Genomic DNA, 71,108 nt, shown 5'->3' with positions numbered 1-71,108 from the left:
ATTATATTATGAAATTTTTTTTTAAAATCAAATATAATTAAAATTAGTTAGAAACTTATATATTTTCAAATTATTTAATATTTATATTGACGAGTTAAAATAAATAAATTAAGTTTGGAGTAACAAATAAAAATGATTTATCAGACTTTAACTCTATTTTTTATTTTTCTTCACTTTTTTTTCCCTTCTACTTTTCCTCTCTATTTTTTTTCCTTTCTATTTTCCCTCAAAATTTTTGATAGCTTAACATTTATTTTCTTTCTAGTATTTTCCAAGAACCAAATATAGCCCAAATAATAGTTTGACACATATTCTTCTAATGAGCTAACTTTTCTTAATTAAATGGCTTAATCTATTTATCTTATAGTATTAGAATTCAAAATCCTCAATAATAGCTTATCACATTTTCTTCTATTAGGCCAATTTATAATATTAGAATTCAACTAAGACTACATTATAAATAAAAAATTAAAAATATACTCGAAATTAAAAATAGAAATAAAAAAAACAAAAATTTTAAATTATATTACCCTTAATAAAATTTATAGCTAATTTATCTTATATTTTAAAATTTTAATTTTTTCATTTAAGACAAAACTACTATTTTTTATTTAATTTTCATTTTTTATATAAATAATTTTTAAAAATTAATTCATTTTATATTATAATTAGCTTAATTTTATTTCCTTTTATTTTAAATAAAAAATTGATTTTGTAACATATATATTAATATATTTTATTAATTTTATTTTAGCATTAGGGTTTTCATAGTTTTAATATTTTTTGAACAATTTATTTTATGAAATTGTAAAAAATGAACTTTATTCATATATATTACTTCTAAACTTTCATATGGGTTACTAATTATATTAAATAAAAAGTTATTATTAAATTTATAAAAATTTAAAAGCTATATCTAGCATAAAAAAATAAAAATAAAAGTTAGAAGTCATTTATAATATGTAATTAAGCTAACATTATAATATGGGATTATGACAAATATAAATTTACAACTTATATGTATTAAGTTCTTGTACTATTTAATGTAATAGAAAAAATCAAAAGAAAAATGGTATGAAAAGTGCAATCAATCAAATATATCCCAAAGGAAAATTAGTAAAAGAAAATAAAAAGATATATATTTTTAATGAGAACATTTTTAGAATCCATTTGACAAATTGTAAGAAGTGTTTTTAATTTTCAAATTGATTTTGAAACAACCTTAGGTGTTTGCTTTTAAAATTTTGAAAAATTAGTTTTGATGTTGAAAAACCATTTATAGTCATGGATGAAAATTTCCATTTTTTTGGCTGAAATTTCGAGTTTCGATGGCTAGTGATACAAAAGAGGAGAGCGAAATGTTGACAGGAGAAATTTCGCCAAATTTAGGTTAAAATCGGCGAAAATTCGACTTCACGTGAAAAATTGGTGAAATCTGCAAAAAATCGCAAGGTGCTACAATTTATCGACGAAATTTTGGTTTGTATCGCTGATTTTTCGGAAAAAATCAGTGCCTCCATCTGCTTCCCTATGTTGATCTGACGGTCTAGATCTGGTCTGATGGGGTGCCTTCATCTGCTTTCTTGGTCCTCTAATTTGATGGCTCCCAGCTTCCTCGCGTTAATCTAACGATCCAGATTTGGTCCGATCTCCAACAATCAATTTCATGTGCATCTGATGGTCCAAATTGAATTTGGATGTGATCCAAGGGCCAGAATTAAACCCCAACGGTTATATGATGATCCAATTGTCAGAATTCGCCTAGATTTCAATCCAACGGCCAATTTTGTTTTGCAACGGTAAAATGAGATTCCAACAACTATTTTGGCCCAACTTTTTTTTTTCTATAAATAGCTCATTTTTTACCAATTTCATCCATATTTCATCTTTGATCTCTCATTGCTCCCAAGGTTACTCAATTATTATTATTATTATTATTATTATTTTTAAGTTATGTTTGTTTTAAATTTTAATTATTTTTGTATTGAAGTGTAATTAATTAATATATTCTTTAATTCTTCAATTTTATTTTTTTTCTTTTCAATTGTCATTAATTAGTACATCAATTTTTTTTCTTTTCATTTGTAATTAATTAGTACATTTTTTAACTCTTGAATGAATTAGTAGATTTTCATAAAATTAATTTAACTTAGTTAATTTATTAAGTTAATTAACAATATTAGTAGCTTCCCAATTTCTTCAATTTTTTTATCTTTTCAATCATAATTAATTAGTTCATGTGAATTAATTAGTATAATTTTTTAACTCTTGAATGAATTAGTAGATTTTCATAGAATTAATTTAGCTTAGTTAATTTATTAAGTTAATTAACAATATTATTAGATTCCAATTTCTTCAATTTTTTTTTTCTTTTCAATCGTAATTAATTAGTACGTTTTTTAACTTTTGAATGAATGAGTAGATTTTCATAAAATTAATTTAGGTTAGTTAATTTATTTTAACAAGATTAGGAGTTTCCCAATTTCTTCAATTTTTTTTCCTTTTCAATTGTAATTAATTAGTACATTTTTTAACTCTTGAATGAATTAGTAGATTTTCATTGAAATTAATTTAGGTTAGTTAATTTATTAAGTTAATTAACAATATTAGTAGGTTCCCAATTTCTTCATTTTCTTTTCTTTTCAATCGTAATTAATTAGTACATTTGAATTAATTAGTACATTTTTTTAACTCTTGAATGAATTAGTTGATTTTCATAAAATTAATTTAGCTTAGTTAATTTATTTAATTAATTAACAATATTAGTATTTTCCCAATTTCTTCAATTTTTTTCCTTTTCAATCGTAATTAATTAGTTCATTTGAATTAATTAGTACATTTTTTTACTCTTGAATGAATTAATAGATTTTCATAGAATTAATTTAGGTTAGTTAATTAACAATATTAGTAGCTTCCCAATTTCTTCAATGTTTTTTTCTTTTCAATCGTAATTAATTAGTACATTTTTAACTCTTGAATGAATTAGTAGATTTTCATAGAATTAATTTAGCTTAATTTATTAAGTTAATTAACAATATTAGTAGTTTCCCATTTTCTTCAATATTTTTCCTTTTCAATCGTAATTAATTAGTCCATTTGAATTAATTAGTACATTTTGTAACTCTTGAATGAATTAGTAAATTTTCATAGAATTAATTTAGCTTTGTTAATTTATTAAGTTAATTAACAATATTAGTAACTTCTCAATTTCTTCAATTTTTTTTCTTTTCAATCATAATTAATTAATCCATTTGAATTAATTAGTACATTTGTTAAACTCTTAAATGAATTAGTAGATTTTCATAGAATTAATTTAGCTTAATTTATTAAGTTAATTAACAATATTAGTAGCTTCCCATTTTCTTCAATTTTTTTTTTCTTTTCAATCATAATTAATTAGTCCATTTGAATTAATTAGTACATTTTTGTAACTCTTGAATGAATTAGTATATTTTCAAAGAATTAATTTAGCTTATTTGATTTATTAAGTTAATTAAAAATATTAGCTTCCCAATTTCTTCCTTTTTTTCTTTTCAATTGTAATTAATTAGTACATTTGCAATAAGTTTGATTGGCATGATTACTAGATTTGCAATAAGTTTATTTTTAATTACTTGTTTAATTTAAATTTTTATTCAATTGTAATTAAATAGTATATGTTCAATAGATTTGCAATGGCTAGTGCAAGTGGAAGTAGACGTGGGGATGGTGGAAGTGGCATGTTCAACCGAGATCTAGCTTGGAAGTATTGTTCACCAATAGAGGGGAACCGAAATGAGACAATTTGTAATTTTTGTGGACTGTTGATGAAGAGTGGAGGCATTAGTCGATTCAAGTATCATTTAGCGCATAGAGACCTGAATAACAACACCAAAAAGTGTCCTACAATGCCACCCAAAGTGAAAAAAGAGATACGAGAAATGTTACATGAAAAAAAATAAAGCAAAAACAAAGAAAATTGCACATATTGAAGAGATCTGGGCCCAATTATATGGCACCATAGAGGCTAGGCATACGCATGTCATGGACGAGGATGATGATGAAGATGAAAAAGTGTATATGTATCCAATAGATATGCACCCGGATGAGCGGGATGGTTATCGAGAAGCGGTTTGTGCATCGAAGGCAACAGAATGGGAACGACAACAATATGAAAGTGTTGTGGGAAGCAAGCGTAAAACATGGGAACTGTCATGCCCTAATGGTGCGCTGACAATGCAGAAATCTCAAAGTACACGACATTCAAACCCATCACCACCTATTTCACCCTTCTTCTACAAGTCTTCTATAGTAAGACAAAAAAAATATTAAAAATATATTAAATGGTGGTTCAATTAAAGAAACGATGGGATGCTTAATAAGCAAAATTTTCATTTATGATAGCATCACACCCAATAAAGCAAACTCTCACCACTTCAAGAATATGATTATTGGTGCACAACAAGCAAGTAATTTCTAAGTTCTCAAATTTTATGTTGTTTCATACCTTGAGTAGGTTTAGTCTTTTGTGTCATGTTTCAAATATTTCTTACATATGATTTGCAGGAATGGGAATCGAACCTCCATCTCCATATGAAATAAAGAATAAGTACTTCAAAATGGAGTACAAATATATGGAAGCTTATGTGAACCAACAAAGAGAGAAATGGAAGACATATGACTGCACCATAATGTCAGATGGATGGACAGGGCCCACGAGATTAAGTATAATTAATTTCATGGTCTATTCAAAAGGGAGTACGGTGTTCTTTAAGTCAGTCGATGCATTGAACAACAGCAAACACCATAAACACATATATAAGCTATTGAAGAATGTTATCAAAGAAGTCAGGGTAGATAATGTGGTTCAAATTGTCACAGATAATGGGTCAGTGTTCATGAAAGCAAGAAAGGTGTTGATGAAGAAGTTTAACTTATATTGGACCTCATGTGCGGCACACTGCATCAACCTAATGTTTGAAGACATCGGGAAAATACCTAATATTGCAGATGTGATACACAATGGCCGTAAGATAACCAATTTCATTTACAATTATGGTTGGTTACTTGCAGAAATAAGAAAGTACTACGGTGGAGACATTGTTTGACCGGGAGCTACAAGGTTTGCTACAAATTATATTGCTCTTGAAAGTCTTCTTAAAGAAAGGCATGATTTGAAGAAATTGTTTATGAGTGATGAATGGACAAAACACAAGCTCAGTTGGACAAACATTGGATGAGATATGGAGAAACTAATGTTTGACCCTCAGTATTGGGATAAAGTGACACGTGTTGTTTCATACTTTGAGCCAATATTCGTGGTGCTTCGAATCATGGATTCAGAAGTTGTTCCCATAATGTCATTTCTATACGAGCTTATGCAAGTGATGAAAGAGAATCTCATTCGTCAACAAGTTGGCGATTGGATCTTTAAAATTATCAAAGATCATGGGGAAAAAACATTAGAACATCCACTTCATGCAGCAGGTACTTAATTTTCAACAATTGTTACTTTGATTTTATTTCATTTTCTCTTACACAATACTAAATCTACATAATTTTATTGTAGCATACTTCTTGAATCCAAGGTTTCAATATAGGCCTGGAGTTGGTAGTGATCCAGATTTAATTCAAGCAGTCTATGATGTGTTTACTAAATTAGACCCAAATGCTGAATCGATTGGTCAATTTGGAAATGAGGTAAATAAGAAACTCTTATTTTACTCAATCTAATCAAAGAATAATTTCATTCATCATTTTATTTGAACGTTTACTAACAAATATGATATTAACAAATTAAATATTGAATACATAGCTTGTGCTTTTTCGAGATGGAAAGAGAAGATTAGGTGATTGAGAGGCGGTTACATCAAGGTCAACCATGGTACTCGGTGAGTACCATTTCTTAATAGAAAAAAAAATTGATTTTCATTATTATAAATTCATCACATAAGAATTTATATAATTATGAATTCCCTTGCAGTTGAATGGTGGTTCATGTATGAGAACCAAACACCTACATTGAGGAACTTGGTCATTAAAGTTCTCTCACAAACTGTGTCATCTTCTGCTTATAGAAATTGGAGCACGTTTGCTCTCATCCACACAAAGTAATGAAATCGTTTGGCTTATGCTCGACCGGAGCAATTAGTTTTTTGTTACTATAATATGAAACTAAAGTTACGCGATATGGAGGCAAAAAATGATCGAGTTGTTGAGAAAGATTACCTTGATCTTCTTGACATTTCAGTCGAGGTGGGTGAAGAAGAAAATAATCAATTATTCCAATGGGTCAAACCTATACACTTGGATGATGAAGTTGGTAATCTTGATCCACGAATTGCTGCTCATGCTCTAGAATTTGGAGTTGATGTTAAACGTGTGTTGTCTAAAGAAGTTCACAATGAAAGTTTTAGCAAAGATACTGAGGATTCATTTCAAAGGGCATTGGATTCCCACCAAGAGGTTGACTCCACAAGTGCTAGCCAAAGTAGTAGACCTACCGTTGCCGGTACTTTTGCTTATAATTACGATGGTTTAAGAGGTGTAACTGATGATAGGGATGATAAAGCAAGAGGAGATATTGGGGAATGCCAACAAAGTTAATATCCAGTGAGTCAATTCACTTGTGAAAATGATTTCACACATTACACACAAGATGAAGATTGTGGCTCTAGAAGAGCTGGTGCAAGCATAGGAGCTATTGGGAAGCACTACGGAGGAAGAGAACGGACTATGACTTCATATAACGAGAAATTACTTTCAGGGAGTTTTAAATCTATGAGTATATAAACTCAATTTAGTGACTCCTCAAATGAGGCTAACATCATAAGGATGGGTTATGGTCAACCTTCAAGTTCAATATGGTATGTAAAGCTACCCCTTTGATGCACAAATTTCAAGAGATATATGCATGGCATGTTAGAATTTTTAACCAATATTATCAAGGCTCAATGAGTTGGTACCAATATTGTCTCCAACAGTAAGACGGGGTTCCTTCATCTACCAATTCCATTGAACCACATCGATCCTCATTTTGTACTAAAGGGTCATTGCAATGTAATATGTACAAATTATTGATATTTAATGAAATCAAGTCTTTCATGAAGCTTCATAATGAGTGTACAATTACAAAATTCACATTTCTTATCGACCGACATGATATAATTACATCTAATATCGCAAATCATATCATACATATATCAAATTCTTCAACAAAGCAACTTTAAAATGTCTATTATACTTCTAATTACATTGCTATGAGGTTTTTCTTACATTTCCATGAGTTTTGATCAATTTTTTGCCTACTGAATTTTTTTTCCAAAATATCCGCTGATATATCTCTGATATATCCGTAAAATCAAGTTTCCGATATATCCGTGATTATCGATATTTTCATCATTGCTTATAGTGTTTCTGAAAAAACATGTCAGCACTCCGCCTAGCAATTAGACCAGTTGGTGGGTTTAGGTTATGTATGTTTAGAAAATAGGGAAGAAAACAAAATGTTATGGATTTATATATATATATATATATATATATATATATATATATATATATATATTAAAATTAATTAAAATTTTAGGTATTTTAAAATTATTTAATATTTATATAGTTGAATTAAATTACATAAAATGAATTTATAGTAGTATATAAAAATATTTATTGATTTAAAAAAAAAATTCAGCTTGTTTTTTTTTTTTTTTTTTTTGACTTTTTTCTTTCTTTTTACATTTTCTCTCAAATTTTCTAAAACTAAATAATATTTCTAGTATCAATGAAAGACTAATTAAGCAACCCACCTTCAAGGAACTGGCATCTCCTGTTGGAACACCTTCAGGCATATCTCCTACAACATGTTCCACACCTGCAACAAAATTGGATTCTTCCATTTCCACCAGAATTCAAAATTGAACCAAACCGTATTTCTAATAAAATTATTTGAGAATTAGAGATATATACCAAGGTAGGGTGGGGCATGTTGTGTAACATGATGCAGGCCGAAATTAATGGCTTTAAGGTGGGGTATTTGGATGTGACTATGCTAAGGGTCACTCCTTAGACCACCACCAACATCAACCACCTGTCTGAGATTTTCAAAACCCTGAGAAGAGTTTAGGATCTTCTTGGTGATTATAGTTGTGTGGTAGACCACCACCAACATCAACCATCTATTTGAGATTCTCCAAACCTCAGTAGGCGTCTGGGATCTTCTTGGCAATTATTGTTGTGTGGTAGACTATTGTGGTCATTATAACTTAGGATGACAACAAGATATTTTCAGTATTTTCATAAAATATTTATAATTCAAGAATATCACATAAATGCATTTATGTAAAATTTTGAATATAACACAAAGATAATAATAAATTATTAAAAGAAATTAAAATATTTGTATTTGATCATGAAAAGAAGAAGAATTGGCTGAATTAATATTATTGATGTTGAAGTGTGTATTTATATAAGGAGGTTTGAGATCTTTTTCTACAAGTCAAGAATCAGCTTACCATATTCTAGACTATCCATCTATAAGTCAGGAATTACAATAGGAAAACTAACATATACAAATCATCTATTCTTAATATGGAAGATTTAGGAAGATTGACTTTCCAACACTCCCCCTCAAGTTGGAGAGTGGATATCCTGCACTCCCAACTTGCGAATCATAGGAGCAAAAAACTCCTTTCCCAATGGTTTAGTCAGAATGTCTGCAAGTTGGTGCGCTGAGCTCACATGTCTTGTAATAATGGAACCATCTTGGATCTTGTCCCTAATATAGTGACAATCCATCTCAATGTGTCTAGTACACTCATGGAAAACAGGGTTGGCTACAATGTGCAATGCTGCCTTGTTGTCACAATACAGCAAGGTAGGTTCCTGATGTAAAACACCCAAATCTTTCAAAAGGTACCGAAGCCATGTCAACTCACAACAAGCTCCTGTCATTGCACGATACTCTGCTTCGACTGAAGAGAGTGACACTGTTTTCTGTCGCTTTGATCTCCAAGAAATCAGTGAAGGTCCAAGGAATACATAGTAGCCTGTAGTGGACCTTCTAGTAAGTGGACAACCTGCCCAATCAGAATCACAGTAGGCTCTCAATCTGAAATCATTATTCGAAGAGAAGAACAGACCTTGACCAGGTGCATTCTTGAGATAACGTACAACTCTGAACGCTGCTTCCATATGAGCCTTTCTCGGTTGATGCATAAACCGGCTTAACACATGAACTGCATAAGTGATATCTGGCCTCGACACAGTTAGATATATTAACCTTCCAACCAATCTCCTATAACAACCTTGATCCTTGAGCAAATCGCTCTTATCAGACAATTTCAATCCTCGTTCCATAGGTGTATCAATAGGGGCAGCGCCCAACAATCCTGTATCCTCAATAATCTCTAATGCATACTTACATTGGGAAATAAAAATCCCATTTTTAGAAGCAAAAACCTCAATGCCAAGAAAGTATTTTAAATCACCCAGATCTTTGAGATGAAAATGACTACGCAGAAATTTTTTTGTTGTAGCAATGCTCACAGGATCATTTCCAGTAATCAGAATATCATCAACATATATCAAGAGGGCAGTAAAGGACTTGCCTTGTTTTCTGGTGAACAAAGAATAATCGGCTCGAGATTGTGCATAACCGGCGGATTGAATAGCTTCTGAGAACTTGGCGAACCACTGGCGAGAAGCTTGTTTCAGACCGTAGAGTGATTTATGAAGGCGACATACCAAGTTTTCCTCCTCCTGTCGCCGAAGCCCTAGCGGCGGAGACATATATATTTCCTCATGTAAGTCGCCATGAAGAAAAGCGTTGTTAACATCCATTTGATGAAGAGACCAGCCACAGGCTGCGGCCAATGCAAGCAAGCAGCGGACAGATATGATCTTGGTGGTGGGAGAAAAGGTATTCTGATAATCGACACCTTCTAATTGAGTAAAGCCTTTTGCTACCAATCGTGCTTTGTAACGCTCAATAAACCCATCTGAACGTTGTTTAATTTTATACACCCATCGACAACCAATCGGTGTCTTGCCGGCCGGAAGTGGAGTGAGAGACCAAGTGTCATTAGCTTGGAGAGCCTGCAATTCAGAACGCGTCACCTCCTGCCACTTAGGATGAGCGGCTGCTTCCGAATAAGACCTGGGTTCTGTGACAGCACTATGTTGAGCAACAAAAGATCTATATGTAGGCTTATATCTGTGATAAGAAACATAATTGGCCAGTGGATATCGTGTACCTTTAGTTGGACCTGGAATCAAGGAAGACGATTGATTAGAGGAAACGTAGGAGCAAACATAATCGTGGAGCTTGATTAGCGGGGCGATATGGCGACTGGAGCGACGGAGCGGAGTGGCTGGTTTGGGTGAGTGTGTTTCTGGTGAAAAGATGGGTGTCTCGGCTGGAGGAGCAGACGAGATGGATGCAAACGGTGGCACCGGAGAAGGCAATACTAGAGTTGTAGAAGGCGGTGGTGAAGGGTTTGGATCAATCTAAAAAGAAGGTTCGATAACGAGTTCGGAAGGTCGAGAAGGAGAGGAAAAGTCGTCATTTTCTATGATAGGAGATGGTGTGCTTGTGTGGTTGGAAAGAAGAGGGGAAAGTGCATGAGAAGTAAAGTCAAGGGAGGAAGAGATGTCGTGGGCCACCAAGGGGATTGGACCAGAATTATGGGTCAACGAAGGGAGAGTAGAGTTGGGCTTAAGAGAAATATAAGGAAAAATATCTTCATGAAAATTGACATCTCGGCTAGTAAAGACCTTTTTGGTTGATAAATCAAATAATTTGTATGCTTTCTGACCAACAGGATAACCGATGAAGATGGATGGCATGGCACGGTAATCAAATTTGTGAGAGGTGTGAACATTGGTGGCATAGGCTAAACATCCGAAAACACGGAGATGAGAGCAAGAAGGTGGTTTTGAGTAAAGCAATTCAAAAGGAGTTTTGAAAGACAATACTGGTGAAGGTAACCGATTGATGATGTGTACGGCAGTGAGAGCACACTCCCCCCAAAATTGAGTGGGAACTTGAGCATGGAATTTCAAAGCTCGGGCTACTTGTAAAATATGACGATGTTTGCGTTCCACAACCCTATTTTGTTGAGGCATGTAAACACAAGAATGCTGAAAGATGACACCATTATCATGAAAAAAGGAACGAAGTGAGGTAAATTCTCTACCATTGTCACTTCGAAAAGTTTTAATGCGAAATTCAAATTGTGTGAACACATAGCTGAAGAAACGTTTTAAAAGTGATTGTGCTTCATCTTTATGTCGTATTAAAAATATCCAAGTGAAACGTGTATAATCATCGACAATAGTGAGAAAGTAATGGGCACAAACAGAGAAGGGTGTCGATAACGTCCCCAAACACAATGAATAATCTCAAAAGGTTTTGTAGAAGAAATAGCACTAGTACCAAAAGGTAAACGACTTTGCTTAGCCAAAGGACATATAGGGCAAGCATTATTGGACTGAACAGAAAAATTCAAAAAATTCTTGGCAATGAAACTCAAACGAGAAGGTGATACATGGCCTAAGCGACTGTGCCAGAGATCGGTGGAAGAGATGGCGAGATTGCAGGTTGGTTGGTTTGTGGATGAGGAATGGTTGGTTAAAGATTTCTCCGTCGCTAGTGCCACCAAATAGTATAGTCTGTCATGTTGTTTACCCAAACCAATCGTCCTCCTCGTAGCCAGATCCTGCAAAATACACCAATAAGGGAAAAACGTCACTGAACAATTTAGACCTCTTGTCAAACGACTAACTGATATTAAATCAACTTTGAATGTAGGCACAGATAAGACATCATGCAGATAATAAACGGAATTCAAAGGCAAAGCCCCTTTCGTAACAATATTCGTTTTTTCTCCACTAGGCAACAATACGGGCGGTAACGAGCAATTTTTATTTTTATGCAATAACTTAGAGGATTAAGTAATATGATCTGTCGTCCTACTATCAATAATCTAATTGCGGGAAGTGACTTTGGACAAACTTGGCTTTGTTACCGCATTCACTTTGGAACTAGAGTTTTCATCTTGGTTATTAAGAAGTGACAAAAGTTGCTTGAGTTGGGCTTCTGACAATGCAACTGCAGGTTTCCCTTCATCTGCCTCAGAAACTTGGTTAGCCACAGAAAAACTTTTATTCCGATTTGAGTTTGAGCCTAAATTCATTCTTGCTTTAGGATGGTCTGGTGGGTATCCATGTAGTTGAAAACACTTTTGGACCCAATGACCCCTATCTCCACAATACGAGCACTGGGGGCGTCCTCTTCCAGAACCCATGCGACGCCGATCTTGATCAAAAAATGGTCTGCCATCTTGTCCTTGAGAAGACCGATTCACCTGGAAATTTTGAGAACCAGAGGGGCGATCAGTCGGTTCCATCCTTCCTGTGTTCGATCTATCTATTCCGTCCTTCCAAGTTGCCGAAGACTTGCCGTTGCTGTGCACAGCCATAGCAGCACTTGCGGCAGATTCCACTGCTGCGTTCGTCGAAGTGAGGAGGCGTTGTTTTTCTTCTTGAGAGACAGAAGAGTATGCTTGGCGGACAGAAGGAAGAGGATTCATCAGGAGGATTTGCCAGCGAATAGCACTGTAAGATTCATTCAAACCCATCAGAAATTGCATCAATTTTTGTTGATCTTGTTGTGCCCCATGTGCTGCAGCGTTGTAGGAAGCCAGTTCATCCCACAGGCCTTTCAATTTTGTGTAATAGGCAGAGACAGAGAGTTGCTCTTGTCGAAGACAAGCAATATCTCGCTGAATTTCAAAGATGCGAGGCGCATTGCTCTGAGAGAATCGCTCACAGAGATCTTCCCAAACTTCATGAGCAGTAGAATAATATACTACACTGTCCGCAATTTCTGGATTGAGAGTATTGACGATCTAGGAGTGAACCATGTCGTTACACCGTGACCAAGTCGCATAACCTTCAGGATCAATTTCTTCTGAAGGAGCCTTGATCGAGCCATTAACAAAACCCAATTTGTTCTTGGAGTTTAAAGCTAGAATCATAGCCCTTTTCCAAGCCAAATAATTGTCTCCATTCAAAGATTTGGAAATCAAAACCAAACCTGGGTGATCTGAATGGTGAGTGAAATAGGGATTGGAGAGATCTGCCTTTGAGAAATCCGTAGGAATCTCTGATTTTGTCATGATGATTGAAGAAAAGAGATGTTACACGAGATATTAGAGTGCAGCAATGAGTCAGGATTTTAGTCCTGCTCTGATACCATGAAAAGAAGAAGAATTGGCTTAATTAATATTATTGATGTTGAAGTGTGTATTTATACAAGGAGGTTTGAGATCTTTTTCTACAAGTCAGGAATCAGCTTACCATATTCTAGACTATCCATCTATAAGTCAGGAATTACAATAGGAAAACTAACATATACAAATCATTTATTCTTAATATGGAAGATTTAGGAAGATTGACTTTCCAACAGATCATACAAACTACCTTTCTTGATATTGAAATCATTGCACATTCTTTTATTGTCTAATAATAATATCATTGCATAGTAACTATTTTAAAAATAAATAAATAAAAATATAATTTAATATGTGTTATTAATTATTTTGTTATATATTAAATCCCTATCCAAAACTTTTATATTTTTAATCAACTTTTATGTTTTTTTTTTTTATTTTGTAAAAATTTCCATCCATATTGATATTTTCCAATCCAAAAATGATATTTTGATCATTAAATTTGTAACAATATTCATTTTGACTAATTCAACCCTTGAATGGTAGCACATCTAATTGAAAAGGTTAGGATGTCGACTCAATTTATTAAATTTTTCTTTTAAAAAAAATGTATTAATTAATAGTTAAATGGTTTGTGATGGGTCACTCTTATCCCAAGCCCGTTCCATTTATTTGTGTCTATTCCTATCTCCATCCAAAAAAATAATTAAACAAGTAAGGTAAGGGGTATAGGAAATTTTCATACTCGTTTCATCTCATCTTGTTTAATTTTTTTTTTTTTACTTTTTCCTTTTTTAAAAAAAATAAATAAAAATAAATATAATTTATAAATAAAAAATGTTATAAATATTTATTTTATTTTTATGAAAAGTAATATTTTATCTATGTTAAAAAAGTTGAAAATTGAATAAAAAATCAATTAAAATAATTTTTTATTTAAAATTATATATAATCGGGAAGTAGCAGGACAAATCATACTCAAACTTTCCAAATTAGCCTCAAAACCTGATTATATTTATCTCAAATCCTTCCCATTAGAGATGGAGTTGGACGGTAACTCGAAAAAACCTACCTTATTGTCATTCCTAACTACAAAGCATTCATATATCTCCATTAGGGCTCTTCAATACTTATGGTTATAACTTATCTTTTGAATAGTTTGAGTTAATTTGGTCATACTTGGTTTGCAAATTATGATGTCATTATAATTATTATTATTAGTTTTGTTAAAAGTATTTAAAAAGGTTGAAGGAGAGAAGAAGGGCATCTCAAAGCACTACCTTTTAGCCATTTCACTCAACATGACTAATTTACCTAATCTTGACAAACATCATGAGTTTGTCCTGAAGTCAGTAATGTCTAGAAAAGCCCCTATAAAATTTGATAGCCTCTAAAAAGTCTCTGCAACTAGACAACACAAGAAGCCTATAAAAGCCTACAAATCTCCTAAAGCAGGAAGAGAGTTCCACCTCCAAATCGAACCATCTTCAAGTAGATCAAGGAAAACCCCACACTTGAAAAGGCTTACATAAAATGCATAAAGGTTGCTGCAAGATGAGAACAATGGGAAGTCACATGTCATTCGAGCGGACTTTCACTCTACCAAAATCTAAAAAGTCTGCAAAGAAAGAAAAAAAAGAAAGAAAAGAAAGCAGTTTCTTGAAAGTTTCATAATCAAGGAGCTTATAAATAACTCCTCTCAACCAAGAGAAGGGCAAGTCCTTCTCCTTCGCCAAATCCCCTTCAATATCCACCAAACTCCTCCTAACCAAGAAAAGGCCAAGTCCTTCTCCTTTGCCAAATCCCCTTCAATATCCACCAAACAAACGAATAAAAGTTTAATTACTCATAAAAGAATTTTTGCATCTTCAAGGTTGTTAAGAGTAAAAATGGATACTAATTATAGCATAGTAGAGACGAGTTGGGTGTGGATAAAGATGGATTGACATTAAGGGATGAATATAGAGAAACTTTTCTCCTAGCTTAAAAAAATAAGAAAAAAAAAACTCGTCCTAACCCATTTATTTTAATTTTAAACTCATCTCATTAGAGATGGTGGAGTGAGTTTCAAAAAAACAAAGTTCATCCTATTGTCATCCATAGTCAAATCCTTTAAGTTATATTTGGTGAGTTTTAAAAAAATAAAGTTCATCCTATTGTCATCCATAGTCAAATCCTTTAAGTTATATTTGGTGAGTTTTAAAAAAACAAAGTTCATCCTATTGTCATCCATAGTCAAATCATTTAAGTTATATTTGGTTAATTGTATAAATAAGATAGGATAAAGGAAAAGATAATATATTTTATTCTATATATAATTTGGTTGATTGTATAGATAAGATAGGATAAAGAAAAAGATAATATATTTTATTCTATGTATAATTAGTATTAAGATAAGATAAGGTATCTTATCACTTATCGTATCCTATTTTCAATTATATATGGAATAATAAATGATGATATATATTAATTGTCCTTTTTATAGTAATATTAAGTTATATATATAAATTTATTTATTTTTATCAATTTTTTTAAAATAAAATTTTTGATTAAAATTAAATTTGTGGTTAACAAAGAAGAACTAAAAATGTTTATAAAATAATAATGAATAACATATATATAAATATTTTTTATTTATAAATTTTAAAATATTTTAATCATGAATATTGTTAAATGTAAGATAAATTTTATATTTTTTAACAACAAATATTGGAATGCAATATAATTTTTATTTTAAATACATATCGAATATTAAAAAATAATATATATTTTATTTTATTTTTTAATTTATTTTATAAATTAAATATAAACATAACATATCTTATTACATATACTACTTTATAATACCATAGTTATTAAATATAATATTCAAAAATACCATATCTCATTATAAATAATATCTTAGGATATGTATATCATATCCGATAAGATATAATATTTTATAATATACATGTCTTTTTATTATTTTGTATATGTATTTAATTTTATTGTACATTTATTTAATGGTATATAAGTTTAGTTACATGTTTTATGTGATAATATGTCATTTTCTAATGATGTTTGTTTTTTATAATAAAAAAAGTTATAATATTTAATTAAAAATAATTTATTAATATCAATTAATATAATTAAAAAAACTTTATTGTTTAACTTTTTTTATTATAAAAAATAATTTATTGATATCAATCAATATAATTAAAAAAAATTATTATTATAAATTTAATTTAATTATATTGATTAGTATCAATAAATTATTTTTAATTAAATAAAAAAATCAAATATTTTAATTTTTTCTGCACGTTTTTCCTGGCCCAATTATCATACTGCAGTAACCTTTCATTTTCAAATCGGTTCCCCTTAATATTCAGCCACTAAAAGTCTAAATCACATGCCCACTTACCTCTATGAATCTGGGCTTTAGACTGGTCACCAAATTTTTTAGAGTTTTGCAGACAAGGAATCAAAACCAACCTCATGTGCAAGCAGGGTGATTCACGCCCACCCTCAAGTCATGATCAGACTGAGTGGTCCATGCCATAAAGCACTGTAAATAGACTAAATAGTATACTTGAATATCTGTTTATCTGGGTCTGTCAACTACTCATGAGTCGACCCACCAAATATACAATAATAAACAAGTCATATTAATGCTTCATATACGACAATTTCATGGAGGAATCTGTCGAATTTATTGAGTTTGTTGTTGTTCTTGTTACAATTACTCCCAAGCTACAGATAAATGGCTACGTCTTGAACATGTCCAAGCAGGATTGAGTAGCAAGGCCCCTGTTCCAGAATTTCCCAAAGTACTCACTGTATGTAAATTTCCTGTAAAGGGCAGGATGACCATGGTCGACCAGTCCCGGAGCTGGTCCTATAACTGCATCTGGTGATGGGCAATAAAAGGTTGGAATGGAGATCCTCTCCTTCTGGCAGTTCACCACGGCCCTATGGACCGCACTCTTGTAGCAATCATTGCTAAGTACCTGCAAACATCCAGTGGATTAATCATTAATCAGATATTGTTGATCTGTAATATCAGAATGTGACATTGTCTTGTTAATACTTTTGTCTCCATCACCTGGATTTGATCACCAATGTTGACAATGAAAGTATTTGGAATAGGGTGGATGGCCACCCATTTTCCATCTTTGAGCACCTGCAAACCGGGCACATCGTCTTGAAGGAGGATTGTGAGGGCATTAGGATCAGCATGGCCAGGTAAGCCAAACGTCAGCTCTGGTTGAGGACAAGGTGGGTAGTAGTTGAGGGCCATCTGCTGGCTGTGCTTTCCCAGCGCCTTATCTATGTGGTTCCTCTCTAGTCCTAAGCTTTCGGATATTGCTTCAAGCAGTAGTAATGCTAATTTTCTAGCCTCCTTGCAATACTCGGCCACAACTTCTCTGTGCAAGGCCACAAGGCCACACAAGAATCTTATCAGTACTTGTACATATACTAATTACAATAACTACACATCTCTGCTAGAAAATTAAGTTATACCTGAAAGATGGAGGGTTGGAGGGCCATTCCTGAATGTAATCCTCTAAAGGGTAGCAATAGAGTCTCAGGAAATCTCTCCAGTTGGACACCTGCTCGGTTTTCACATTGAAACTAGTAGAGAGTCTCATAGTCTTCAAAGGGTCGTCGGAGTAGTTCTTCAACCTTTCACTTTCCGGTAAATGGAAAAACTCCTTTGTTATGCTCAACATGCCATGGATCACACTCTCCGGTATTCCATGGTTCTTGACCTTGAGAGAAACAAAAACAAGAAGAATCATGTCAAAGCAAGGAGAGATACAAGAGTAATACAGATATCGACATGTACCCGAAAAAAACCATCAATCTGGCAGGCTTCAGCTATCTGCTTGATAACATGGGAGCGGCTAGGACCATGGAGGTCTTGGAGGTCGATGAGGGGAATGGAGCCATCCAATGAGGACTGAACCTCATCAAGGTTTGGGCGGTCGTTCACGGGTCGAACATATCTTGAAGGAACACAGTCTATACTGGATGCAAGGTCAGACAACAGAAGCTTTGCATTGGCCATGGCTACCCAAGAAATGTCTTTGTACTGAGGGATGGCCTGTTCAGGAGGAAGAGCCCATAAATTTATAGAGGCAGTAGGTTGTGGGTGGTAATTAATTCAGCACACGAGATAAGGACGGATTTATTTGTCAGTTCATTGACTATATATGAGGTAAACTTCAAATGCTTCCAAAAATAATGATAATAAAGTAAATTAAAATGAAATAGAGTCTAACTGAAGCTCCCGATTAAGTCCTTGTTTCAAAGTATGTCGTATTGCTTTGGCTTAGTTATCAGACTATAAACATCATGGCTTACGAAATTTTCATGAATAGTCATGATATCATGAGTAGTGATGTCATGCCTCCTTCGTCACGCAAGTGGTGTCACTTTTCTAGACTGCCCTTTGTCAATCTAGGCGACAGCTTGGAGTCGGGATCCCTAACATATCATATTAAGGGATAAGGATGAAATCTTTCCATATCGAAAAAGTAATCCTTTCACATTTTTTGTGATGTGTCATGGATAAGGGAAAAAGTTTATGACGTTATATATGTAGAAACTTCTTTTAATCAAGTAGACACGTTTTAAAACGTGAGGACTTTCTTATGCCTAAAACGAAGAATATCTATATGATTGAGTGTGAGTCATTACAAATGGTATCAGAACTGATCCTCAACCTCAATATGGGATTTATTTGGTTCCGTAAAGGTTTTCGTCTATTTGGTCCCACAATCCCATGTGACACAACGAGAACGTTATGTCTGCATGGGGGGTGTTTGTGATGTCCCACTTCGGATAGGGGAAAAAGTTCCTGATGCTATATATGTAGAGACTACTCTTAACCAAGTAGACGTGTTTTAAAGCCGTGAGGACGTGGACAATATCTACAGTGCGGATCGTTACATTTTTCTAATCTAAAAAATACTTATTTGCGTTAAAAGTACCTTCAACCTTTATTTATTATAAAAATAATCATTATTTTTAAATACATAGATAAATAATAAAAATATTAAAAAATATTTATATAAAAAATGACTTACTCTTCAAATTGAAAAATATGAAAAAATAGTTTTATAAATTTAAAATATTTTCATCAATTTTAATCAATTAATCTTTATATTAAAGGTATGTCCACTGTAACAAAAGGAAACATTAAAAATAGTTTACTTATATATATTATATCCTATAAAAAAATATCATCTAATAAGAAATAGTCACATACCCAAAGAGCTCATATTATTTTATAAATAGTCTTATTATTATGTACCTAGACCTTATTTCTCATGCTTGAATTTCATTTCCTTTTATTTTAATTCAATCTACGCATTTCTCCCTTTTAGTATAACCATTCGGACCACTGTTGCATATCTACCAATTCCTCTTTCGATATAAATCTTTTCCAACTTGAAACCTTCAAACCTAATCATCCGAAGTATTGTTATATACCTAACAATCTCTCTTCCAATATGGGGTCTCGTTCGATTTAAACCCATAAACTAATTCTCATGCCGCTTATTAGAATTGAGGGTATAACTATCTTATTTGAAAATCAATTGATTATTAATAAGGTCAAGCTAATCCTTTTTATGTGTTCGAGGTCATATTCATTTAGGCTTAATCCATCTTATATACACCCATATGAAGCTTGGACAACTCATCTCAAGGCTTACAGCAAAACCTAATTATTTCCCGCCTTACATACTCATCTCAAAATTATTTTTCGACAGTCCAATTTTCAAGAATCAACATTATTATATACCTAATAAATCATACACTTAAATATCTAAGGTATAAGTTGGGTGTGGTAACATATCATTTTCCTTACATAGAAATATGTATTCAACCTCTTTCAAGTCATGGAACTAAAACCATCATTGGCTGATTCATGCTTCATCATCATCGCTAATTGATGCTTGAATCTATAAAATGTCATAGTAAAAGAATATTTGACTGGCAGCTGGCTAATCCAACCACGAAATCGAGATATAGCAAAGAAGAGTGAACCGATTCCTACATAGTCCCAAAAGCCACGTGGGAAAGGGCCGGGTACAAAGTTTGAAAGGGGAGGAAGGCATATCTCCGATCTTCCCGTAAAATTGATTTCAAATTTTGAAAGGGCTCATCATCTTTTGAAATTCTTGCTCCCATCTGTCAAATTGCACTATGAAGGTGACGTGAAAGGACATATATTCAAAGGCCTAATCACATCCTGAGATTTCCGGCCGTGAATCCTTGATATATTTTTCAAATCGAAGAGTTTTGGGTCTGGCACATTTTTTAAATAAATAGTAACATCTAACCACTTTTTAAAATTAATGTTCAAATTGGTCTCTCTTTGATACCACGTAAACACCATATCATTAAAAAAAAAAAAATCGTCATTTTAATTAAAGCCGCAGTTGACAACTGCGGCTTTATTTTTGAACTAAAACTGTAGTTGCCAACTGAGGTTTTAGTTAATTTTTTTTAATTAAAAATTATTAAATTATAATTTATAATTGAAATGTAAAAAAAATACTTAAATAATAAATTATTTATATTTAAATTTAAAAATCTAGTTATACATAGGTTCTCTCCTTATGAAGACATGTGAGATTATATATGTTTTTTATTTTCCACTATATTAATGTTTAGTAGATATTTTTTATAACTTTAATTAAACTATTAAAAATTACATTCTGTAGTAGACTTTTTGTAATTAATTTCATTAACTAATTTTGTAAAAAAATCTATATATGACAACTACGGCTTAAGAGTATACTATTATTTCGATAAAGTTAAATTTGTCATAATACAAATAAATTAATATTTTAAAAAACAACAAATTAAATATTTTAAATTAGTAAATTATACAATTTTATATATTATTTATATGTTATATAAGTTTATTATTTTAAGATTATTAATTTATTAATAAATAAAACATTCATTTATAATATCTTATATTTATTAATTTATGTTTGTTGAACTAATACTAGATTCTTAAGTTTAAATATAAATAATTTATTATTTAAGTATATTTTTTAAATTTCAATTATAAACTGCGACTTAAAAATATATTATTATTTCAATAAAGATAAACTTATCATAATACAAATAAAGTAATATCTTAAAAAATAACAAATTAAATATCTTAAATTAATGAATTATACAATTTTATATGTTATATAAGTTTATTATTTTAAGATTATTAATTTATTAATAAATAAAAAATTCATTTATAATATCTTCTATTTATCAATTTATGTTTATTGAAGTAATACTAGATTTTTAAATTTAAATATAAAGAATTTATTATTTAAGTACATTTTTTTAAATTTCAATTATAAATTGTAATTTAATAATTTTTAATTAAATTTTAAATTTAAACAAAAATTAACTAAAGCTTCGCTTGGAATTGCGACTTTAACTAAAATGACGAAAAAAATTATTTTTTAATGACATGACGCCTACGTGGCATCAAAGAGGTCAATTTGAACATAAGTTTCAAAAAGTGGTTAGATATTACAATTTTTTAAAAAAATTGGTCATTTTGACCCAAAACTCGAAATTAAAACTACAAAATCAAGGCTTGAAACTTTTGTGATTCAAAGTTTTGTTTTATGTTGACAAATACTTGTTTTACACAGCCAAATTTGAAATCATCTCTCTAATAGTGTGGTTGTATTTCTTAACACAAGTCTTATGATGATAGTGATACTATTGAAAATGTAACTTAAATTTGTTATAAACAAATGTAGTTTGCAAGGTTATTCTTTTGGAGCCTTGGTTCAGTATGACATCCTGTTATGGGCTCGGAAGTTGTAGTATTGGCAGGGACGGAGCTAGAAAGAGAGGAGGAGGGCTTTTAGGGGGCAAATGTGAGCCAAAAAGCAATATTTAACTTGTTGGTTGCTTTGTAAAAGATAAATTTTTTATTTTTCAGGGGGTTATGTGCCCCTTCTAAACCCTAGCTAAATTTGTTAGAGAATACTAGTTCTTGGTTTTGTTCTTAATAATCAATGGATATACATTCAATTATATCTAACTACTTAAATTTTGATATTTTGTTTTTTTTTTCAGAACTTAAATTCAGTACGATTGTTTTGATGGTGGATTTCATCAAAGTGATGTAGGATTTTGTTTGATAGTATTATTAGAAAATATACTTTTAATATAAATAACATTTTTGAAGAAAAATAAAGTATTTTGCCAAAATTTAGAAATTATAATAATGTATTTGGTGAATTAAATACCATGATCTAATAATGAACCATTTTGATTAATTGATAATATTAGTTGAGAATTTTGTGAAAGATTGTATGAAATGTTGATTTGATCGATTGCGTAAAGCCTGTAGTAGCAATGGAATTGGGGAAAATATATAGAAAATATAGTTCGAACCTAAGTGATCTATCCAATACCAAATTGAAGCTTGGGTGAAACTAAGCGTCAAAGATTTTTTATTGTTGTTAGAAAAAAAAAAGTGCTACTCTCAATAACATAGCCATATCAGACTAAACCAAAATAAGATTATATACATTCTCGTTATGAGAAGGTATATACTTTTGTTTTTAATTTATATTTTTTTTAAGTATTTTTTTTTCTCTTATAAATATAAATGGATCTTTATTTATGTTCCTTAACATATTTGTCATAAGGTTCACCTCCCACACTTTAAAAAAATGAAAAATTATTTATAGTATTTATTGGAGAAGCACTAGATAATTTATTCTCTGAATAAGAGTGCGTTTGACAATAATTCTTAGAAATGTTTTTAGTTTTTCTAATACTTGAAAATATTTATTTTTCAATCATTAAAAATGTTAAAAACACTTCTCACAATTACTGTCAAACACACTCTAAGAATGCATTTAATAGTGATTTTAAGAAGTGTTTTTAGTATTTTTTACACTTGAAAAATGTTATCGTTTAAGTATAAGAAATACTAAAAATACTTTATAAAATTATTGTCAAACACACTCTAACACTCTTAAAAAAAACACTTCTAATGTTCGCGGTAATATTTCTATTTAAAATACTTTTAATAAAAATGTTTTTGAAGAAAACATACTTTTAACATAAAAAATATTTTTGAAGAAAAATAAAGTATTTATCAGCATTTAGAAAGTACTTTTAAGAAATTAAAAAAAAATCATTTGTAGTATTTATTGGAAAAACACTTGATAGTTCATCCTTCAAATAGCACTCTCAAAGAAAACACTTTGAACGTGCTTAGTAGTGTTTCTATGTAAAATACTTTTAATAAAAGAATATATATTTTTAAATATTTTTTTAAAAATCATTTATTAATTAATTCTTCAATAAACATATATTTACAATGTGTTTGAAAATGATTTTAAAAAGTATTTCTAGTATTTCGAACATTTGAATAATAAAAGTTTTCAAGTATTAAAAATATTAAAAACACTTCATAAAATCATTATAAAATGAGTTCTTAGAATTCTTTAAAAGTATTTTTGAAAAATCATTTTATAATTAATTTTTTAACATTTTAATAATATTTTTTAAATTTTACCAACCATATGTTCAATAACTTAATACATTTGAGAGTATTTTTATTTAAAATATTTTATTTAGAAACATTGTTTAGACATTTACCCCTTTTTTTTTAGAATATACTATAATTAATTTTTTAATTTATTAAATTTATTTTTAAATTTTTATTAAATACCTTTTTTTTTTCAAAAATATTTTTTACACTTAGAATATAGTACTTTCAAACGCACACTAAACACGCGCCAGTTGTACATGATTCTTATCGTCGTACGCGGCTATGTTCCCCTGGGATATGACTGGTTTGGACGCATTATAACTCACGGGCCAAATCTTCTCCTTTCTTCACACTTGCCTACCTCAGACTACTGATTAACCCAAGTGAGATTTTTTTCTTCCAACCATATCTGAACCATGAAGTGAATGATGCCTCGGAGCTGTAATAGCTTACAATTGAGAGCAATTTGGAAGCACGTAGGGCTTGGAAAAAAAAATATAGGGAGTACAATGACCCAAGTGCACCAAACTTCTTGGCAGGCCAGATTTTTTTGAACAAGTGGAGGATAGTGTTTAAGCCATAAATGACCAATCAAAATGATTGTGTGAATGATGCATACAGGCCAGATGTTTCATTTGGACATGAGGTGGGGAATAAAGCCCGCCAATAAGGGAAGACGAGTGGGGTGGCCGTGGGGTTTTTAGTTCGTCACTTGGGCCCCAACAGGGTTTGGGTTGGGCTAGTTACAACTTACAAGGTCCTCTTCTCTTTAGTGAAGAAGCCATAGGATTGAGTAATCGAGACCGACTTAGATATAGATCATGTGACTAAAACATGGGCACACAAAGATAAGGTTCAAAGTATCGATCGAGACCAACACATTAAAGTATCAATTGGGACCAACACATCTTGATCTAATCATATTTGTATCGATCATGATTTTGACCTAAATTTGGGAGTTAATCGGTAATAACTCGATTTTGATTTGGATATAAATCATTTGGTTTTATCAACTCACAAAATAACTCAAAATTACAACATGCTACAACTTGGATTAAATAAAAAAAAAAAATCTTTATAATGCTTAGCAATTTCTTCATCAATTAAAAGAAAAATTTTTTTTACTTCATCTGACGTTTTAACTAAATGCACTTGATCTTCGTTGATTTAAAATTTCATTCAAATATCAATTTTATTTTAAGTGACTAAAGAGGTTAATGAAAATAACAAATAAAAAGAATAAGGATGATATTTGATGAAATTTCAAATTAACAAAGACTACATGTATTTAGCCGACACTTAAGAGAAGTGGATTAAATTAATCAAAAATTTTAAAAAAATACTTCAATATATATGATTTTATTTTTAAATAATTATTCTTTTTTTAATAGTCATGCTTGTCTTTATTATTTTCATTGTTTATTTTCTAGATATACAAATTATCAAAAATTTATGTTGAGTGCAAAAATGGGTATGGGAATGTTATAAGTGTTTTCAATTCTTAATATTATAGTCTTGTTATTAGTTTCTGAGTTTTTTTATATTTTTTTGTTATTTTATTTTAAAATTTGAGTTTTTAAATTAGCATTTTGTGTGTGTCATCTTATTGTGGCGGATATAATGGTTTTTTTTTTTTAACTTAAATCTAAATCTAAATAGAACTTAATTTAACTTAACTCTAAATACATCCTAAATTTCATGTTTCATCCTTCCTAATATTTATGCCCCGAATCATGAGATTTAATCGGATTATATATCATTCATTCCCCCCCTTTTTTTTTTCATACTATATGTATTTTTTATGGATAGTTTTCATAAATCTCTTATTATCTCTTAATTTTTTTATTTTATTATGTAAAATATTTATAAGAACATTCCTAACAATTTTCAATCTAATATTAAAATAGCACGTATACCAAAAATATTTCATATAACAATCATTTACAAGAAGAAATACATGCTTCTTACAAATTTGATACACCTTTTAGAACATTTATACACAACTTCATCATCTTCATATATTGAGGTGAAGAACATTAACTTTAATGATACTTCGACGTGGTCATGGAAACGCCGGTTTAAATCTACATTTCCTTGTTTCAAAAGCATTTTCTAGTTTTGAGTCTCTTGAAGTCCTCCATTTTTAGAAGTAATGTAACTAATTCTAGACCTCAAGGGATAAGCCACGTTCACTCTCCTTCCCCCACAAAAATTATAGGGTTAGGCAAAAAGACATATATATATATATATATATATAAAGCAATTTAATCCGATAAACCCAAATTAAGGTTTTCTCAAAAGTCTTATTTTTATTAATGCATTTAGAGTGAAAATAATGAATATTTTGATTAATTTTATGGATTATAAATATTTTAAAACCATAAAATCAAAAGTAAATATACGCACATTGTTTAAAAAGACTCCTAATCTAATCTTGTATCATCATGTAATTATTTAATATTTTAGGTAAAATTGTTATGAATATTTATGAATTATTATGCAAAATATTTGTACTATAGTATGTGATGTTTTAGAATAGATTTTTTATATGATGATATTCTAGATTGAATTATTATATTTTTAGATCATATTTTATGCAATTTATATTTGTCTATTTAGTGTAAAAACAAGTTTCTCTCTTGTCATTTGGATGTTTTTTTTTAAAAAAAAATAATTAATTAATTTTAAAAAATAAAAAAGATAATAAGTTCTATATAAAATTAAAGAACTTTTTAAGATTTATCTTAAAATATAATCACTCTTAAAATTTATTTAATTTTTTATTATTATTTTAAATTTTAAAAATAAATTGTAATGACATAAGATAAGTTTATAATTTTTATGTAGAAACTATTATAGTTTATATAAAATATACCCAAATGTAATTACCATCGATTAATTATAATTTAATTAAAATCAATTGATTTGAATCAACTCTAGGATCGATCAAAACTCAATTATACCTATGCTTACCTTTTTTTCTTTTTCTTAAGAGATTTTGTTATAAAACCAAAAATTATTATATCCCTAGTTTTAAAACCAAAACAATTTATCTTACACTAATCCACCTACCCACTTATCATTTAATTTTAGTTCATATTTTCATAAAAATAAATAAATAAGTAAATCATTTACGAAGGACTTTTGGGAGCATTATTACGTACCTAAGAATCTTTATTCCATAATGGGTATTACGCAACTTGAATCCTTAGGGCTTAGCCATACTAAGCAATGTTACATACCTAATAATCTCTCTCCCTAACATGGTTAGAGAGAGATCAAAAACTAATCATACCAAAATACCACACAACCCCTAGTTTACCTTGAGGGATTCGATATACCTAACAATCCCAATTGGAAAAAAATACCTAACTATTGATAAAATGTTGTAGATCTAACTTAAAACTAAAAAGTTCTAAGGAAAGTCATTATAAAAGGCTAATGACTCTAAAACATTATATCGACAAGTGACATACAACCTATGTCACAAGCCTATGAAAGAAACCCAAGGCCCTTCCCAACAAGTCCTCACTTCCCTTTCAAATCATATAGTAGCTTATATAAAAACCCTAAAGATCGAGGATCTCTACATCTTCATTGGATTTCTTACAACTCAAATCCATGACCCAATTTTGATACTATTTATTAGGATCAAGTACTTCGTCAGCTCATTGGAAAACTAATTAATTGTCAATAAGTTCAAGTTAATCCTTTTTATATGGTTTGATGTCACACTCATTTACAATTATCTTGGGGTTTAACCATTCAAGGCTAAGTTATAATGAGGCTAGACTCATTTGACACTACGCATTCATCTTATGGCCTTGACTCATCTCAAGGTTTGCACCGGAACTTAACCATTTCCAACCTCACACATGCAACCAAAACTTATTTTTCAACAACCATTTTTCCACGAAACATTACATACCTAGCAAATCAAATGCTTGAACATTTAAGTTATAAGTTTGATATAGTACCTTATCTTTTTACCTACTCAAAACTATATAAACTTGGGCGAGCAATTGACATATAAAAGGGTATTTAGACGCAAGTCATGGAACCAAAACCATCACTGGCTGATTCATCATCATCAAGGCTGTAAAATTTTGTGATTCAAGGTTTTGTTTTCTCTTGACAAATATTTGTTTTTGGCAGCCAATTTTGAAATCATTTCTCTAATAGTGTGGTTGTATTTGTCCAATATTTGTTTTTTTGCTGTCAAAATTTAGAAAATATTTTTAAAAAAGTAAAAGAAATTATTTGTAATATTTATTGAAAAAGCATTTGATAAGTCATTCTCCAAAAACCCACTATCAAAGAAAACACTTGGATTGTGTTTAATAGTATTTTTATTTAAAATGATTTTAACAAAAGTGTTTTTTTAGAAGTATTTTTGGAAAAGTCATTATTAAATGTTTATCAAATAAGTAATATAATTAATTTTTCAATATTTTAAAAATATTGTCTAAATTTTGTTAAATAACCATCATTTTTTTTTCATAAGTGTTTTATAAAAAATATTATCAAATTGACTTATTAGAGTGTGTTTGATAGCGATTTTAAGAAGTGTTTTTAATTTTTTTAATACTTAAAAGATAAAAAATTTCAAATATTGGAAAGTGTAAAAACACTTCTAAAATCATTATCAAATGCATTTTTAGAGTGTGTTTGTGAATGATTCTAAAAAACATTTCTAACATTTCTAATACTTACATAAAAAAAAAATTAAATATTAGAAATATTAAGAATACATTTGGTAGTGATTTGAGGAAGTGCTTTTAGATTTTTTTATATTTGAAAGATAAAAAAAATTTAAGTGTTAAAAAAGCAAAATACTTTTTAAAATCACTGTCAAACGCATTCTAAAAATATTTTTTAAAATTACTACTAAACAAGCTCTTACAACCCATTTGGTAATGATTTTAGGAAACACTTTTAATATTTTAAATACTTGAAATTTTGCTTTTTTTTAAGTGTTAGAAATATTATAAATATTTTTTAGAATTACTCACAAACGCACTTTTAATGTGTTTAAAAATATTTGAAATTTCTATTTTAAGTATTTTTATTTCAAGTATTTTGTTTAGAAATATTTTTAAGACAATTACCTATCAAGTGTTTTAATTTTAATTTTTTTTTAAAGTATTGTTTAAATTTTATTAAATCTTTAATTTTTTTATTTTAAAAATATTTTTATATTTCAATATTTTCTAAAATCATTAACTTTTAAAACAACATAAATAAAAGCACTTTCAAATACGCTCTGAGCACCCGCCACTCGAACATGATTCTTATCATGTTACGCGGCTTCGTTCCCCTGGGATATGAGTCATATGACTGGTTTGGAAGCATTGTAACTCATCCGCCGATGTTCCCGGTTCTTCACACTTGCCTATCATAGTCTACTGATTAACCCAAGTGAGATTTTTTTCTTCCAACCGTATGTGAACCATGAAGGATGAGTGGTTGGGTCTTATCTACATTCCTCGGAGCTGTAACGGTTTATTATTGAGGGCAATTTAGAAGCACGTAGGGCATGAAGTACTTGGGGGAAAAAAAAAAGTAGGGAGTACAATGGCCCAAGCGCACCAAACTTTTTGGTAGGCCAAATTTTTTGAACATGTGGAGGATAGTGTTTAAGCCATAAATGACGAATCAAAATGATTGTGCGAATGATGCATACATACCAGATGTTTCTTCTGGACAAGAAGAGGAAAACAAAGTCCGTCAATGAGGGAAGAATAGTGTGTTGGTAGTGGGGTTTTCGACGTTAGGTAAGAGCACTCACTTGGGCTGTTGGGCTAGTTACGGTCGGGTTAAATATAACTCTTGTGGCCGAGACCGATTCGGATATAAATTGTGTGACTAAAACATGGCATGAAAATATGGTTCAAAGTATCTACCCAAACCAATACATCAAAGTTTCAATTGGGACAAAATCTAACCATATTTGTCTTGGTCATGGTTACCACAAGTCTGAATTTGAGAGTTATTTGGTAATAATACGATTTTGATTCAGGTATAACTCAATTGGTGTGAACTTCAATGGGAGCTTCTTTTGAAGCAATAAGGCATTGATCTAGTTGTCACCAGAGCCACAAAGGATTATATAATTTTTTATTTTATTTTATTTTATGTGGATAAGCTCCAATTGCATCATAGGAATTACAAAAAAAAAGGTTTTGTCGTCATTTTTTTTATTTTGATAGTTTTTTCAATTACATGATTATACTTATTATCACAAATAACACGACGATTCCGCTCATTAATATATAAAGTCCAATAAGCATATCTTGAGTTAGTATGGAAATGGGATCATTCAAGTATAAATCATTTGGTTTGGCCAACTCATAGAATAACTCAAAATTACATGCTATAACTCATAATAAATGAAAATAAAAATAGAAAGGGAATATATAATGAGTACCATTAGTAGAAATTGTCTTTATTCATTCACCTTCCCTAAACTTTTAGTTAAATATACTTTATCTTTATTGATTTTCAAATTTCATTAAATTTTCTTTTATTTTGAATGAGAGAAGAGGTGAACGAAAAGAATAAGAATGATATTTAATAAAATTTCAAATCAATAAAGATTAAATATATTTAATCAAAATGTTAAGAGAGGTAATGAAATTAACAAAATAAAAATAAAAATACTCCAATACAAATTGGTTTATTTTTAAATGATTATTCTCTTATTATTAATCATGTTTGTTTTTATTATTTTCATTGTTTATTTTTGGGATGTACAAATTATCAAAATTTAATGTTAAGTGTGAAAATAGATATAGCAATGTTATAAGTGTTTTCAATTCTAAATATGCTTATTTTCATTATTTTATTTTAAATTTTGAGTTTTTTAATTAGCATATTGTATGTATCATCTTGTCGTGTAGACAAAATCTTTAATTCTAACACATTAGTATAAGAATACAAAGATTAAACAATCTACACACAAAATATAATATGCTTCATTCATCGATCCCGACATCCACAAATAATAAAGAATCATTCAAATGTATGATATAAAATATTTTAAATGATAAAAAAATAGATATTAAGTCTAAAATATCACAATTTTCTTCGCTTCTGATATTTAGATTTTGAACCATACATCTTTATTATACTAGATGTTTCTCATTCTTTCAAATATATTTATCTAACAACGGATATAGTTTTCACAAACTCATTTTTGTTTTATAATTTCTTTCCTTTTTTGCTCATAATCTAAAATATTTATACAGATGTTCTTGATCATTTTCTTTATTTTGTAAGAAAATATTATATTACAATGACATATCAGTATATAAATATTTTATATAATTTTTTTTACATATTTTTATTTTAATAACTTGAAACATTTTCTAAAAACCTTCGTTTTGAGTAATTTTCTATTAAGTTAATTATTCATCTTTCTACAATACATGGTTTTAGTGACTCCTTTTATATTATTATAAAAGAAATCACTTAGTGTATTCTACTAGAAAATTTATTTGAACTAAATCCTTACTCTACACCATGGTTTTGTTGCATGTTACAAAAACTCCTTAATTGATGTCTAATAGATTTTCACAACTTTGAACTAAGTTTCCACCTCATTTATTCTTTCAAAAGACTAAATCTAGGCAATTTAGGTTGTGATATGATTTGTTCTTACGACAATAATTTTATAGCTAACGCATTAATACAATACGACAAAAATAAAATAATCCACACCCAAAGGTATAAGCTATCACTAGATATCTTCACCTTTTAAAAAAAATTATGTAGATACATATCTACTATGAATATGACCATTGAATTATGAACACCCATGAAGTATTTACATTTTCCCCGCCCCGCATTCAAGATATTCAAAATTGATTCATTTTCTCATTCATGGAATAAGTCATGTCTTTTTTTCCATGTTCAGTCCAAATTCCAAGCATATTTATAGATTATAAATCTCGTTGCTCACTTTCCTTGTTAATTTCCTTCATTTTTATCAATTTACTTACACAAATTCCCTTTGTTTTAAAAAATATATATGTTTTAACCATGTGCTACTATCATATAATACCAAAAAAAAAAAGGAAATAATGAGTAAATAAAAAAAGAAATTATTTGTTAAGAATCAAAGATTGTTTTTTATCTCCCAAAAATATTATTTTGGTATTTCATTTTCAAATAGTAGAATATATATGTTTAAAATTCCTTTTAAAATAGCAATTTATATTAAGAAATTAAAAAAAGATTGTGAGAGAATTTTAGTCACCATAAAATGAAGATTCAACTAAACTAAAATTGGAAAAAAAGAAAAAAAAACTCAAGAAGTTACCTCAATTTCAATTAAAAAAACCTAATTTTACTTTTCTTATTATAAGATTTAAGTCATCAATATTAGTTAAAAATAAAATTTAAATGAAATGAAATAGTAACCCATGCTTCAATTTATTTGTTTATTTTTTTTTTTAAACCCCTAGCTTTCTTTTAGCTTTTAGAAAAATAAAATAATAATAGAAAATAAAATTTCCATCTTTTGCTTAAAAAATGAAAAATAAATAAATAAATAAAAAGTGCCCCAAGCCAACTTACCAAGAAAAAATGGTATGAGTTTTAAGTAATATTTTGGAATTCAAAATTGTAATATAGTTTGTAACGTTAATGAATATTAATAGGATGATAATAGAATAGATTTTGTAACGTCAAATATTAAGAGGTTGTAAATTGTAATAAATAAATTATTAAGGAATAGTTTTGAAATTTAAAAGTAAATTAATGTACATTTTTGGAATAAAAAAATTGATAAACACTTTGTATTTTTATTAGAAATATAGATTTTATGCGCTATTTAAAAAACTTCCTAAGCTAATCAAGACTGATTTTTGTATCATCATGTAATTATTTAATATTTTAAATAAAATTATAAAATATATTCAAATGTAATTAGCATCCATAGATTATAATTTAATTAAAATCCATCTATTCGATTTGATTGTGGGATTAATCAAAACTCAATCATGTTTGTATCCGTCTTTTTTTTCCTTTTATACCGAGATTTTATTATAAAACCAAAAGTCATTATATCATTAGTTTTAAAAATAAAATAATTTACTTTGAGAGCAGAAGTCTTACATCGATCCATCTCGTTTATTTATCGTCATGTAATCTTCGTTCGAAAAAAATGAATAACTAAATAAATAAATAATTTACTTAATATATGATTAGTTCATGAAATTTGAATGGTACTTGGCATAAAATGTGGCCTTTTCACTTAATCCATGTTCAATTAATTTTAAAAATGAAGAATGATTGGTACCCATCATATGTATTTTTGGAGAAGGGGTCCCTTCCTTTTCCAGGCATTGATAGAGAAAAAATAAAAAGGAAATTTGGTACGCATGATGATGGAAGAGATGGCAAATTAAAGCTGGAATGTCCTAGAAATGGCGAGGGAAGCAAGGGACTTGTGATTTGAAAAGACTAATCACAAATTAGGGTCGATCCTGGAGCGGGACGCGCATGGCGCACCGGAGCGCAACCTAGCAACGAGAAGTGGAGGAGACGCCACGTGCCCAACTCAGCGAATAACGCTTTTAGGACAGATGAGGTGTCCGTACAGGGAAATGGGAAAAGCCACGTATTGAAGTGGGGCCCAAGGGGTATAGGTGGAGGCGCTTTTGCGGACTCCATCCATGTCTTGAGGCCCAACTGGGCATTGGAAGTGTGTGGACGAGAATAGAGAGGAGGGCGTCAGAAAAATGGGAAAAAGCGCAAGCGTGGGCTTATGAATGCGAACATTCAACCACTACAAAGTTGACACTTGGCGTCATCCAGTGAGGCGCTTCTCCCTCTGCAAGGCTATAAATCTCTCCCCCAACTCTCTCTCCACCGCAGCCTCAAATAAAACCCCCACATTTTCTTATTTTAATAATTCTTTTCTTAAAAAAAATAAATCCACAAGAAATTATAGTGGCTGAGATTGCTTCACAGTCTCTCTTCCTCAGACACAAACTCTGGCTCTCTCTCTCTTGTTTTAGGTCTCGCCTTCTTACTCTTTTGCTTTTGTCTTCGCTTCTGCTCTGTTCTCTATCTTTCTCCCTCTCTTTCCACCATCGTTCCCTCAGAGTCTATGCGTATAGAATTTGTGAGATTCAATTTCAGTATCAATTTGTTCAGGCGCCGATCTACCATTGCGTTTAACGCCATGCTTTCCGCTCACTCGCCGATGAATTGAGTCCATGCAGGATCGGGGAAGAGATCCGACCAGACAGAATTTTCGTCCGCCATGCCTTTTGCGGAAGGTATTTTTTTTTGCCGATTTCTAGGGCTTTGTGCTTTTTGAATCCGTGTTTCCGGTGGAAATGCTATCGTAGGTACTGTTGTGAGGCTCGGGGGGAGGAGGAATAGAGAAATGAGAGGTTTGAGATTTTTGTTTTGCGTTTGTGTTTTTTGCAGTTTTCTCGGCAACCAAACGGAGGATACCGGGTTTTATAGAAGGTAATGTAAGGATGCATTGTTGAAAGGTCGGTGTACGGATCACTGTGGATTACTGATTCGTGTTTGTTTGCTTTTCACGTTTTAAAGGTTTTGGCGTCCTACGATTCGTTTTGGTGAGGATTCTGAATAAGGAATTTTCTTTGTAGTGGATTTCTTACAGTTGTTTCGGATTCAGAGAAGCGTCTCTTTCTTACGGTGGATTCAGAAAAATATCGATAGAATTTTATTTCTCTTTTCTTATAGGTGCATGTAAATTTGGAATGCTTATTATTGATGTTAGAAAACAGAGACGGATCTCTACCGATTCTCTTTGCTTTCTGTATTTTGCAGTAGCATTACTTTATCAGGTTTCATTGACAAAGACGGCTAGGCTATTTGTAGTATTCAAGACATCAAGAGATGAAAGGAGGTTGTCATATTCCTCGTTCGTCAGGCTCCATAATCTGAAGCAGCGGAAGCTGCCTAGGTTCGGTAATCTGAAGCAGCGGAAGCTGCCTAGGTTCGGTAATGGACATATATTCCTCTGGAGAGGACTTGATTATCAAGGTGATTTTACATAGGAAATTTTTTTATTTATTTTTCTTTTATGCTGAATTCTTGAATCAGTCTGTACAATGACTTGAAACTATTGTTTTGACGATGAAAATGTGAGTTATGAATCTTGGTCAACATCAGACAAGGAAACCGTATACTATTACCAAGCAGCGGGAGCGATGGACAGAGGAGGAGCATAATAGGTTTCTGGAGGCCTTGAAGCTTTATGGGCGAGCTTGGCAACGTATAGAAGGTAATAAATTTTTTCCAACCTCAACTTATTACGTTTCTTCTATTTCTTTTATTTTTATACATCTATATAATGAGTTGGGGTTGCAACTTACATTCAGAGTAACCCCCATTCAGAAATTTTGGAAATCTAGTCCGTAAAATCTTTAGATGTTTTTGGAGCTAAATCTATTATGAATAACATGGAATGTTGTCTTTTAATTATACTTAGTCTTACTTGGAGATCTGTTCCTTCCTTTCCTTTGTTTTTATTTGGTGGTGTGCAGAACATATAGGAACAAAGACTGCTGTGCAAATCAGAAGTCATGCACAAAAATTCTTTTCAAAGGTCAATCGATACCTTCTAACTTTATGCTTATTGTATAAATATATCTTTGTTTCTTATTGCTTGGTAATATTTCTATATAATAAAACAAACTGATGTTCATTCTAATCTGCATTTCTGGAGTATGTTCTGCATCACTGTTGATGATTGGATTCAGTTTATATGTTATATGCTAATGTACCAACAAATTTTTTTAAGTGGTAATTTTTATGAAATCAAAGAGAAAAGTGGAGGGGTGGGCATGGCCGTGGGGGTGGGGAAGAAGCATGTTGCAACTAGGAGAAAGAGTAATATGAATGAATATCCAATGTCCTTTCTAAGGATATGTTTATCTACTAGCCCCATCTACATGTAAACAGCTTCACCCATCTATGTGTGCCCAACAACTTCACCCGCTAACATATACTCTAAAATCACTATGCTTGGAGAGCCTAATCTCACACTCAATGCTTCATACATGAACTGGACAAATGTGTTGCTCATTTCCGGATCTCATGTCCAAAACTATGTTTAGAATATCATTGAACTTAAATGCCAACTCAATATTAAGAGTGACTTTGCAACAAAGGGTTCACAATCGAAGGCACAAGAAGTATATACAAGGCATACCAGTCAAAAGAAAATAGAAACAGCCCTAAACTGGCCTAACCTTACATATTCAAGTTATCAATAAAGTCTAAATAGGAAAATTTAGGGCCTATTTGGCAACATTTTCACAAAATTATTTTTGGGAACAGTTGTTAAAAATAGTTTTTAGCTATTTTTAGCAACAAAATTCTGTTTGGGAACCAAGATATAAAAAATAGTTTTCTTAATTTATTCTCTTTGTAATGGTACTGTGCACTTTTGTATGATGAAAAAGTTCCTAAAGTATTCTCTATATTTTCAATTGTTTCTCAAAATACCCAATAAAAAAACACCTAAAAACATCTTAAAATTGTTTTAAAAAACAACCTAGAACAAATTCTCAAAAAAAGCTATTTTTAGTAAAAAAAAAATTGTTAAACTTGTTTTTTAAGTTAGAAAACTGTTTTCTGTTTTAAAGATCATAAATCTAGGTTCAAAAATAGTTCCTAAACAAACCCTCAACATCCTTTTGCATGCTTAGATCACACAAACAAAGCTTTATGCAACAACTTTCAAAGCTAATTTTGAGTGCTTTAAGCCTTGAAAGAAGTTCTATTTTACTCGCTCTAGATGCTTTAAAACAAGCATTAGGAAGCATTCCTCTACAGTGTATTATAACACTTGCCTACAAAGTTGCCATGCCAACCAAGTGGAATATTATTTCTCAAATGACTTCTGAATGTTTGACATGGTTAGAGTAGGTGTTTTGCAATTTCCTCATTGAAATATTTGTTTTTATTTTTATTTTTTGGCTTCATGTAAGATCAATTGAAAGTAGTTCTTTATGAATCTCTAGTTGAGAGGTAGTTGTTACTGGCCATGCTTTATGAATCTCTAGTGCTGAGGTAGTTGTAAGTGATCATGCCCAGGAAACTTTTTACCTTATGATACTAAATATGGGGCAGTAGTGTAATTGTTAAAGTTACAAGTTTGGTACATCTAGGCCCAAGGGATAGCAATTCTGTAGTTGTTGCACCTTTCCTGCAAAGGTGACCTTGCCTTTTATTCTTGCAATTTCTGAATGTATATTGAAATTTCACATAAGTGCATTTGCTTTTTGTATGATGCTTCTCTTAAATTCTTGATTTTTTTTTTTTTTTTTTTCTTTTTGATGCTTGGAATGAAGTTTTGGATAATGTTCAGTGATATATGATGTTTGCATGTCCAGATCTACAATATTTTTATCAAAGTAGCACATTAAGATTTCATTCTGTGATGAAAGTTTTAAGTTGCTTTATATGGAGGGGGGTGGAATGAGGTTTCATTGAAGGGTTGGAGGGGTTAAGGGGACATCAGAACTAGAAATCCTTACTACCTGAATTAATTATAAGGGAGACATAATACAAACACTATTAACTTCTTCCTTTGTTCACACTTCAAGCTTTGAAAATGTGGGCTGATTTGGATACTATCTTAAACCATGGTTCTAGACCCTGAGGTGTGACATGGCAAGGCTGAGATTTCACACCTCCTATTTGTCAACAACACACTTTTTTGTGAAATAGATAAAGAGCAGATATCTTATGTCAAATGGATTATATTATGTTTCGAGTTTGAAAATAAACCTGGAGAAAAGTGAGTTGAATGAAGGATTTCAATTGGATAATGAATTAGGCTGTAGGACGGGTAGCTTTCACACAAATTATTTGGGTACACAATTTGGTGCTCAATCTAAGGCTATTTCAATGTGGGATTTAGTTAAGGAAGGTTCAAGAAGAGATTAGCTTCTTAGAAATGTCAGAATCTCTCCAAGAGAAAGAGACTAACCTTACTCAGAGGTATTCTTTATAAATTTCAATTTATTTATCATCAACTTTTATAATCCCAAGGAAGGATCAGGTTGGAAAGAATTTAGAGAGATTTTCTATGGGAGGAGATCTTCTTGAGAAGAATGTCCATTTTGTTAGGTGGTTAATTATTTTTGCCAACAAATCTAGTTAGGGCTTGGGTATTGGGACCCTTGGGACTCTCAAAAAAGTGTGTTACTAGGTGAATGACCTTTAGAGATTTGTTGCTGAGTAGGATAGCTTTTAGTGAAAGGCATAGTAGGGAAGTATGAGGAAATGAATGGGGAGCGGTGCTTTGTAGAAAGTTAGGATGCTTACAATTGAAGCCTTTGGAACATAATGCCAGTGGAAACTTCAATGTAAACATGTTAGTTCAAGAACACAAAGATAAAATATAGTATACCAAAAGTACACGAGGTTTTAACATGGTTCGGCCGACCATGCTTACATCCATGGATGAGAGAGAATCATTCCACTATATCATAGAAAATATTATGAAAGATAGAAACCAAATACAATTATTAGGCTCCCAAGGATGTTTTAGGAATCTATACCAATTAGGAATTTGAGGCACTTCCTAACATGGAAAGCCATAAAGGTGGAGGTTCTTTTTTCTGGACTAGTAAATTGTCAATGGCCTCAAAGTCAAGTTTTGGCACACTTCCTAGTGTGATAAGGATCCTTCAAGAATCTTTTTTGAGGAATCTTCAAGTTGACAGTTGAAAAGAATGCTTAGGAGGTAGATTTTTGGAATGAGTATTGTTGGAATCTTATATTTAGAAGGAAATTTTTGGACAAGAAGTTGATAGGACTTTGTTTTTTGGAATGATTTCTTTGTTTCATATTTTGATTTCTTTATGTGTTTGTTGTGACTTGGAAGATAGGTTAGTTTGAATGATTGATAGAAAGAAATCATTCTCCATTATAGAATGGCTATATGTCTAGTTAGGGGTAAGGTTTTTTTACTTCTTTGCCTAGTTTTTTAGGCGTTCTGATTGTATACTTCGTGTGTACTGTTTTCGCCGCTTCTAGGCGCTTCTAATACAATTTCTATTTACCTATAAAAAAAAAATCATTCTCTATTAGATCAATAACTTGTCTTTGACCCCAAATGAAATATCTACCTTCCTTGTCAAGCTAATTTGGAAATCTAGAGCACTCTCTTAGTTTTTATTTTTTATTTTATTTTTATTCACCAAAAGCAACTTGAGAGAAAACTTTGACCTTAGATTGCCTCATGAATAGGTATTGAAATCTGGTCAATAGGATTGTCTTGGCTATGAAGATCTTAAATCAACAGCCAACACCTTAATTTGTTGCAAGTGGACTTCTAGACTGTGGTCTACAGTGTTTTCTTTATCCAACGTTTCTTTGGTGCCTTTTTATTTGGCCAGAGATGTCCTCCTTTGTGAGCATGGTTCCTTTGTTGAAGCTAAGCCCAAGATTGTTTGGATGTTGTTTCTATCGTACATTTTTTAAATCACTTGGGAAGAGTATATAAGAACATATGAAGTTTGAAGAGGTCTTGCATGGAGCTGAAAGACATGCTCCTCAAGACTCTTTTTTATGGGTTGGGGAAGATAAGGCTCTTAATTTTTTTTTTTTCCTCCTTTTGGATTTTAAAGATAGTATGGGAATAGGTTAGCTTAGTGATTTTAGCTAATTTTTTTAGCATTACTTGTGTACATTGTGTATACATGGGTTGTGTTGTCTTTTTTTATTAGGCTTTCCATTAATACATTTTGTCCTATTTGCCTATAGAATATTTATAGAAGTGACATGTACTATATTTTGTGCCTTAGTTTCCTTAAACATGTGCCTTGGATTGTGTGTTCCACTTGAGCCTTGGGAGACCTTTGTGCCCCTGGTGTGCCTTATGCCTTGTATAGCCCTTGGGTGGTAGCATCGTCAAAATGCGGATGTTGAGATGAGTGCCAATGTAGGAAAATATTATAATAATAAAGGACATAGCTTTGAAAATTGAATAGTAGGTCAAGGAAAACTCTAATAAGATGGCTATATAGCTATCCTTTAAAATGTTCCTTGATGTTGGGGAGAGAAGGCTTTACAAATATGAGATGGAGGCGTGTTTGAAGGATGGTGCTATCCTACATCTTTGGTGTTTATGGAAAGGGAGAAATCAAAGAATTTTCTAAGGGTGAAAACTCTTAATTTTGAATTTCAGAAGATATTTTCTAAAGTTTTGTTGCTTGCTTACAATACCTTTGGAGAGGGGAACATGTTTCCTTTGACTTTGTACATGTGGTGGGTTTAGGGGGTGAGTGAATTGAATGGTTATTGGATTCTGGTTGCTTTTTCCCTTTTTCTTGTCTTTCCTCCTCTTTTTACTTGTATGATTCTATGGTACTCTATATATTCCATGTGCTAGAGGATAAACTTTTTTTGGTGCTTTGATATGCCAAAATGAGGATGTCTCATATTCCTATGACTTTGTACATATGGTGGGTTTAGGGGGTGAGTGATTTGAATGGTTATTGGATTCTGATTGCTCTTTCCCTTTTTCTTGTCTTTCCTCTTCTCTTTTTACTTGTATGATTCAATGGTACTCTACATATTCCATGTGCAGTAGGATAAACCTTTTTTGGTGCTTTAATATGCTGATGTTGAGACAATTTACAAAAAAATGTTAGAATAAGAAATTCATCTGCTTGTAAAAAGTTAGAATTAGCACAAATTGAGGACAAAACGAGGGAAAATGGTTTAATTATGTGTAGCAAAAACAAATTATGGCACCAATTAGAAGGCATTTGGTATTGTAAAGACGAGGGAAACCAAAAAGGATGACTTATGATCTGAATAAAGATATAGCCTTTGATTTAATAAGCATGTTATAAGAGGGTAGTTTGGTCATGCACAAAGAAAAAGATGATTATACTAGTCAAGAGTCATTTAGTTTTTGTTAAGAGGCACTAGAAGAAGGGGAAGGTAGAAAAAGGATGCTTATGATTTATTGGGTGAGATGACCCATGGTCATGCACAAAGAAAAACATATGATTATACTGGTCAAAAGTCATTTAGTTTTTGTTAGAGGCACTAGAAGAAGAAGAGGAAGGTAGAAAAAGGATGCCTATGATTTTATCTGGTGAGATGACCACTAATTTCATAGAACATGCATGTTGTGGTAGTTTGGGGTAGGTTTTTTTTTTTTTTTTTGTTTCTAATACTAGAATTCAATGGTATTATTTTGTCATTTAGGATTCTTTTGCTTTATTATATACATATGTAATGTGCCTAAGCTAGATGGATGGTTTCACCTAAGGTAGGTTTTGGAGTCTCCTATACGCATACAAAAATGACTAGAAGCCAATGGTGCCAGTTGGAGTGAGATAAAGTAGGAATCTTTTACTTCTCCATGAAGAAGTGGTAACTGACTGGTTCATGGGAGTACTTGGGAGGCCATGCCTTTGCTCTTGTATCTTGCATCGTAATAAGACCCATGCTTCTATTGTATGGAGTGGTTAGATCTTGACCCTATTTGGGGCATCAGGATAGGTTTGGATGATGATGGATCAGATTTTGACATCTTTCAAGAATTAAACATGGGATCTTGCACTAGAAATAAGTTACCACTCGGATGCAACTTGCCAAGTGCATGTATAAGGCTTATTTGTTAGAAAGGGCTAGCATAAACTCAAGTCATTTATTCCCTAAGGTTCACCTAACCGCTTTGAAAAATGAATGATTTTTGCAAATGCTCACCTAATTGTAGTGAAATCTTATTAGAGTTCAGTAGATGGATCTTATTCAGCCTTGCATGGAGGGTTGCCATTTGACAGAAATTGATATTATGCAGTTGACTTACAAATAAATTACTTGTCTTATAGAGACACTGCTTTGTTTGGCCGGTGGAGAAGACCAAAGGGTAATAAAGTAGGAATTGTGGTATATGAACTTTTTGCTCTTACATATCTGATTCTAGAAAGGAATTGAAAGAACTTGTGAATTGGAAGACAATGTTCCTTGCAATATAATTACCCTTCTTTAGAATCTTTGAAGAAATCAAGTGGCAGTACAGGGATTAAATAAGGTATTGGCTCACTGAAGGTCAGGATAGAATTATCAAGATATTGGCTCACTAAAGGTTTTGCCAGAACTTCATGGATGTACCTTATCCAACAACATATCCAATTTGTATGGAATGGATAGTGAGTTTTTACGAAAATTCTTTGGGCATTGATGGATTTTCTGATCTATCAGCTCTGAATTCTACAGTGTGTTTCCCAGATTTGCTCAGACAACATAATGAAAAAGTGTCCAGCTTACTTGGGAATCTCCAAAATGTTGCAAGGGCTTTATTCAAGAAAACCATTTTGTCAATGCTGATCACCTACCATCTTCTTCTGCCTCGATCAGGTCACAAGGTGTTCATTCCTTATCATTCTCACCTTGATTACAAAGTTCAATATTTTTCTGGACTGCTTTTACATTAGCTGGTACTTCCAAAGCAAAACTTAGCTTATGTTTCAGAAGTAAGCATTCTAAATCTTAATGAGTTATTGTGCTCTGATTCATGCTAAGTATCTTCTTTTAGTGCTTTGCAAGGGTTTCAAACTGAAATATTCACTTGTAACTGAGTTTTGAGAATTAATAAATATTTTATCTTCAGTTGGAAAAGGAGGCTCTTGTTAAGGGAGTGCCAATAGGTCAAGCTATAGACATAGAAATTCCTCCTCCACGGCCTAAAAGGAAACCAAGCAATCCTTATCCTCGAAAAACTGGTGTGGCTGCTCCTACTTTGCAAGCTGGAACAAAGGATGGGAAATTATTAGCATCAGTTTCTTCTTCGCATCCTGGTAAACAAATACTGGACTTGGAGAAAGATCCGCTTCCTGAGGTAAGTATCTACCCTATTGTTCTTTTATTCATGTCCCTGTTTCTTGTTCTGTTATTATTATTATTCTTATGTTTCCTTTTCCTGTAATTAATCCCACTTTCATGCTGTGTTAATCAGAGACCCAGTGGAGATGAAAAGCCAGGCAATGAAAATGAAAACCAGGATGAGGACAACTGCTCAGAAGTTTTTACCCTTTTCCAGGAGGCTCCTTGTACATCTATGTCTTCGGCAAACAAAAACTCTATACCAACACCAGTGCCACTCAGAAATTCATGCACTTTTCGGGAGTTTGTGCCATTAATGAAAGAGGGAAGTAACCAGGATGAAACAAATGAATCTTACATCACTGTTGAGCCCAAAGGAAATCAGAAGTTGGATAAACCTGATTTCAGGCAAAAAGCACAGGATAGTGGCATGAGTAAAGCCTCAAACTTGGAGAATTCTCACCCTTCACATGAGAAATTGGTTCAAGCTGAGAAAACTGATGAACCAAGCCAGTCTGAAAATTTTGGTTCACAGCCGAAAAATGAGATGCAAGCAGCTCAGAACTTCCCAAGACATGTCCCTGTGCACGTTCTAGATGGTAGCCTAGGAACGTGTACTCAGGCACCTTCCTCAGAAATGACGTATGGAGAATCCTTAGTTCACCAAATTGGAATTCATGGACACCCAAACTTGTTCCAGAATCCTGCTGCATCTGCAGCTACCGAACATCAAAATAACGGGTCAAGATCTTCCATTCATCAATCATTTCCCACTTTCCATACTCCCTTTGGCCCAATCCGCAGCAACCAAGATGACTACCGATCATTTCTCCAAATTTCCTCTACTTTTTCGAGTCTTATTGTATCAACTCTGCTACAAAATCCAGCAGCCCATGCTGCAGCAAGCTTTGCTGCTACCTTTTGGCCCTGCTCAAATATGGAAGCATCTGCAGATTCTCCTTCAGGCACTATTGGAGGTTTCCCAGCAAGGCAAATAAACCCAGCTCCAAGTATGGCAGCAATTGCTGCAGCTACTGTAGCAGCTGCAACTGCATGGTGGGCAGCCCATGGAGTGCTTCCCTTGTGTGCTCCTCTTCACACTGGCTTTACCTGTGCTCCTGCATCTGCAACCTCAGTTCCACCAACAAATACAGGTCAAGCTCCAGCAGCCAACACAGAGAGAAGAGAAAACACTCCTCAAGATCAACAACTGGACCTAGAATGCTCTGAAGCTTTGCAAGCACAACATTCAGCATCTAAATCACCAGCCATGTCATCTTCAGACTCTGAGGAGAGTGGAGGTGCAAAGCCAAATACTGAGTCAACTGCTCCTGATAATGAGAAAAACACTACAGCAGTAACTGAGCTCAATGATCCGACCAAGATGAAGAGTAGAAAACAGGTGGACCGTTCCTCGTGTGGTTCCAACACTCCTTCTAGCAGTGAAGTAGAGACAGATGCATTAGAGAAGCATGAGAATGGCGAGGAAGAGTGCAAAGAAGCTGATGTAAATCAGGCAGCTGGTGAGGCTAACAATCGCCGTTGTAGAAGCACCAGCATCCTTAATGAATCCTGGAAGGAGGTCTCTGAAGAGGTAATGGGCAAATCTCTAATGATATTCTTTCTGCATATCTTGCCGCAAGTTCTTATGTTAACCTGACTGACATGCCAGGGTCGGCTGGCCTTCCGAGCACTCTTCAGCCGAGAAGTATTGCCACAGAGCTTTTCTCCTCCACATGATTTGAAGAATAAGGGGCTCCAGAATAAGGATTTCATAGAGAATGAGCAGGGTGGAGATGAGAAACATGAAAATGCCTTGCAGTTAGACCTCAACAGCAAGGCATGGGGACCTTGTTCCAGTCACCAAGATGTGGAGAAAAATGGATTGATGGAAAATGACAACAGAGAAGAAGGGCTGCTCACAATAGGGCTTGGGTATGGAAAGATTAAAGGTCGTAGAACAGGATTTAAACCCTACAAAAGGTGTTCAGTAGAGGCCATTGATAGCAGGGTCACAAACTGCTGCAGCCAAGGTGAGGAAAAAGGCCCCAAGAGGATACGCCTGGAAGGGGACGTTTCAACCTGATATTTCATAATGCATGCAAATTTAAACGGAGGAAACCTTCGTAGCTGCATTCAATTTCTAATTTTTCCCCTTCCCCTTCCACATTATCATTTTCTGTTTAATTTCTAGTCATGAAAGCTCACGAAACTGTCGTGTAGGTGTGTGTACTATATATATGTCTACATTTGATTTGTCCCACTGCCTTGTACCTTTCAGACTTTGATGCAGTTATAACTCCTTTAAATAGACTTGAGAATCATAAAGAAATGAATGTGTCTTTAATCAGTCTCGTATATTGTTCCTCTGCAATTTTATTTTCCCAAATACAACTAGCCAGAGTTCAAAAAACTAAACCTATGTATATATAGCCATATAGAACCAAATAACCGTCTTTCCTTGAGCTTAAGTGACAATATAAAAGAACAGAAAAAGAAACCCAAAAACTCTATACAGAGTGTCTCTTCCCTGTTGAGTGGAGAGTAAAAAAAAAAAAAAAACAATTGACGACCTTTATTTACATGAACTCCTGTGCAATAGAGGTCATCTTCATGCTCCAGATTGCCAGCAGTCCACCGCATACTTTCTGTATATTTTATACAAGCCAATATATCTAAGCTTTTATCATGTCATTCACTGCAAAAAAAGTTGTGTCCATGTCATCGCCCCCAAGTTCAAAAACTGCATGTTCAACCCAGTCACAATCTCAAGGAATTGTGTCAGTAATAAGCAAGCCAAGCCATGAATGATATAGCTGGGGGTCTAAGAATTGCTGTACACATTTGTATTTACTTGCTGAGGTGAATCCAGGGATTACTTGGAAGGCAGCTGTGAGATTTGGAAGCGAGTTAGATGGGACTCCAGGTAGATAATGTATCTTTGGATTCGGTGCTTATTGGCGGGAGTTAATGAAAAAGGAGGGTTGAGTGGCAGCAATGTAGCTTCTCCTACAATAAATGAAAGCAGAAGCATTGCTTTGGAGTACAACGCTGCTGCACTACCCTTGTTTTCCATATATTCATCCACCTGGAACAAGGGCAAAAACCTATTTTAGGCAAAAGCTCTAGATCATTTTTGAACAAGGGTTTGAGAGGAGAAGTGGAAATATAGAAGGTTTACTTACAGCACCACTTTTCCCAAATGCGAGAGCTGCTTGGAATATTATTTCCATTGCATCTGGCATCTTGCTATTACCTGCAATATGTTTGACGGTCAGTTTGAGTGTGCAAAATCTAGTTTTAAGTGAAGAACTCACAAGCATTATCACAGAACAAATATCAGCAGTCTAACCATCCATATCTTGAAGATGACTAGATAACTTTTCTGCATGATCACATGCAGCAATAAACTCACTCTCCACCAATATGGAAACAGAAGAAGGCTTGCTAAAATCTATTTCTTCTTCTTGTGAGTTTAGAGACAGGCCAGCAACTTCCTGAACAGGGGCAGATTCATTAGTTGAAGAGGTTTCAGGTAAATCACTCCCTGCAGTAGAGGCCAGCCAAGAGCTGCAAACTTGTACAGCTTTCTTCCATATAGCCAGAACTACCAGCTCAACTGAGAATGACTCCAGAAATTGACCATCTTTTAACTGCAAGAAAGCAATGACAAGTTAGCAAATAATATCTGATATATACACGACACGTTTCTCAAACTAGTGAGTAGAACATCCCTTCTCCCACTTAAAATTAACAAGGATAAATTATGTCTTTTAACACATTCATTCCATTATCTTGCATAACTTTTAGCAACCAAGGCAGAAATCTAATTCTGAAAAGAAAATATGCCATTTGGGGTGCAATGTTTCTTTCCATAATGGATTGAATATAAGAACACAAGCTCTTCTATTTTTCAGGTAGTATTTATAGAGCACCCAGATTATAAACCCTGCATAGCACATCAAATTCCTTCATGTAGCTCCAAGAATATATGGCTTAGCAGTTTATTCAGAAGATACTTAGAACAAGCTCTTTTGTAGGATGAGTTGAGGGGAGACAACAATGCTCTGTCTAAAGGATGAGCACATTGCATCTAGATCCACATAATGTATAGAAGTGCCATGAAAATACTTATGCCCAACCAAGAGAGAAAAGTTAAGCCTGAAAAGAGTGTCAATTCAGGAAATATATCAACCAATTGCACAGCTCATTTTAGGCAAACATCTGAAGATAACATATAAAAATGAATCTCACTGATGTGATATACTGTTTTATACAAACAACCGTCACTTATTGCATTCAAACAATAAAATGGGATCAACTTGAATTCTTGATGGGATTTATTTACAAAAATATCTATGCATCTACATGTAGGAAAAGCTGATAGAATTGGATATCATGAAAATAGATATTGTTGGAGTGCATGATATAAATTAAGGGCCCAAATCCTATAAGCTTAAGCTTTTAGGAAAATTAGTTGTCTAATATGGTATCAGGGCCCTGTTTGGCAGGAGGTCATGGATTCAAACCTCACACATGTTTATTTTCTCAATTTATTAAGCCCAAAAAGAGGCTACTTTATTTTCCATAATTTATTAAGCCCATGTGTAAGTCAAAAGGAGGCTACACATGAGGTAGGATGTTAGAATGCATGATATAAATTATGGGTCCAAATCCTACAAGTTTCAGTTTTTAGGAAAATTGGTTGTCTAACAAACATAAATATTTATGTGATTTCATGTAAATATCATCTATTAGCTTTAGTTGCAAGAGTCCACATCGAACAAAATATTGCCAAGCACAAAAGAAATACCAACCTTTTCTTGAGCTAGTTTTGAAATAGCATGAGCATACTTATGTAACAAGTGGAGCCTCCTTGAAGAATGCAAAACGGATAGTTCTTGATCCTCCTTTAATATAGTTGATGCACAAGATGGTGTAGATGGATCTGGTTCATAGTTCCCAGGGCTTTCCACAGCACCAACTGAAGTAGCTGTCAGTTCCGTTGTCTTCATTGCAACAGCTACATCCTCATCATTCTTATTTGGAGAGTAGATAGTAGCTCTAGCAGCAGGATTATCTTGCAGGGATGTTTCAAGCGAAGAAGAGAGTGTCTCCATTGAAGCAAAATGTGCATTGACAAGAACATATCCCTTCTCAATGGACTCCATTGAATCAGCAACTGAACATATAAAGCCAATATGAGCTATGTGCTAACAAGCACAGGATTAAATGGGCACACCTTCAGCAGATAAACTGACATTTTGGATGACCAGATAAATTTAGGGCACCATCAATAGATTTACTTACTTGGATCGTCATGTGCAATGCTTGGCATAAATCGATAACCACCTTTATTGCTGGATGTGCTACCATGTTCTTGTCTATGTAGTATTTTGCTGTTAACATCATGTATTGATGAAGTTAAACTTGGGTTTCTGGTAGATGAGTTGAGCTGATGTGCAAAAGGTAATTGAGGGCTCTGAGTAGAGTCTGTAGGCAAGTTTTTGCCTCTTAAGCATTCAAACTGCACAACCAGAGGTTTGGTTTGTGGAAGTAAGGAAGGCTGCTCAACATCCACTGTCAACCTACAGATTATGATAGGATAAATAATTTGGATTAGTTCCCCAAGTATACTGAATCAGCAATGCTACCAATGTACATCAAACAACAAATGTCAATGTTTTGCATCTAAAAGATTAGAATCTTACCTGGGCTCCACCAGGAACTTATGATTGAAGAACTCATTGAATGTTAGTCGCTCAACTGAAAATTTAAGTATAGATTACATGAATACTTTTTTGGATGAGCGGGATATGCCAACTGTAGATCAATATAAAGCAGGGCATTCTTTTTACCAGGAAAACGATTTAAACAAGTACAGTGAGCATCCTAGATTGCTATTTGATTCATAAACATGGGACTAAAGAAATGTAATTACAATTCAAACCATCATTACTGTATAGAAACAGCCTGCAAATAACTTTTGATGAGCAAACGAGTAATGAGAAATCAATTGGTTTCACAATTATCTAGTTTGCTCTTACAACTCCATGCTTTGATTATACAAATAGCTTACCAACTCCAAGAAGTAAGCTAATATAGACTTTTTTCTTTTAATAACCGAGGAACCTTCCATGGCCAAACCCTTAGGACTCTTCATGGGGATCCAAACCTCGGGGTGCTGATCGCCCCGCAACAACCAACACCGAGTAAATTCAAGATATCATTAGTGACAGAATTCAAACCCAGAACAATGTACCACTTACTAGGACCACACTTTCCAGTAAGCTAATATAGACTTATGCACATGAAAATGCAAATATTTACACCTTATCTTTTGCCTTAGTTAATTTAACAGACAGCATGCATTCAGAATGATGACTCACAGTGTATCTTGTTTGCTGATGACAATGTAGTTTTAGTTGATGAGATGGAACCAACAAAGGACCAGATTTAGAACTATCATGAAATATTCTTTAGTCTAAGGCTTTTAAGATAATCAGATCGGATAGAACATATGGAATGTAGTTTTGATCAAACAAGCAGAGGAAATTATGGAATATAGTAGATTATAGTTGGTAGGATACCAAAGTTATGATAATGGTCTGATCATCATGATTGGGATGAGATTAAAACTGACATTAATAGTAGGATGGATGGTGAAGAACATCTAAAAATAGAATTTATACAGCAAATGCAAGGTATGCAGTACAGATCCAATGTGGATATTAAGTAAACACAATACTCTGTAGGGGCAGCACAGCAGTTTGCAACAGAAAAATAATGTCATATATTAAAGGCTTGGTGGATCACCAATGCAGCTAACAGATCACCAATTACTCTTAATTCCAACAGTTAAGCATGGTTTTATATGTTTCCAGCATGAAGATGAGTTTGTGTTTACCCAAGATTAAATTCAAGAGAGTACAAGTTTATCCAAGATCGGGTTGGTGGATCACCAATGCAGCTAACAATTCACAAATTACTCTTAATTCCAATGGTTAAGCATGGTTTTATATTTTTCCAGCATGAAGATGAGCACAAGCTTACCCAAGATTAAATTCAAGAGACTACAAGTTTATCCAAGATTGCATTCAGAAGAACCTAACAACACTAGGATTTTGTACCATCTTCCAATTTGGACAGGAGCAAGTTAAAAAAAAAAAATGCAGCACACTAAAATTTTACACATGATCAATAATGCCCTTTGCAGTAGCTTATGAAAAGCGTGAGCAAAACACCTTTCCAAGAATCATAATCAAGGGTCATTGTAACTAATACCTGGGTTTTGACGTAAAAGGCGTCTGCAAAGATCCACACAGTCTGGATGAAGTTCTTGTAAGGCACCTTGCGGAAACCGTAGCTCACTGGCGGATAAAATGTTATGAAAAAGCTGTATGCAGCAAGAAGTCAAAATAAGAAGAAAATAACACTGGAAGTTGATATGTTTCATTTACCAGCATAACTTGTAGTTTCTGGCTATGGTTATATGAATTAAAACTTATGATCTCTCGTAAAGAATTTACAACAACAGTTATTAGAACCTGAAATTGGGTACTGCCATCAAATGGCGGCCTCCCAGTCACCAGCTGGAATAAAATTGCTCCAACACTCCATAAGTCAGCCTGCATAACAAATGCTAAATTAAAGACAATATAAGACTGGCACAGACTTTGACAAGCAAAGCAGCTCTGAAGTCAAATTTTCAGTTTGCAACACCTTCGCATCATATTTTTGGTTCTGAATGATCTCTGGAGCCATGTATAATGGTGAACCACATTGCGTGTCAGCCAAGCCTTGGGTAAGGTCCCTGGCATACATCAACTTTCAGGAAATGACTATGTGCAAACATACAGTAAAGATCAAACATGATAGCCTTTTTTGTCTTCATTGTTTTTAGCTAGTCAGAAACGATACTAGTTCTGAAAATGTCTGCCTACCAAAAACCACATGGGAAACCAATTCAGTGGGCAGACTAAAATTGTCATAAATTTAATAGATTTCTTTGTAGAACCAACTCAAAATAACTCCTATAATCAAGAGATTTCTTAAAATATGATTTTTCATGCCCATTCAAACCGCCATCCCACCCCATGATCTCTTAATAAGAATCTAGAAAAGGAAAAAAGAATGCCAAGCACATGGTAATTGAAAATTCAGAAGCCCGTTACCTTGCATCTTCCCCAATAACGTGGGCATGCAAACAGAAAACCACAGAATTCTTGGACAAAAATAATAACAATAACAATAAGCTCAGACGACAGGCTCATTACCTAGGTCAAGGAAAACTTAAAAAGGAAAAAAAAAAAGTGGAGAAATTGTCAAGAGGTGGGATAAATTTCATAAGTAAAATGTGGATTTGTATTTTTGTACAGAGACTCTTTCATTGGGACCTCTCATACATCATGACCTCAGCTGGAGGTTCCCTGGTCATCACTTGCATTGAAGTCACTAATATACCTACATTTTTGGTTTCTCTTTTGGATAAGGGAACAATCAGAAAAAAGAGTTATGTGTATGCAAAATAAGTGTTTGTGCTATCACACTTGTGAATTTAACTAAAAAGATAACAATATTTTGGCTTGGCAAGCATAAATCAAAGTCTGGCTCCACTTGGTATGTTGTCAATAATTAAATTGGGTGTACACAGCCATGCGCTTACACAGAATGTTCAGTAAATTGTAGAATCTACACCATTTAAAAACTTAGTCCATTTGCTGAATTCAAGCTTAATTTCATAAATCAAGTATCCAGTGTCAATTAAAACAGCCATAGAACAAAAGAATCGTTAAGCCTCAAACAATGCAGAGTATCTACTATTTCTGACAGAGAATGTATAATCTTCCGAATGCTAGAGTTGATGAAGCACATCAAGAACACCAAATAGCGTGGGCAAAAAGAAAAGCTAAAATTGAATTTTAAACCGATTTCAGAGTCCAGACAACTCTCACATAGTTGAAATGTTGATGAATTTAACTGACAAAGCAATATGAATAGGCAACTAACAATTCCACATCCAACTTAGATTAGAAAATCATTTCTCATAATTACATTAGAAATAAATGATGGGATATTCAGGATTCAAACAATAATATATGGTAACAAAATAATATTACCTTGCAAAACCAAAATCCCCTATCTTCAACAGCGGAGCTGTTGTTGCCTCATTAGTTGACAAAAGAAGGTTCTGCAAATTAGAGTATGCACAATGTATTAGAAAGACATAAGCTGAAAAAAAGTAAAAATGTGTTAGTTTGAAAATTAAACCCTAAATGCTCAGAAATCAGTTAACTGAAACTCAAATTCGTTTTCAAGAGAAATCCTTCATCCCAAGAAAAACATTAAAACTGAAATCTTACAAATTACATTAGACATTAAGAGTCTGTTGGGCAATGATTCTAGGAAGTGTTTCTACTCCTTCTAACACTTGAAAAATAAAAATTTTCAAGCGCTTGAAAGGTTAGACGCGCTTATCACTACCAAATGGACTCTAAATTCATGCCAAATTCGAATTTGTGTCTGCATTCCTAGTTACATGGGACTAAATGACAGAATGCTACAAAAACAGTGAGAAGAAGTGGCTATACCTGTGGTTTTAAATCTCGATGAATAAGCCGCTTTTCATGAAGCACCTGGAGTCCTGCAGCTGAAAAAATAAAATAAAAAATAAATAAACCAAAAAATAAAAAATAAAAATTCCACAAATTGAATAAATCAAAATTTCCTGTTCAACTTGAATTACCGAATATAGTCTAATTTTTTTTTTTTTTCCACAATAGTTCCATCGGAGAGGTCTATAATAATCACAAGGGAGGCAACTGAACGTGAAATAGACGCTATAGGCAATTACATACCCAATTGCCTCATAAAGTGCCTGGCAACAGCTTCGGGGACCCTTCCGCGGCGATGAATGTAGGCGGCGAGGTCTCCGCCATCGCAATACTCCAAAACAAGGAAAATTCTATCCGAAGTCTGAAATTCAAAAAAATATATATATAGGTATCTTTTTTGTATAATTATGGATGATGATGACGATGATGATAACTAATTGATCAAGATGAATGGATGTAAAATCAAAATCAAACTAGAGGAAGAGAGAGATAGTAGAAGAAGAACCTCAATAGCTTGGAGAAGGCGAATAATGTTAGGATGATTAATGGTTCTGAGAATCTCAATCTCCTTGAACAGATTATCCTTGACTTTAGGATTAAGGTGCTCTTTATCGATTTCCTTAATGGCCACTACCATGCCCGATTGCCGATGCCGAGACTCCCACACCACTGCATACGAACCAGAGCCGATTCTCGGACCCAGTATATACTCCCCTACCACCCGGCACTGCTTGCAATCCGGATCTCCCATTTTCCTCTTCTTCAATTCCTCTTTTTCATGCTCTCTCTCCCTCTCTCCCCCTCTCTCTCTCTCTGAGTCTCTCCTCTTTTCTCTTCTTTTTCTTTTTCTTTTTATTTTGGTTTTAATTTTCTAATTTGATCTTGTGATGAACTCTGCTTGCTGCTACTCAACTCCCACTATGATTAGACTATATATATTATTAAGGGGTTGTTTGGGGATCAAGGCATGGGAATTAATTGGCCCTCCCTTGCCTTTTAGGAGTATGATTTCCCTTTTCCCTTTTTCCTTTTTTTTTTTTTTTTTTTTTTTTTTTTTTTTTTTTTTTTAATCCCTTTTGTCTTTAATCATCATTTATGAAGGTAGTTTCCTCTTTCCCAATTTTGTTCTTTCTCCTTGTTTTGTTCTTGGTCTTTTTTTTTCTTCTCTCTTGTGATGATGAAAACTCTGATACTAATCCAACAACTCTCTCTTGATGCAGAGGCACTAATGTTGTGGATAACTAACTTTACTATTAATGTTGACTTAAAAGCAAAAAAAAATAGTAGTCCTCCTATCACTATCATTCCTTTTTTTTTTTAAATCTATTTATTAAGTGATAAGTGATACTTAAATGTCAAAAGCTTTTAGATTTAATAAATCTTTATGACATTTAAGTTTTAAGCTTGGAGTCCATTTCATTCGGTTTTTGAGAAGTGAAAGAATTTTTAAATTCAATAAAAGTTTTTATATATTTTTTTTAATTGTGTTCGAAGAGTTTATGATTCTACAAAGGATTTCGATATTATCCTTTAAAATTAGGGATAATTGTGTTTTAGATTTAATTGAGTTCAAAAATTAAATTTTGGTTCATATAAGTTCTCCATTTAAGTTCAAGACCCAAAGAAAGTATGAAAATTGAGAAAAAAGATATGAATTTTTTATTATTTCATAAATGACCTTTACTTATTATGAAAAAAAAGAGTAGAAAAGTATTAATTTAAATTTTATTCTTTTTATAAACTCAATAAAATTTAGTATAATTTAATGATTTGGAAAAAAAAATACATCCTTTTCCAAAAAAGTAAAAATATATTATTATTATTATTTAAAAATCAAACATCTTGAAAAATATATACTTTTAAAATTGTGTATATAGAAAATAACTAAAAATATATCACATTTATTTTTTTTAAATGATATATTTTTAGAATATATTTTTAAAAAAATTACTTTCCTAAAAATAATAAATTTTCAGAATAATTATTCAAAAAAAAATTAAGATAAAAAAGTTTATTGGTAGAAAATAATTTTGAAAAGTGTATTGGTCTTTTCATATTTTATATCATTCTCATCTATTATGTCACTTATATGAATTAAAACTTAATTTTTAGATCCAATTAGGTCCAAAATAAAATTATCCCTAAAAATTATGACTAAAATAAAAATTCGACCACTGATCGAGGAACAAGTAAAATCAAAAGATACTTGTGGTGATAAAAGACATAAAAAGTAAGAAAAAAAGAAAGTTAGCTTACAAATCCATCCCGGGAAAGAAGGCCCCAATTTCCAGAAGAGGTTTGTTTTGTTGTGTCAAAAAGTAACTTCTTATGGCATGAAAAAAAAAATCTGAGTAATATAAGTAAAGACTAAAGACTATTAATATCAAAAATACTTTTGTTAACTTTTATGGTAGTGTATGTTTCAGTTCATTGTATGGAAATCTCATTTGATACCTAGTTGTTTTCTTTATGTGAAAGCTGGGGAGGTAGCATTGGATGGATTAGACTTTCCCTTTGAGATATTCATATCTCTGCCTTCAGTTTCAAATGTCATGGCACGTAGTTGAAGGTTAATAGGTGGAGGACGACACCCACCCCATGAGTCCATGGTTAATTGGCAATGGAGCATTGGGGGTTGGGAATGAATTTGGATCTGACATTCCGAAATTCTCAAATCTCGAAAGCTGAATATGCTTATAAAAGCTGAGAGAGCCAGAGAGAGAGAGAGAGAGAGAGAGAGAGAGAGGAGGGCAAAGTGAAGAAAGCATTGGCATTGAGGCACAAGGTACTTGATTCGCCGACACGCCACGGTCTCTCAGCGGCACAGCCCCACATGCCACCATTGGTGTACCCCATTGCCCAGACCAATCGTCTTCCCTTCTCCAACTTCTAAAGCTCCTCAGTCCCCCCATGAGCCTTCTAACTCACCACTTTCCACAAATCCATTCTAAGTATTTATCATCCTCTCCCCCTCCTCCTTACTTCCTCTGCTCTCTCCATACTGCTCACACCTGACACCCTTCCCCCCATGTTCAATGTCCCCTCTTCTCTTTTTTTTCTCCTTCTTCTTCTTTACACTTGGTGCCTCTCATTCTCTTCCTCGACTGAAACTGAGTGGTTCAGTTTCAAATGAGCGCAATGACAAATGTGGGAGCATTCATATCGCATTCCCTTTTCACCTCAACAGCTCTTCTAATTCCCCTGCATGGCCTTCCAGCTATGCATTCCGTCTCTCTTGCGTCAACTCCACCACCCTTTTCCTCAACATTGCCTCCAACTCTTACCGGGTCCTCCAGTTCTTCTCAGATGGCATCTTGGTTGATTTTCCGGGCGCCACTTCTTGTCGTCAGTATAACGATTTGAATTCATTTCGTTTCTCGGGAAATGACCACTTTGGCATCTCTATTGACAATTTCATTGGCTTGTACGACTGCGAGGATTCTTCCCTGTGCAGAGCTGATTGCGAGATCAATGTCATGCCTGCTTGTGATTCCAATGGCAATGGCAATGACAGTAGTAGGACTTCCCCTGCCTGCTGCTACGCACTCTCAGATGGCGGTGTTTGGCAAACTGGAAATGGGTTTTCAGTGTTTTCCCAGTTTGGGTGCAGGGGATTCTCTTGTTGGCTTCTTCAACCGGGCACCAATCAAGGGAAGCGTGGGGTTAAATTGGAATGGGCTGTGCCCAAGAACTCATCTCAGGGAGTCTGTGCTATAAATGCCTTCATGGTCAATGCTACAAGCGTCCAACAAGGGATAAGGTGCATGTGCCGGGATGGCTTTGTGGGGGATGGCTTTGCACATGGACTCGGATGCTCCAAATGTGAGTTGTTTTCCCACATTTTCCACATCAGTAATAGTGCTATTCATACTTCCCAACAGTACTCTGTTGGATGTTTGATTTGTAACAGTAGTTTCCCCCCTTCTCCTCATGTGCTTTACTCCTCTTCGCCAATTATATACCTTGAAATGAATCTTTTTTGCTATCATCACTTACATCATAGCCTCGACCCATATTCTTTCCTGCCATTATACAGTGTTCATGTTGAGCCATCACTCCTTGTTGGTCTAATCTTCCTGCAATAGTCATTTTAGCCTATTAGTAATGATTGTCAAATTGCCCATGAATAGCTTATTTTGTTCATCAACTAGGCCTTTTTCATGGTCATGTTGTTTCTTGATAGACCTAACATTCTATGTCAATGGCAATCAGGTGTTATAAGGCCTAAGCAATCATATTCTTCTAGATCAATTGCTGCATGAGCATCCATTCCACTGATGAGGTGTTGGACTCCCAACTCTTGTGCTAAACTATAGGTTACAGGGCCTTGAGTTAAAACTATGTATTGGTCAAGGTTCACAACATTTACTACAGAGTTAAAACTGTCTCAAATTCAATTCATGGTATTGATTGCTTAGGGCAGAGTAGAGCCATCTCAAAAGCATAGAGAAAAGGGGTACCTGCATTCAGATTAAGAGCCATATTGAAAATGTCTAGCTAGAAGGCCCACGTAGAGTGAGAGCTATCAAGAACATGAACCTCAGAAGAGTGATGGTCTGTTACAACACCAGAGGATTATTAGCAGATCCTAAAGGGATTTAGGGCTCAATGATGCCTTGCATCAGTCCTTAGGCTTTTGGTGTAATGGTTCAGATTTATAACACCAAGCTTCCTTGGGAGATTATCACTTGGACAGGTGAAGTCATTACATCATTCTCTCCTTTTTGTCTCATTGGTGGTGTTAAACAAAAATGCTAGGATACCGGGTACTTGTATACATATATGAACATCCCTGATTCATTCTTCATACTTAAAATTAGAACTTCTCCTCACATACTGAACAATCTTTTACAGCCTGCATCAAGGATGGAAGGGAAGCAAATGGCAAGGACTGTAACACCGAAAGACGTAATGAAAAGAAAGTAGTAATTCTAGCTGGTACGCGAGCACAAGATTGACCCTTTATTTCCAATTTTCATATGCATGCTAGTCTGAAGACTTTGGTTACCACAAAACACAATTTCCATATCTGTTCAATCATAAGTATGCATCTGGGCTTTTAGAATCCCTTTTAGTGACTTATGCAGTTAATCATAGCATCATATTTTTCAGATAAATGGCAGTATTGATCATGAATCCCTTTAATGTTTTCTTGTTGTTGCAAGAATGATGTGGTGGCGTCTGAAACATGCAGGAGTTCTCGCTCCGGTTTTCATCATTGCCTCCTTGATTGGACTCTTTTGTCTATTCAAACGGCATGTTAAGTCGGGGACATTTGATCCTGATCAGGCCCACTATCAGAGCACCATCTCATTCCGGAAAGCTTGTAGGACTCAGTTGTTTACTTTTCATGAGCTAGAAGAAGCCACACGAGGATTTGAAGATGGCCAAAAGCTTGTAGATAGCAGTAATGGAACATTGTATTCTGGGGTCCTTGGGGATGGATCCCATGTTGCTGTGCACAAGGTTCAGTGTGGGAATGAAAGAGACCTCATTCAGGTTTTATCCCGGGTGGAGGTTTTATCTGCAGTTCTACATAGGAACATGGCTCGCCTCCTTGGATGCTGTATCGACTCTGGTTACACCGCACTGGTGGTCTATGAGTATCCTGCAAATGGCACCCTGGAGGAGCACCTGCATCAAAGCAGAGGGAAAAATCTGTGTCTTGACTGGTACAAGAGACTGAAAATTGCAGCTGAAACCGCCAGCATTCTTTCCTTCTTGCAGCATGAGATCTCTCCTCCCATCTTCCATCATGATCTCAAATCAGGTTGCATCTTCCTGGACCATGACTTTTCAATCAAAATTGCTGGATTTGGGCTACTGAGCTCTGCCCTTGGGGATGGAACTCAATCCTATCACAACTCTGGAGGTTCATGTTTTCATAGAAATGACGTTTACAACCTTGGAGTAGTCCTTTTGGAAATCATTGCAGGATCCAGAGTCTTGGACCCACCAACAGTAGCTTTGCAAAAAATAGGGAGTGGAAAGCTGGAGGAGATTGTAGACCCAGTTCTTTACTACCATGAACAGCCACCATTCCGCAGAGAGCAGATAGAGGTAGTTGCAGACCTGGCTACAAGGTGCCTCTTGTTTGGTGGGGATGGAAAACTAGGTATGATGGATGTCACAAGGGAGCTGGTACACATGATGAAAGAGAGCATGGATGGGTGTAGTAAGAGGGGTCCCGCATTGGAGGAAACATTTTCCAACTCAAGCCTCCTTCAGATGATATCAATGTCTCCTGACTCCATTTAGCCTTGAATTGTTCTTGCTGATCATATAAGATCCCTACAACTCACCAAATTTGGCCCATTTCAGTGGAAGAAGGAAATCCTCAGGCTCTCAGCCAGTGCCTCTTAGGATCCAAATGCTGCTGATCTGGTCCTATGTATGTAATTGTATGTGTTATTTTCTGGGCATTAAAGCATCTCAATGAACACACATTACACTAACAATAAATATAATATCATGGAAGCCTTGTCTAGTCAGAAAATCAAAAACCAGCCCCACTTGTATGATTAAATACTGTTCAATTTCCAAATGGTGGAGTTCTATTGGACCCCCACCCCCCCCCTTTCTGGATGTCAGATATCATATTGTTGTCTGAAATCAATTAAATATAGAGTAGTTGAGGCCAACCATTGGAGGGGTGGAAGTTGTGCTAAACCACTCGGGAGAATTTCATTTATCGCAGTAGACCGTGACCCATGAGTTAAAAAAAAAAAAAAAATGAAATCACATTTTCTATAAATAAAATAGGAATCAATTTTGGAAGTTCAGCAATCCACGTGGAGATGACACCTACCCTCTTTTTCCTCTCCTCTGCGGCCATTACTAATAGGGTGCAGTTGGACTTTAGTGCCTCCAAGAATTGACCAGCACCTGTTTGCTTGCCTCTCTCTAACCAGTCCTCTTCAACTTCTTCCTCTTCTTCTTCAATCCCAGGATCCCAGGTATGTTTTTCTCATTTATTTGGTTATCAGACTCATGCTCATTGACTCTTCTACATCCATATAGATAGATAGTAATCCTTTCATATTAGGAATGTAATCTTCATGTGGCGTAGATTTAAAGCGACCCCATTTGCCTGTAATAGACCCGTGATCTAAAACCCTAAGTATCATTAGAATGGATCAAAACTTCCAAGTTTGGATTTTAGTTGATATACAACGGGATTGGGGCCGACCCAAGAGTTTTCCCCCTGTGATGTGAAAGGGGTTTTTGTAAAATTTCATTTAAGTTCTTTTTGATGGCGGGGGGTTGGTGGCCCCTATTTTGGTGCCATCTTAAAAGTAGGGTTGCTACAGTTGGATTGCTAGGAAAATGTTAGCAGCATAAATCGAAGTAAAATGTAGAATCTGGCAAATGAGACCCCATTCCCAGAACTTCGATTTCCATATAGATAAGTCTATACATTGGTTTGCATTAGTTTTGGAATACCTTTTCTGGGCATCCAAACAACTTAGAAGCAAAAGATTTAAAATTTTGAATTTGTTTTCTTCTTCCCCAGTTTTTTTACCAACCAAATCTCAAGACACCACCCTGGTGTCCCCTGCTTTTTGTCTCAATTTCTCTGCATAAATTCCAAATCTTTGCTGTTCACTAGCTATTTGTGTATAAACTGATAAGCGTTTGAAAATTTGTTAGATAAATCAAATAGACAAATATGTGAGTAAAACCTGGGAAAACTCACTGGCCCATCAATTGGGATTTTGCCTGGGATGTGGACTTACTATCAGAGAATTGCCTGAAAACTTCAGTCATTTTGAATCTTCCAGTAGATACTCTAGCGATCTTCTTCTTTTTCCAATTCTATGTCAATATCTTCTTCACATTCTATAGGTGCTTATGAAATTAGACTTTCAAGAGAAATACATACTGACCCAGTATGAGCGTAACTATTTTATCAACTGTTTGCCATCTTTTTACCATAAATGCATGTAATAATTCTTCTTGATCTGATTAGAGATGAGTGATCAAGTGAACAAACATGAGGCTCAAGAAACACATGTTCAAGAAACTCAACTGCAACAACACTCAGTTCCCCGTCTGAATGAGAGGATCCTCTCATCCCTGTCAAGGAGATCTGTTGCTGCACATCCTTGGCATGATCTTGAGATTGGTATCTATAAAATAATAACATTTATTATTCAGAGTTCATTTTGCATATAAATAAATATGGAAATTAATCATGTTGCGCAATCTTGTATGCAGGACCAGGAGCACCCCAGATTTTCAACTGTGTATGACTCTAGACTCCTACTACTTTAACAAGTGAAAAAAAAATACATTTTTCTTGAGCCAGAATATAATATTTAGTTGGATCATGCATATATGCCAAATGAAACAATTTGTTACAATCAAATCTTACAGTTGAGAGGCAGAAAGAAGGAACATTTTAAAGCACTTGGATGTAAATAATCCAATTGGAATCTCTTTTTCAGCAGTCATTTCCTAGTTCAAACTTGAATGCTTGAATCTGATATCTAGTTAGGGCTTCTGCTTCTTGAACTTTATGTTCTTATGGTACAGGTTGTTGAGATAACAAAAGGAAGTAAGGTCAAATATGAACTTGACAAGAAGACAGGTCTGATTAAGGTAAGATTGAATTCCAGCTGTTTTTGGCATGTATATATAATGGATGATTCGAAAATGGGAACTGCTACTCCTATCTCACAGAATATTTTCTTTGAAATGGTTATTGTAGACGGGCTTCTATCCCTTAGAAGTACTGTCCTTCCAATTTATTACTTTAGATTTTAAATATTTTTAATCTTATACTGATTGTTCCTTGTGCTTAAATAACTGTTTAGGTTGATCGAATTTTATATTCGTCAGTGGTCTACCCTCATAACTATGGTTTCATCCCTCGCACATTATGTGAAGACAATGACCCAATGGATGTCTTAATCCTCATGCAGGTAATTTAAGAATTCATTTATTCAACAGGGAAACTTGTTCATCTGATTCAGTGAACTGGTGATGGAACATATTGTGAAATTAACAAACTTCTTGAATTATTTGTGGAACAATAAGGCTCATTTTTCTTTTCATAACATGTGTTGCATCTAATCATGGCATGCTTGTTGCATGTCAAGAAAGATCGAAAATACATGCTGACCTCAATTAGCATTTTGAATAGGAGCCAGTCCTTCCTGGTTGTTTCCTGCGAGCTAGAGCCATTGGATTAATGCCCATGATTGATCAGGTACTGTCAGTGCTCTAAAGCATTTTGAACCTTTGGCATTGCTTTCCATTGATGTATTTTAAGTAAAAATTTGTTTGTCATTTCAAACCAGGGAGAGAAAGATGATAAGATCATTGCAGTTTGCGCTGATGATCCTGAGTATAGGCATTACACTGACATCAAAGAGCTGGCCCCTCATCGCCTTGCTGAGATCCGACGTTTCTTTGAAGAATGTATCCTTTTGAGTCTTACAACTTGTAACTCATTGTCATACCTTTACCTTCCATATTAATTTTTGAGGTTGAGTCACAGGGTTAGGGATATCGATTTCTTAACAGATCACAGATAAGAAAAATGAGAACAAAGAGGTTGCAGTTAATGATTTCCTCCCGTCAACCACTGCTGTTGAAGCCATCCAGTACTCAATGTAAGTCAGCCAAAAGACTCTTGAGCAACCCTAAAATCTTAATCCTCCATATTAACACAATCCCAACTACTTTCTAGTTTCTACCACAAGACTTGTCCCAATCTTACAAGTTTTTTAATCAATTTGCTGCAGGGACCTTTATGCTGAATACATTATGCAAACCCTGAGGCGCTAGGCACATAAGCCAAATATTTCTTTTATCCCAATATGCTGTTTTGTCAGCAAAACTTATGAAAAATTTTCACCCATTACTTCTTGGAACTTTTGGGTAATCAGTCATGCTGGTTGGGTTCAATAATCCTGTGAGAGATAATGATTGATGGAATTTATTAGAATTATAATCCAGGGATTTTTTTTTTAAGTATCTGTGTATCACATTAATCCCTTTGTTCAAGGGTAAAAAAGTTCCTCAGGCTTCTAAAGCTATTGGACTCATCCAGTTCAAGTTGTACCAGTGTGCTTGATTGAAATCCTAAGACTTGAATGTGTTAAATTGATTCAGTTATGTTTCATCCCAATTGAATTAAATGACAATGCTTATTGTGATAATGAATAGATAGAAACCAGTTCTACGTAGGGGACAGAATTCCTTCTGTTGTAAGGATGTCTGCATCTCAGATGTCATGCATAATCGGCTAGTTTTGAGGACTTAGTGAATGGATATGCGAAAGGGTGGGGTTAGGGAAACCAAAGTTTTAATTTCACTATTGTAGCTGATGTTTTAAGTAGGGTAACATACCACTTTATACTTCAATGTTTTCCTTTCTGTTTGTCCCTTGTGCATCTTTAAAACATTCTTACTCTCCTCAACTCCATCATTTCTTACTTATATTATCATAAACCAGTGCCATATTGTAAAACATAAAAGTTATTGAATGTCATACTTTCTTTTTGTTCCATCTTTATTGGCTTGTCTATTAATAGGGCGGTTGAATGGTCTAGGAAAAAGACATCAATTTGCTCCCAACCTATTGATTCGTGTACAAACTAAATATATTGATAGAAAACAAGGGTAAAGATGTAGAGAGACTTTGCAATTGTATATTTTTAAAAATAATTTCATGTGTGTTCCTCACAAAATAAGAAGGGTGCATGTTACTTGCAAAGCGTAATTAGTGAGTGAGAGATCCATGAGAATCATATCATAATTGAAATGAGAACATCTAATATGCTTATTGATAAAATTTCAAGAATATATTTTTTTTTTTTATAAGTAAACACAATTCATTAAAGAGGCTAAAACCCCAACGTATACAGGACGTATACCAGGCCGCAAAGGCCAAAAACAAGCAAAAACCAAAAAACAAACCACCCCTCAACTGGAGGCAACCCACTCCAGGAAATCTAAAAGGGAAAGCGGCTTCTCTTCCATATACAATTTAGCACAACCCCAGATATAACAAACAAAAGAATATTTGAACCTCTGAATTGCTAAGACCCCCCACCCACCCCTAAAGGCTAATCTATTCCTTTCCTTCCAAACCATCCAAAAAATGAATAATGGAATGGAACTCTAGAATTTTTTCTTTTTTTTCTCCACAAAAGAACCCCCCCAACTATACAAGACCTCCTTTACAGTTTTAGGGAACACCCACTTGACCCCAACTAATCCCAACACTAAATCCCAGAGCTCTCTAGCCACTGTACAATGAATAAGTAAGTGATCCACGCTTTCCGCTTCGCAAGCACACAAAAAACACCTATTCGGGAGCTACCAACCTCTTTTTTGGAGCCTATCAAGAGTCAAGATCTTTCCCCAAGTCGCTTCCCACGTGAAGAACATGATTTTAGTTGGGACTCTACCCACCCAAATCTTGTTTTTCGGAAAATTGACATCCATAAGCCTATCCAACCAGCTGTACGCTTCTTTCACTCTAAACTGCCCACTTCCCCCTCCTTTCCAAAAAACAGAGTCATCCTCCCAAGAAATCCTAGCACCTCTCAACGCTTGGAGCAACTCACCTACCAACACCACCTCCCAATCATTGAAATCTCTTATAAAACGCAGATTCCAGCCTCCTTCCCCAACATTCTGGTCCCACAGCTCTTCAATCTTTGCATTTCTGTTGGCTGCCAAGATATAGAGATGCGGGAACCTTTGTGACAGCGCTGAATCCCTGCACCACACATCAGTCCAGAAGCTGATTTTATTACCTTTCCCCACCTTGAACCCCATTTTGTCCCAGCACCAACCGGCTTCCTTTAAAATCTCTTTCCACACCCCCACACCACACGCACCCACAGCCTTCTTGGTCCTCCAACCATGATCCTCCTGACCATACTTTGCTTCCAGCACATGCTTCCAAAGGGCCTCCTTATCCGAAGCGAATCTCCAAGTCCACTTACCGAGAAGCGCTTTATTCATGATAGTAATCTTCCTTATTCCCAACCCCCCATTCTCTTTATCCCCACACACCACCCCCCACTTAACCATATGAGTTTTCCTCTCCATGAGACCCCCCCCATAAGAAGTCTCTTTGCAATTTTTCTAATCTTCTAGCCACAGACATGGGCATACGGAATAACGACATCTGGTAAACTGGCATACTGCCCATAGTGCTTTTAATTAGCATGATTCTCCCACCCTTTGAGATATATTGGCTCTTCTAAAGAGCAAGCCTCCTTCTCATTTTCTCTTCTACCCCATCCCATCCATAGGCCGCCTTATTAAGCATCCCTAGCGGCAGCCCCAAATACACTGACGGAAGCTTTCCCACCCTACAACCTAACTCCACAGCCATCTCCTCTATCCTTTGAACCTCTCCTACTGGAATTACCTCGCTTTTAGCCAAGTTAATTTTCAACCCAGACGCGGCTTCAAACCAGAACAAGATCCAACTTAAATTCATTAAGTACTCCTTCTTTGCCTCGCAAAAGACTATAGTATCATCGGCGAATAGCAAATGCGCAATGTGGACAGCCCGGCCTCCATTACGCTGAATTTTGCATCCTGAGATGAAACCCCCCTCTAGCCCTTCTGATTAGGACACTTAGCACCTCCATCCCCATGATAAAAAGATAAGGGGACAGGGGATCTCCTTGACGCAACCCTTTGGAAGTCGAAAAGAAACCAGTTGGCGTTCCGTTCACAATAACTGAGAATTTGGCTGTGGAGATACACCACCACATCCACCTCAGCCACTTAGCGCCAAAACCCATTTTAACCATAACTTTCAAGAGGAATTGCCAATTAATACTGTCATAGGCCTTCTCTATGTCTAACTTGCAGATAACCCCCTTGTCTCCTTTCTTATTCCAGTTGTCAATCACTTCATTTGCTATCAGAGAAGCGTCAAGAATCTGCCTACCCTTAACAAACGCGTTCTGATCATGGGAGACAACCTTATCTATAACCTTCTTAAGCCTATTGGCCAACACCTTTGCCAACAGCTTATAGAGACCCCCCAACAGGCTGATGGGCCTGAAATCACCAAAATCTTCAGCCCCTCCTTTCTTAGGGATTAGCACCAGAAATGTGTTGTTAATACTCTTGAGGAACATATTCTGGTCGTGGAACTCCTTAAACATCTCCAAAATTTCCTCCTTAACGAACTCCCAACAACATTGCCAAAAGAAAACCGAGAACCCGTCAGGACCTGGGGCTTTATCCCCATTCATTTCCCTCAGGGCCGTCAGGACTTCACCCTCAGAGAAGGGAGCCTCCAGCATCTCAGCCTCTTGCACACAAATTTGATTAAAAGAGAGACTTCCAATGTCCGCCTTCCATTCCGAACTTTCGGAAAATTGCTGCTTAAAAGCATTTACTACCCCCTCTCTGATTTCCCTCTCCTCGGACAATCTAATCCCATTAATTTTGATTCTGTCCATGTGGTTAACTCTCCTATGGGCAGACGCCATTTTATGGAAATACCTCGTATTCCTATCACCTGCCTTCAACCAGAGTTCCCTAGACGCCTGCCTCCAGTGAGTTTCATCCAGATCAACCCACTTGGCATAAGCCTCCTTAGCCTCCTTCTTACAAGCTAATTCCTCCATTGACAAGCTCCTTTCCTCCTCTACTCTGTCCCAATATTCCACTTGCTGAATCGCAGTCTCCTTGTTACTTTCCAGATTCCCAAACTCCTCCCTATTCCAAACTTTAAGCTTCTGCTTCAGCTCCTTCAATTTCGCCGATAATCTAAAACTGGCACTTCCCCTGACCTCTATTCCCTGCCACCAACTCCGGATTAAATCCTTAAACCCCTCGACTTTGAACCACATATTTTCGAATCTGAAGGGAGCAGGCCCTCTCCTCCAACTGCCCCCCTCAAGTAACACTGGAAAGTGGTCCGAAATCGGCCTGGGAAGCCTCCGCTGGCTCACCCTGCTGAATTGATCAAGCCAGCAAGGAGAAACCAAAAATATGTCTAAACGAGCCCTTGACATGTTATTCAGACCCCCAGTCCACGTGAATGCACCCCCTTGCATTTGAAGGTCCACAAGGCCAAGATCATCTACAACTTCCGCAAACCTCCTCATAGCTGAAGTAATTCTCCCTTGCCTGTTTCTCTCCCCTTGAGCCAAAGTAATGTTGAAATCACCACCTAGACACCAAGGCCCCTCCCATATTCCTCTGATTGCCCCTACTTCTTCCCACAGCCACTCCCTTTCAAGCCTAGTAAACGGACCATAAACCCCCGTAAAAGCCCAAATCACCCCATTCTCCATTGTCCTAAATCTGCAGGATAAAGAGAACTGACCCACCTCCCACTCCAGCAACTCCAGAACTCTTTTATCCCAGCAGATCAGGATACCCCCAGCCGAGCCACACGCATTCAGGACCTTCCACTCTAAAAATCTGCCCGTCCCTAGGCTTCTCACCACCCTCTCTGTCATAATTTGAATTTTTGTCTCCTGGATACAAAAGAGATCCACCTTCTGCTTTCTAATAACCGACTTAATAACCTTCCTTTTCCTACTTTCATTCACCCCCCTTACATTCCAGCTTAACAATTTAAGATTCATTAAGCAATTATCATCTGCATCCCTTTGCCCTGAATAGAGCCCTTCTTTTTGCCATCCCCCTCATAATTCACTGAGCATTCCAACCTCTTTAGCTCTCTTTCAAACCTCGATTTTTCCAATAATCCTTTACTATGAATCTTTTCCCTTCTTTTCTTGATTTTAGTCAGAAAATTTAAAATCTCCTTCTCCAGCCCATCAGTCGAAAAACCCAGGAAATGACTAAACCTTACTAGGCTACTTTCTTGCCAATCCAGGTCCTCTTCCCCCCTTTCATCCTGAATCTCATTTTGTGAAGAGCCCCCCTCCTGCTCCCTTGCCGTTGCTTGGGCTCCTTTAAATTCAACCAGCTCCCAACAAGCACTTCCATACGCCCTGGTACCCTCTGCCTCTTGCCCTTGAGAATCATTGTCAATTTGACAGATCTCCCTAACTTCCCCAGAATGGTCAAAGAACTCCCCCTCTGGAGTCCGACCAAGAGTAATCATAGAAGAAGAAGAAGAATTCCCGGATACCCGTAAACCCCCTAAAGATGGTAGGACCTCATACCTCATAACTTCTTTATGGAGAGCACTGTCTGCCAACTCCTCGAGTGAATTGGCCTTCTGAACGATCTCAGTTTCCATCTCCCTTACCCTTAGGAATTCTAGCTCGATATTGGCATCAACCAGCAGCCCAGACAGAGTCGAGACCCCCAACAGGCCTGAATTAGACTCTTTCGGGCCTGATCGCTGAGGCGGCCCACCTCGCTGAGCCCCCTTCTCCTGTAGCCCGCTCGAAGACGGCCCACTGAACACTCTTAGATCCATAGATAGCCTAGCTCGTGGCCCATAACTCTCCTCTAGGGCTTTCTCTTTGCCTTTTGGCCCTTTCTGTCTGCCCGTCGTCCCAAGCCCACCACTGCTAGCTAGTTTTGACGCACCAGATCCAACCATTGGAATTGGGCTAGGCCCCCCTTCCCTCCTAAAGCTACATCTCTTATTGGGACCGTGAGGCCCATACGGGTTCAACCCCTCATCCGCCCTATTCTCTGACTCTCGAGTCAACGACCCGAATTGGATCCGGCCCCCCGACAAGACCCTACCCTTCCCATCCGGCAGCCCATCCATCACATCATCTGACCGAAGCTGAGCCTCGATGCCTGCGCTGCTCCACTCCTCCACTCGCCGGCCCGCGCGTGCATCTCCGTCGTCCCCCTCCTCACAGCCTTCTGCACTCTGATAGACCTCCGTCTTCTTTCTGATCAGCGGCATTGCTTCCCACCAGATCGGGAGGAGATATGTGATCTTTTCGACCTCGATTTCTATCGAGCTTGGCCACGTCCCCCTTTTCGTCTTCACCAAAAGCCTCGCCCATCGGAGATCTTCCATTCTCTCCGTCGGCCCATCCATGGCTACAAAGCCCCCGCACTCATCTCCTACCCTTCGCAAGATACTAGGGGTCCATAACGACAGTGGGAGGCCTTTTACCCTCACCCATGCTTCCTCTTCTAAATCCCTTCTTCCAAACACCCAAAGCACGGGCTCCACACCTTCAGATCAACATGAATCCCCCCCACCCACCTTGCTCCACCATCGAAGATTTTCCTAGCTTCTGTCTCCTTTTCAAACTCCAACAGGGCCCGACCCTCATCCATCCAGGCCAACCCTAGCTTCCCTTTTAACCCCCAAACACTCGCCATCAGCCATCCCATTCTCTCTAAGTCCCCTCCTCCTGCTGCTTTAGGATCCCATTTTCCAATCAGACATTGACCCAACCGAGCCACATTTCTGCAACTTTCCTCTCCCTTAGCCTCCATCCTTAATCCGATGTTACCCCATCTGCCCCATCTCTCCCCATTTTCAGGTGGCACTCTGTTAGGGCTTGGCTCGTCCTTGTTTATCTCCCTTCTCTCAACCCTTGTAAACAAGGTTCGCACCACTTTAGCCATGGCTGCCCACCCCTCTCTTCCCCCTTTTCCTTTCGGGATGCAAATGCTGAACCACTTCTCCTCCGCGTCAACGACTCCTAGCCTAATAAAGCTTCCCGCCTTGTTCGCTTCTCGCACCATGGAATACCTTCGCCCCTTTTCCTTCCATCCCTTCTCCCATTTAACGTTATTCCCTTCCTTGATGCACTGGTCCATCCTTTCCAAAAACGCCCCAACACTTGCCGACCCCATTCTAACCCAAGAGGACACACCATTTTTGCTTTCCACAATAAATAGAAAGGTTTTACCCTTTCTCTTTTCCACCTCTACTTCGAAGGTCTTCGATTCCACCCCGAACTTCTGCCTTTTCCAATTCGACTTCACCACATCGTCGTCACCCTCCCCCTCGCTATCGCCCTCTCTTTCTTTCATTTTTTAAAATTTAACCTTTCTATTTGTGACTTGCAAATGAGACTTTCAAGAATATTGAATGGATGAAAAAAAAAACTGTCATTAGGCGATGGAATAGTTCTAATTTAGTTATACTTGTTTCACACTCCTAACTAATTTTTATCTCTTTGCAAGATTTCAACATAAGTAATGTTACAAAAGATTCGGGGTTGAGAAATTGCAAGAAGTTTTTCTTAGGTTAGGGTTAAGGAAAAAATATCATTTTATCAATTATGACTTATTAAAATATGTGGATGTTTAAGATTTTAGAAGATTTCTATGAGGAATCGTGTTCTCGTAGGGAAGTATCTTTAGAAATTCATTAGTTAAAGTTTTCCGCTTTGGCATCAAGTTATTTTGAGCATTTAAGGGATACATCGGGATACATCCTAATAGATGAAACTTTAACATTTCATTTAGATAGCCACATCAAATGCCCTTTAAAGGCTATTGTATAGGTTTTTCAAAAAAATTCTACACACTTTACAAAAGATGATGAGGGTGAGAATTTGTTTTTGAGAAAAATTGTGATGAGTGCTCTCAATTTCTAAGTCCTCATAGAATTGTCACACTTAAAATTCTTACCATACCAACTATCTTTGATAACTTTTTTTTTTTTCTTGGAATCTTAATTTTTGTCGCAAGTTGTAACCTCATTGATTTGGATATTAAGGACAATAAAAGATTCATGTCCCTTTTTACTCATACTTATTTCCATTCATCCAAGATGCAAGAGTCTAGTTATTATCCTCTTCAAGCTTATTCCCGATAAAATTATTCTTCATGGCCATATCCAATTTATCAAATTCAATTCTTTTGTTCCCAAACAAATTTTTATAGAAATTTAAGGTCTCATCTAAAGTCAATGTCTCGGCTAATGACACACAAGAAGGTAAAACATCAATGACATGTTATAGTTGAAAGGTCAATGTCTTGACTAATGACACACAAGAAGGCAAAACATCAATGACATGTTATAGTTGAAAAGACCTTACAAAGCTCTTAGCTTTAATTGATGCATTCTATATATGAAAAGTGAAGAAATGATTGACCATCTCTTCTTATATTGCTTAATAATTTTGATATTACGACAATCTATTCGAACAAACCAAGACGGATTAAGTTTAAGACTACACACAACAAATCTCTTATTTCACAATGATTTAGATTGTGTATCAAAAGAAAAAATGCTAAGATATTTGAAGACAAGTGAAGGTCATAAAAGAATGTGAGATTTACATAACTTCTATTCCTCTTTCTAGGTATCTTATACCAACTCTTCTAAAGCATTCCCCTCAATGCCATTGAGCCCAACTAACATTTGATGTGTATAAAAAAGGCTCAAATAACAAGAGGAGCCTTGTTTGGGTTTGAGGAGATACCATCTTTGTATATTCTTACGTGGGCTAAACCTATTTTGTACAAGTCTCCATTATTTTATCAGGTTTTTGTAATTGTGAGAAAGACTCTTAGTCCTTCTCATAAACTTTTATTTATAATTAATACATATTTTGTTTGTTTCTGATAATTAGAAGAAAAAAAAAACAGTTCCAAGGAGAAACAGCATAAAGTTACATGCAGAGCAGCTTCATCCAGTTACAAGGAGAACTGATTCTCGATCCTAAAAAATCAGGTGTACCATTTATTTAGAAGTTCCAAAAGCAGAACCGCAGCAGAGTCCTTGGCCTTCTTCACACTGGGCATTGGCTCTCCTATGCATTCATCCGTCCATCCCTTATCATTTGTATTCACCCTCACAGCAAATGTAAATCTCTTGGCATGTGCAGGACCGCCCTCATTCACACACCTTCAAAGTTATGGGATTATCAATTCACATAATTGTTACTATTTTCTTTTTCTTTTTCTTTTTCTTTTTCTTTTTCTTTTTTTTTGTATATAAGCCGAAAAAATACAAAGTTTGTGTTTAATTTCTTACCGGTAGACTGGCATGGGCCAATTTCTTCGCAAGCAGATATCATTCAATGT

The 71,108-nt window shown here is 34.6% G+C and overlaps 6 protein-coding genes across 19 annotated transcripts in view; 3 read left to right on the top strand and 3 right to left on the bottom strand.

The window, feature by feature from the left end:
* Nucleotides 1-16,756: 16,756 nt before the first annotated feature.
* Nucleotides 16,757-18,308, bottom strand: LOC100255716 (protein DMR6-LIKE OXYGENASE 1). Of its 2 annotated transcripts, none has more exons than XM_019225472.2 (4): nt 18,031-18,308; nt 17,706-17,953; nt 17,272-17,608; nt 16,757-17,191 (listed from the first exon to the last, which is right to left on the bottom strand). In XM_019225472.2, the coding sequence occupies exons 1-4, from the start codon at nt 18,250-18,252 to the stop codon at nt 16,949-16,951; spliced, it is 1,050 nt and encodes a 349-aa protein (XP_019081017.1). In that variant the 5' UTR covers nt 18,253-18,308; the 3' UTR covers nt 16,757-16,948. The 2 variants fall into 2 exon arrangements, with proteins under 2 accessions (XP_019081017.1, XP_002267625.1); XM_002267589.5 differs by having other exon boundaries at nt 17,287-17,608; nt 18,031-18,305.
* Nucleotides 18,309-33,607: 15,299 nt separating this feature from the next.
* LOC100250535 (protein LATE ELONGATED HYPOCOTYL) lies at nt 33,608-44,920 on the top strand. Of its 13 annotated transcripts, none has more exons than XM_059743140.1 (9): nt 33,608-33,749; nt 33,889-34,013; nt 34,168-34,209; nt 34,540-34,755; nt 34,862-34,996; nt 35,259-35,320; nt 42,359-42,586; nt 42,704-44,164; nt 44,243-44,920. In XM_059743140.1, exons 2-9 carry the CDS (start codon nt 33,998-34,000, stop codon nt 44,654-44,656), a joined length of 2,574 nt encoding a protein of 857 aa, XP_059599123.1. In that variant the 5' UTR covers nt 33,608-33,749; nt 33,889-33,997; the 3' UTR covers nt 44,657-44,920. The 13 variants fall into 13 exon arrangements, with proteins under 13 accessions (XP_059599123.1, XP_010661510.1, XP_010661509.1 ...); XM_010663207.3 differs by adding an exon at nt 34,297-34,322 and having other exon boundaries at nt 33,609-34,013; nt 34,453-34,755; XM_010663210.3 differs by adding an exon at nt 34,297-34,322 and having other exon boundaries at nt 33,610-34,013; nt 34,591-34,755; nt 34,885-34,996.
* On the bottom strand, nt 44,909-53,390 carry LOC100267700 (serine/threonine-protein kinase ATG1a). Its single transcript, XM_010663205.3, has 13 exons — nt 52,690-53,390; nt 52,428-52,545; nt 52,161-52,219; nt 51,690-51,760; nt 50,293-50,383; nt 50,118-50,198; nt 49,855-49,966; nt 48,282-48,336; nt 47,881-48,158; nt 47,388-47,752; nt 45,923-46,223; nt 45,756-45,826; nt 44,909-45,658 (listed from the first exon to the last, which is right to left on the bottom strand). The coding sequence occupies exons 1-13, from the start codon at nt 52,933-52,935 to the stop codon at nt 45,446-45,448; spliced, it is 2,061 nt and encodes a 686-aa protein (XP_010661507.1). The 5' UTR covers nt 52,936-53,390; the 3' UTR covers nt 44,909-45,445.
* Nucleotides 53,391-54,729: 1,339 nt separating this feature from the next.
* On the top strand, nt 54,730-58,740 carry LOC100262540 (probably inactive receptor-like protein kinase At2g46850). Its single transcript, XM_010663219.3, has 3 exons — nt 54,730-56,006; nt 57,039-57,122; nt 57,379-58,740. Exons 1-3 carry the CDS (start codon nt 55,220-55,222, stop codon nt 58,440-58,442), a joined length of 1,935 nt encoding a protein of 644 aa, XP_010661521.1. The 5' UTR covers nt 54,730-55,219; the 3' UTR covers nt 58,443-58,740.
* Nucleotides 58,741-58,818: 78 nt separating this feature from the next.
* On the top strand, nt 58,819-62,302 carry LOC100245405 (soluble inorganic pyrophosphatase-like). Its single transcript, XM_002268253.4, has 9 exons — nt 58,819-59,140; nt 60,154-60,309; nt 60,402-60,430; nt 60,720-60,785; nt 61,001-61,108; nt 61,330-61,395; nt 61,487-61,607; nt 61,720-61,801; nt 61,934-62,302. Exons 2-9 carry the CDS (start codon nt 60,156-60,158, stop codon nt 61,974-61,976), a joined length of 669 nt encoding a protein of 222 aa, XP_002268289.1. The 5' UTR covers nt 58,819-59,140; nt 60,154-60,155; the 3' UTR covers nt 61,977-62,302.
* Nucleotides 62,303-70,567: 8,265 nt separating this feature from the next.
* The window catches only part of LOC100264308 (endoribonuclease Dicer homolog 1), a 14,179-nt gene continuing 13,638 nt past the window's right edge, over nt 70,568-71,108 (bottom strand). The window contains exons 19-20 of the mRNA XM_010663220.3: nt 71,059-71,108; nt 70,568-70,929 (exon numbers count right to left, since the gene is read on the bottom strand). The exon at nt 71,059-71,108 is cut by the window's right edge and continues 324 nt beyond it. Coding sequence (XP_010661522.1) covers nt 70,752-70,929; nt 71,059-71,108 — 228 coding nt within the window. The 3' untranslated portion in view covers nt 70,568-70,751. The remainder of the gene's footprint in view (nt 70,930-71,058) is intronic.

The sequence above is a fragment of the Vitis vinifera genome, chromosome 15 (assembly GCF_030704535.1).
Source record: "Vitis vinifera cultivar Pinot Noir 40024 chromosome 15, ASM3070453v1".
Lineage (NCBI taxonomy): Eukaryota > Viridiplantae > Streptophyta > Magnoliopsida > Vitales > Vitaceae > Vitis > Vitis vinifera.
Note: the sequence above shows the minus strand (reverse complement) of the source record. Positions and strands in the feature narration are given on the sequence as shown.

Coding starts and splice junctions, on each gene's coding strand:
- LOC100255716 (XM_019225472.2), bottom strand. CDS start 18,252: ATGGCCAATGCAAAGCTTCTGTTGTCTGACCTTGCATCCAGTATAGAC. Junction 17,609..17,705: donor TCCAACCCTCCATCTTTCAG/GTATAACTTAAT, acceptor GGCCTTGCACAG/AGAAGTTGTGGCCGAGTATT. Junction 17,192..17,271: donor TCCAGGTGATGGAGACAAAA/GTATTAACAAGA, acceptor GGATGTTTGCAG/GTACTTAGCAATGATTGCTA.
- LOC100250535 (XM_010663207.3), top strand. CDS start 34,470: ATGCTTATTATTGATGTTAGAAAACAGAGACGGATCTCTACCGATTCT. Junction 34,756..34,861: donor GAGAGGACTTGATTATCAAG/GTGATTTTACAT, acceptor TGAAAATGTGAG/TTATGAATCTTGGTCAACAT. Junction 42,587..42,703: donor AGAAAGATCCGCTTCCTGAG/GTAAGTATCTAC, acceptor TGTGTTAATCAG/AGACCCAGTGGAGATGAAAA.
- LOC100267700 (XM_010663205.3), bottom strand. CDS start 52,935: ATGGGAGATCCGGATTGCAAGCAGTGCCGGGTGGTAGGGGAGTATATA. Junction 50,199..50,292: donor ACCAAAAATATGATGCGAAG/GTGTTGCAAACT, acceptor TTTGTTATGCAG/GCTGACTTATGGAGTGTTGG. Junction 48,159..48,281: donor AAGTTCCTGGTGGAGCCCAG/GTAAGATTCTAA, acceptor CATAATCTGTAG/GTTGACAGTGGATGTTGAGC.
- LOC100262540 (XM_010663219.3), top strand. CDS start 55,220: ATGTCCCCTCTTCTCTTTTTTTTCTCCTTCTTCTTCTTTACACTTGGT. Junction 56,007..57,038: donor TGGACTCGGATGCTCCAAAT/GTGAGTTGTTTT, acceptor AATCTTTTACAG/CCTGCATCAAGGATGGAAGG. Junction 57,123..57,378: donor GAAAGTAGTAATTCTAGCTG/GTACGCGAGCAC, acceptor TGAAACATGCAG/GAGTTCTCGCTCCGGTTTTC.
- LOC100245405 (XM_002268253.4), top strand. CDS start 60,156: ATGAGTGATCAAGTGAACAAACATGAGGCTCAAGAAACACATGTTCAA. Junction 61,109..61,329: donor ATGTCTTAATCCTCATGCAG/GTAATTTAAGAA, acceptor CATTTTGAATAG/GAGCCAGTCCTTCCTGGTTG. Junction 61,802..61,933: donor GAAGCCATCCAGTACTCAAT/GTAAGTCAGCCA, acceptor AATTTGCTGCAG/GGACCTTTATGCTGAATACA.